The sequence below is a fragment of the Anomaloglossus baeobatrachus genome, chromosome 5, assembly GCF_048569485.1.
Source record: "Anomaloglossus baeobatrachus isolate aAnoBae1 chromosome 5, aAnoBae1.hap1, whole genome shotgun sequence".
NCBI classification, from domain to species: Eukaryota; Metazoa; Chordata; class Amphibia; order Anura; family Aromobatidae; genus Anomaloglossus; species Anomaloglossus baeobatrachus.
The window spans coordinates 477,817,301-477,889,389 of NC_134357.1; the positions used below are offsets into that span (position 1 = coordinate 477,817,301).

At 47.1% G+C, this 72,089-nt stretch overlaps 3 protein-coding genes and 1 long non-coding RNA gene across 5 annotated transcripts; 1 reads left to right on the forward strand and 3 right to left on the reverse strand.

The window, feature by feature from the left end:
• Window positions 1-2,918: 2,918 nt before the first annotated feature.
• LOC142310366 (uncharacterized) lies at window positions 2,919-14,645 on the reverse strand. Its single transcript, XM_075347888.1, has 8 exons — window positions 14,526-14,645; window positions 14,080-14,299; window positions 13,868-13,951; window positions 13,551-13,639; window positions 5,918-6,103; window positions 5,704-5,841; window positions 5,423-5,615; window positions 2,919-3,316 (listed from the first exon to the last, which is right to left on the reverse strand). The coding sequence occupies exons 1-8, from the start codon at window positions 14,568-14,570 to the stop codon at window positions 3,039-3,041; spliced, it is 1,233 nt and encodes a 410-aa protein (XP_075204003.1). The 5' UTR covers window positions 14,571-14,645; the 3' UTR covers window positions 2,919-3,038.
• Window positions 13,496-59,157, forward strand: LOC142310367 (uncharacterized). 2 transcript variants are annotated; one of them, XR_012754138.1, is made up of 3 exons: window positions 13,496-13,583; window positions 15,295-15,426; window positions 59,025-59,157. It is a non-coding gene; the product is annotated as an uncharacterized LOC142310367 (long non-coding RNA). The 2 variants fall into 2 exon arrangements; XR_012754139.1 differs by lacking the exon at window positions 13,496-13,583 and adding an exon at window positions 14,706-14,778.
• Window positions 31,475-35,253, reverse strand: SOCS3 (suppressor of cytokine signaling 3). The gene is made up of 2 exons (XM_075347887.1): window positions 35,117-35,253; window positions 31,475-32,971 (listed from the first exon to the last, which is right to left on the reverse strand). Exon 2 carries the CDS (start codon window positions 32,884-32,886, stop codon window positions 32,305-32,307), a length of 582 nt encoding a protein of 193 aa, XP_075204002.1. The 5' UTR covers window positions 32,887-32,971; window positions 35,117-35,253; the 3' UTR covers window positions 31,475-32,304.
• On the reverse strand, window positions 56,642-57,724 carry LOC142310528 (uncharacterized). The gene is made up of 4 exons (XM_075348051.1): window positions 57,483-57,724; window positions 57,246-57,402; window positions 56,685-57,117; window positions 56,642-56,650 (listed from the first exon to the last, which is right to left on the reverse strand). Exons 1-4 carry the CDS (start codon window positions 57,595-57,597, stop codon window positions 56,642-56,644), a joined length of 714 nt encoding a protein of 237 aa, XP_075204166.1. The 5' UTR covers window positions 57,598-57,724.
• Window positions 59,158-72,089: the final 12,932 nt, after the last annotated feature.

Sequence of the window (72,089 nt, forward strand, 5' to 3'; positions counted from 1 at the left end):
TGGTGCTTTTCTGCCAGAGAGGGTTGCTCCTCTGATACTGGTGGATTGAGGTCCAGTACGGAATTAATGGACGCAATCAAATCACTAACATCCGCATCACCCTCGGTCAGATCAATGGGGCACATGGAGGTAGCGTCCGAGCCCCCAGTAAAGACATCCTCCTCGTCCTGCGAGTCGGCTCGTGAATCGGAGCCGCGGGATGAGGAAGGAGAGGGGACCCTGCGTCTCCTTTTAGGAGGACGGGGTCTGGGAGCAGATGAAGAATCCTCTGTGAGCTCTGCAGAGCGAGCCGAAGCAGCAGAGGCGCCCTGAGAAGGGGGCTGATGCATGCTCAGCAGAGTCCGGGACAGCTGTCCCATGGAGTCGGCAAAGGACTGGGAGATAGCCTTAGAAAACGATTCTACCCAAGCCGGGGATTCAGCCACCGGGGCCGGAGCAACCGGAGGGACCACTGGGGAGACTCCAGGCTGAGGCACCACCATGTTAGAGCAGGCATCACAATGTGGATATGTGCTCGGTTCAGGCAGTACGAGCTTACATGCAGTGCATATTGAGTACAGCCTTGCAGCCTTGCTCCTAGTGTGAGACATGCTGCTGAGGCGGAGGATCTGCAGTAAAGAACACACTCCTTCAGAATGACCCCCAGAGAGTGTATAAGAAAGTCCACAACCAGAGGTTGTGGCTTACCAGACCGATTTGTGTGCCCTCCGGATCCCACAGCTCGGACCCCCAGACAGGTTGCAGAGATGCAGCAGCCAGCGCCGATCAGTGTGAGAACGCTGATAAAATGGCGCCGGAGTGAGGAGGGGGGGCGGGGCCTAGTCCAAGAGCGGGAACCGGAGGGCCAAGGAGATATACAGGGGAGGGAAACATCTCAGAGAGGAGTGTCCTCCCCTGTGCTGAACGGCCGGTGGGCGGCGCCGCACTGTCCCTCTGCATGACTGACATGCAGGGGCAGTGAAAACGAAAGTAGGCCGCAGCCGAAGCCGGGGCCTAAATTTTACAATGCGGCCGGCGAGCAGGCACCCTCGGCGCGGTTCTCAGGTGAAAACCAGAGAACCGGCCGGAAATGTCACCAAAGTAACCTGACACACTCTCCCCAACAATAAAGATGCAAAGGACCCCCTGCAATAACGTCTCAAATACTTAGCTTGTGAGACGCAGGGCCAGGTCCCTGAGGGATGAGTGCTCCGTCCGGCAGGGTCCTGAAAGGGCTGCGGATGGAGACCGGTCTCCTGCAAAGCAGTGAGAACCGTGCTGGCTCCCACTTCAAGCCAGAGCCCGAGGGATGGTGAAGGAGCGCGGCATGTAAGGCTCCAGCCTTGAAATCAACCTTAACAACACCGCCGACACAGTGGGGTGAGAAGGGACATGCCGGGGGTCCAGCTTGGACCCGCTTTTCTTCCAACTCTTTAAAATCAAAAATCAGATGAGAATGCATGTGTGGATGTGTGCCTCCTGAACACAAAGCATTGAACTGGCTAGATTTGGTTATCCAGGGGGTGTATATGCTCGGAGGGAGGAGCTACACTTTTTAGTGTAGTACTTTGTGTGTCCTCCGGAGGCAGAAGCTATACACCCATGGTCTGGGTCTCCCATAAGGAACGATGAAGAAAAATGATTTGAGGGCTCTAGTTTCCAAAAAAGGGGTCACTTGTGGGGGAGCTCCATTGTTTAGGCACCTCAGGGGGTCTACAAACCCGACATGGCGTCCGCTAATGAGTGCAGCTAATTTTGCACTCAAAAATTCAAATGGCGCTCCTTGCCTTCCGAGTCCTGCCGTGTGCCCAAACATTTGATTTCCCCACATATGAGGTATCTGCGTACTCATGAGAAAATGCACGATACATTTTATGATGCATTTTTCCTGATACCCTTGTGAAAATACTAATTTTTATGGCTAAAATAACATTTTTGTGTTAAAAAAGTAAAATTTTAATTTTTTTCTTCTACATTGCTTTGGTTGCTGTGAAGCTCCTAAAGGGTTAATAAACTTCTTGTATGTGGTTTTGAGCAGAGTGAGGGGTGCAGATTTTAGAATGGGGTCACTTTTGGGTATTTTCTGTCGCCTAGGTTTCTCAAATCACTCCAAATGTGATGTGGTACCTAAAAAAATTTTTTTTGTAAATTTTGTTGGAAAAATGAGAAATTGCTGATGAACTTTGAACCCTTCTAACGGAAATTTTTTTTTTTAAAAAAAATTGCGCTGGTGTAAAGCAGACAAGTGGGAAATGTTATTTAGTAACTATTTTGTGTGACATATCTCTCAGATTTATGGGCATAAAATTTCAAATTTTGAAAATTGCGAAATTTTCAAAATTTTCGCCAAATTTCCAAAATTTTCACAAATAAACGCAAAACATATCGGCCTAAATTTACCACTGACATGAAGTACAATATGTCACGAAAAAACAATGTCAGAATCGCCAGGATCCGTTGAAGCGTTCCAGAGTTATAACCTGTCAAAGTGACACTGGTCAGAATTGCAAAAAATGGCCGGGTCTTTAAGGTGAAAACAGGCTGGGGGCTGAAGGGGTTAATAAATTTGCAAAAATGTCTACATTGATGTTTTTTTTCTGTCAGGATGGGGTGCGGAGTGTACATTAATGAGAATAAAAACTATTTTGAATTTACCACATGGCTGCAATGAAACAGAGTGAAAAATGTGAAGGGGTGTGAATACTTTCCATACCCATTCTATAGGGATGCCCACAGCCTCCAATGTGATTTTTTTTTTTTTTTTTGCTCTGAAAAGGCAGAAATAAGGTAAGAGCCTGTGTGTGCTTTCGCATGGTGTTTCAGTATCTACTGCCCCTCATGTTGCTATCTTTCTGGGACTTCTAGTTCTCCAGATCATTTCTTACCATAGGCCTCCACTAGTGCAGTGTGACAGGAGCCAATCACGTACTCGGCTCTGCTGTGTGGGTTACATCCCTTTATTCTACATTTAATGACTGTTTAATACTCTGCATAAAAGCGGTGACCCGGCCTGGGCGTGAAGCTCCATACAGTCCTGAGATGACCACCTGTTCCTCTGGTTAGGGTGCCTCATTGTTGTATTGTTGAAGCACCCACTTGAGCTTCTCCAGTGCCTGCCAGGTGTTCTCCGTGGTCACGTCCCGATGCCAGACGAGCCGTACAGTGTCAGGAGAGATGGCCAGAGCTTTCACCACCACACCGGTCTGTTGGTCCTCAGTGCCCAGCCGAGCGCACAGATCCTCACCGGTAAGCGGTGCCAAGATTGTGAGCAGCACCATGTTACTGTCCACTACAGCGAGGTCCGTGCTGCAGACGGGTGAGGCCAGGTCCTGTACCGCTGGAAGAAAAGATGGTGACGTGAATTAGCCATTTAAAGGGCCTGCCCAGGACTATGTATCGAGCCCCTTCCCAGCTAGCTTCAGACAGGTGCTATCACAATGTGACTGCAGGATAGCGAGGGATAGGGAGCTCCTATGCTGTCCTTCACGCTAGGGATCCCTAGGCTATCCCTAACCTCAGGGTTACCCCTAATGGTGGAGATGCCTGAGTCCCATACCTGGCTATACTGACGAGATTTAATCTTTAACCCCCCAGGGAAGGAAGGGGCAGGAGTGTGATGGTAACAATGATTAAGACAGACAGAGGGAACCAAAACAGATATACTGCAAACTCACAGGAACAAACGGAGACTAAGGAGAAAAGCAAGAGCAGGAAGGTAGCAACAAAAAGACAAGGGTTAACACCACAACCGCTCACAGAAAATATACACAACAACCACCCACAAGTCTAGATCACAACACCTAAACAGACCAGTATAGGTAAATTATATCTGGCATTAGAGAAGTAGTCCCGCCAGCATATATAGGATGGGAGCAAATATGACTGGCTCCTCCATAGCATGTGATCAAAGAGACTAACAAGCAGCTCAGCAGAGATTAACTCTTGGTAGCCTGCTGAAACCTGTGGGTTGACGCCCGCATCTCCCTGCACTGATCACAGACATCAAAGAAGTTAGCAGAGTGCCAGAATATGGAGTTTCCACAGATCCTGACGCCGCCATGACAGCTGGTGATGCCTGCAAAAATCTTCTTGTGACGAGCATTTCACAGCCTGTATGGACCACAATGCCCTGAACTGACTTTGGGTGTTCCAAACTTACAGCCTTAGGCTGGTTTCAGACGTCCGTGTTTCAGGTACCTGTGACATCCGTTTTTAACACGGATGCCACATATACCCATGTTATTCTGTGGTGTTACTCACATATCCGTGTTTTCACACGGACCATGTGACCCCCTCATGGCCCCGTACGCACACACGGAGACATGTCCGTTTTTTCTCCGGCAGCACGGGTATCACACGGATCGCACACTGATGTGATCCGTGTGACATCAGTGTGACACGTACCGGAGAAAACACGGGTCTTTGAAATAAAAAGATTTCCTATATTCACCTGTATCTAGATTGTGAGCCCCAATGGGGACAGTGTTGCCAATGTATGTAAAGCGCTGTGGAATTAATAGCGCTATATAAATGAATAAAATTATTATTATTATTATCCAGCGCTGATTTCTTCTGCTCTGCTGCCTCCCGCTTTTGACCCCCGTTCATTATATTCATTGAGTATTCACTGCACTGAGGAGCTGGAAGCCGAAGCATTGCAGGGATAGCACCGCTGGTCAGGGGATGGCAGGGAACAGCAGCACCGGGCACAGCATCTCCAAGGACAGGTGAGTATTCAGCAAGCAAGAAGAGTGTGTGCAGTGACGTCCAGTAGATCATCAGAGTTCCCAATGAACTCTGATGAACCCGTGAAGCCACCATCCTGACACCCGCTGTAGCGCGGGTGTCATCAGGAGGTGATCAGAGTTCATTGGGAGATCCGATGAGCTCCTGAACTCACTGCACACACACTGCTTGCAGGATACTCACCTGTTACTAGCGATGCTGTCCCCGCGATGCTCCAGCTTCCAGCTCCTCAGTGCAGTGAATACTCAATGAAAATAATAAGCAGGGATCAGAAGCGGGAGGCAGCAGAGCAGAAGAAATCAGCGCTGGATACAGGTAAATATAGAAAATCTTTTCATTTCAAAGACCCGTGTTTTCTCCGTTATGTGCCACACGTATGCAAACAGATGTCACAAATGTGACACACGTATAACGCACGTATAACCATGCGTGTGGCTTGTACCTGATTAAACACGGACGTCTGAAACCGGCCTTATAAATACAACTTAGCCAGAACCTATGAGGATTGTACAATATACGATGAAATATGAAAAGGGGTTTTCCAGCCATACTATTATTGTGGACTTATGACTAACCCTAACCCAGCACCCCCTCTGATCCCGCGTTTTCATGGATTGCGAATATAAACAGCCTAGTGGCCATTCCTGGGTACTGCAGCTTGTAGCGCGGCCCGGTCCCCACTAGCGCAGGGTCTCACCTTTGGCAAACATCTTGGCGTTCTGATGATCTAACGTCACATTTTCTTTTGCACGTCTCAATGCCACCAGTCCAGCGGCCGCCAGTACGCCTGCCTGCCGCATTCCTCCCCCGAGCAGCTTCCTTGTCCGCCGCGCCTCCGCAATAAACTCCGCTTTGCCCCCAAGTAACGAGCCCACTGGTGCCCCAAGTCCCTGCAATCATAAAACACAAGATTCCCATATGGATACTATGCCAGGATTTTTTGCTTTCTTTGGAGGAGTGGGAAAGTGAATTCCTTACTTTTGACAAACACAGTGACGCGGAGTCACAAAAGTGGACAATTTCTGCTGGCTCCACCCCAAGCGCCTCTGCAGCATTAAGGAGTCGCGCTCCATCTAGGTGGATCTTCAGTCCATATCGATCTGCGAGGTCCCTCACCTGCGGAGGATGATGGGAGTCAGAGCATCCAGTAGGGGGTTGTTACACATAATACAGCGGGGTGCACTGCACCCACCTCCTGCATGTAGGACAGGGGTAAAACGCGGCCCCCCATGCGGCTGTGGCTGTTCTCTAGGCAGATGAGGCGCGTCTTAGCAAAATGCACATCTGGGTAGCTATACTGGATCTTGCTCTCCAAATCCTTCAAGTCCAGGCGTCCGTCTTTCAGGGTCCGTACGGCACGAGGGAAGACTCCTGCCACCTGTGCAAAATGTGACAACACAGAAGTGAGGAGGGGGCAGTTGTCTAGCTCATTCACTCTACTCATCCCTTCTGATTCAGATCTGGTGCTCCCTCTGTTTTTTGGGGTTTTTTGTACACGCATCCAACATGTGATTGGAGCATTCATTCAGTGACCTCAGCATGGCTACAGCATCCACTGATTGGCTGTGGCATCCACTTATCAGCTGCAGCATCTACTGATTAATTGGCTGCAGCAGCTACTGATTGATCGGCTGCGGCATCCACTGATTGATTGGTTGCAGCATCCACTGAGTGATTGCCTGCTGCATCCACTGATTGGCTCTGGCATCCACTGATTGATTGGCTGCAACATCCACTGATTGATCGGCTGTAGCATCTACTGATTAATTGGCTGCAGCATCTACTGATTGATCAGCTGCTGCATCTACTGATTGGCTGCGAAATCCACTTATTGACTGGTTGCGGCATCCACTGATTGATTCTATGCAGCATCCTCTGATTGATTGGCTGCGACATCCACTGATTGATCGGCTGTGGCATCCAGTGATTGACGGGCTGCAGCATCCTTTGATTCATTGATTGGCTGTAGCATCCACTGATTGATCGACTGTGGCATCCACTGATTCATTGATTGGTTACAGATCCACTGATTGGCTGTGGCATCCACTGATAGATCGGCTGTAGAATTTACATGTTGGATGCTTGTAGAAAAAAAGACAGAGGAGCAACAGATCGGCACGAGAGAGACTTTAAGAGGTGCACCCCCAACTTTTTGACCTTTTCGGTCAGAGGAGCTCATACCGCCACTCACTGCGCTTTTTTATTTCTACACTGTAATCAGCTCCTGCAATTTGATGTTTGAGAAGAGGTCAAAATCTGTCTTGTTTTTAGATTGCAGAACAATAAGTAGAATAATTATATTGGGAAAAAAGACTAAATTACTTACCGGTAATGGGATTTTCCTGAGTCCACGACAGCACCCACGAGAGAGGGATCCGCCCCCTTCAGGACAGGAAACCTACAGATAAAAAAGGGGCAGTCCCCCTCCCTCATCAGTTGGTTGCAGAGAACCGGGAGAGGAACCGCCAATGAATGAATATACAATATAGCCAGACCCCAGGACACCAAATGGTGAAAAACAAACAAGAAAGGGCAGGGGTGTAAAGGGTGCTGTCGTGGACTCAGGAAAATCCCATTACCGGTAAGTAATTTAGTCTTTTCCTTTCGTCACGACAGCACCCACGAGAGACTTAGAGAGAATACACTCAGAGGGTGGGAAAAAAACCGCGCGAAGGGCCAAGCCTCCAACGGAAGACAGCGGAAGAACAAAGGCTAACCGACAGAGCCCGGAAAGGCGGACGGAGAGGATCAGGACACAGCCGTACAATACCATCGAAGGAGACACTGGCCACATCCACCCAAGGAGGAGGCAACCGCCAAGGAGAAGGACCCGACACCGAGGAGGCCAGAGGAACTCGCTGCACCACAGACGATAGGGGAACAGCATCCCACAGCCATCGGGATAAGGGACGCCACGCCACGCGAGGACCACAGCCGGAATCCTGAAAGACAAAGAACAAAAAACAAAGACCAACCCCGCCGCCAAGGGGCCGACCTAGCGACACAGTCGAGGACAGAGCCCCCCCCCACGATCAGGCAGCGAAACGAAGAAATGGAGAAAGCACCCCGCGCGGGAAGAAAAACACTGAAGACACCCCGCGCGGCAGAAGAACAACCTGAACCGGAACACCCCAAGGAAGGAAGGACCAACGGACAGGGCCGGACAGGCGCGAACACGCCCGGCAGAAGCAAGGGCGACCAAGAGACAGCACCGTAACGGACGAGGAGGAGAAGAGACGCAGAGGCGAAGCAGGAAGCCCAAGGCGCCAGGCCAGGCGGAAGGCCAGGGAGGCGCAAGGCGGCAGCGGCGCAAGGCAGGAGCGCCGCAAGAAGCAAGCACAAAAGCGCAAGGCCCAGAGACGCAGGACGAGAACACAGGCCCACACGACCAGGAGGCCCCGAGGCACAGAGGCCAAGAGGCACAGAGACACAGAGGCCAAGAGGCACAGAGGGCAAGAGGCACAGAGGGCAAGAGGTACAGAGGGCAAGAGGCACAGAGGGCAAGAGGCACAGAGGCCAAGAGGCCCAGAGCCCAAGAGGCCCAGACCCCAAGAGGCCCAGAGCCCCAGAGGCACAGAAGCCAAGAGGCACAGAGCCCAAGAGGCACAGCGTCCAAGAGGCACAGAGCCCAAGAGGCACAGAGTCCAAGAGGTACAGAGTCCAAGAGGCCAAGCGGCAAAGAGGCCAAGCGGCACAGAGGGCAAGCGGCACAGAGGACAAGAGGCCCAGAGGCCCCGAAGCCAAGAGGCCCAGAGGCCAAGAGGCCCAGAGGCCAAGAGGCCCCGAGGCACAAAGGCACAGAGGCACGGAGGACAAGAGGTCCAGAGGCCAAGAGGCCCAGAGTCCAAGAGGGCCAGAGGCCCCGAGGCCAAGAGGCATAGAGGCGAAGAGGCACAGACGCCAAGAAGCACAGAGGCACGGAGGCACGGAGGCCAAGAGGTAAGAGGCAGCGCGGCACAAGGGCCAAGAGGCACAGAGGCCAAGAGGCACAGAGGCCAAGAGGCACAGAGGCCAAATGGCACAGAGGCCAAGAGGCACAGAGGCACAAGGGCCAAGACGACAAAGGCCAAGAGGCACAGAGGCCAAGAGGTACAGAGGCCAAATGGCACAGAGGCCAAGAGGCACAAGGGCCAAGACGACAAAGGCCAAGAGGCACAGAGGCCAAGAGGTACAGAGGCCAAATGGCACAGAGGCCAGGAGGCACAGGGGCCAAGAGACACAGAGGTACAAGGGCCAAAACGACAAAGGCCAAGAGGCACAGAGGCCAAGAGGCACAGAGGCATAGAGGCAGAGCCAGGAGGCACAGGGTCAGGAGGCCCAAGCCAGCAGGCACAGAGACCAGGAAGGCCCAGAGGCCAAGAAGGCATAGAGGCCAGGACGGCACAGAGGCCAAGAAGGCACAGAGGCCAGGACGGCACAGAGGTCAAGAGGCCCAGAGTCCAAGAGGCACAGAGGCCAAGAGGCACAAAGGCCAAGAGGCACAGAGGCCGAGAGGCACAGAGGCCAAGAAGCCAAGAGGCACAAAGGACAAGATGCACAGAGGCCAAGAGGCACAGAGGCACAAAGGCCGGAGCCAAGAGGCACAGAGGCCAAGAGACCAAGAGGCACAGAGGCCGGAGCCAGTAGGCACAGAGGCATGGGGCCAAGAGGCCCAGAAGCCAAGCAGGCACAGAGGCCAAGACGGCACAGAGACCAAGAAGCCAAGAGGCACAGAAGCCAAGAGGCACAGAGGCACAGAGGCCGGAGCCAAGAGACACAGAGAGCCGAGCCAGAAGGCACAGAGGCACGGGGCCCGGAGGCCCAGAGGCCCGGAAGCCACACAGAGGCCAGGAAGCCACACAGAGGCCAGAAAGCCACACAGAGGCCAGGAAGCCACACAGAGGACAAGAAGCCACACAGAGGCCAAGAAGCCACACAGAGGCCAAGAAGCCACACAGAGGCCAGGAAGCGACACAGAGGCCAGGAAGCGACACAGAGGCCAGGAAGCCACACAGAGGCCAGGGAGCCACACAGAGGCCAGGGAGCCACACAGAGGCCAGGAAGTCACACAGAGGCCCGGGAGCCACACACAGAGGCCAGGAAGCCACAGAGACCAGGAACCCGAGAGGCCAGAGGCACCGAGGCAGGAGGCACGAGGCCAGGAGGCAACCGAGGCGCGTGGCCAGGAAGACCAAGGCACAGAGACAGTACACACAGAGGCCCGAAGGCAGGAGGCACCGAGGCCAGGAGGTACAAAGACCCGAGGCTAAGAAGGCACAGAGGCCCGAGGCCAGAAGGCACAGAGGCCCGAGGCCAGAAGGCACAGAAGCCCGAGGCCAGAAGGCACAGCGGCCCAAGGCCAGTAGGCACAGCGGTCAAAGGCCAGGAGGTACAGTGGCCCCAGGCCAGGAGGCACCAAGGGCAGGCAGCACAGAGGGCCAAGGCCATGAGGTACAAAGGACCAAGGACAGGCAGCCCAGAGGAACAGAGGCACAAGCCAGGAAGCACGAGGCCCGGAGCACGAGGCCGAGAGACACAGAGGCCCGAGGCCAGGAGGTCCGGGGCCAGGAGGAACAGGGACCAGGAGGCCCCGAGACTCAACCCCAGAAGGCGCAAAGGCCAGGAGGCTCAGAGGCCGGGAGGGCCAGAGGTCAGAGGCCAGGAGGACCCGAGACCAGAGGTCAGGAGGGCCAGAGGTCACAGAGGCCACAGAGATCAGGAGGCCCCGAGGTCAACAGAGGCCAGGAGGCCACAGAGGCCAAGAGGCCCAGAGGCTAGGAGGCCCAGAGGCTAGGAGGCCCAGAGGCTAGGAGGTTCAGAGGCCACAGAGGCCAGGAGGCCCAGAGGCCAGAAAAAACACACAGGCCACATGGGCCAGGACATACAGATGGCACAGGGGCCCGGAGGCCACAGAGGCCACAGGGGCCCGGAGGCCACAGGGACCAGGAGGTCACAGAGGCCACAGGGGCCAGGAACCCACAGAGGCCACAGGGGCCAGGAACCCACAGAGGCCACAGGGGCCAGGAACCCACAGGGGGCCAGGAGCCTACAGGGGCCACGAGTCCATAGAGGCCACAGGAGCCAGGAGTCCACAGAGGCCCCAGGGGCCAGGAGTCCACAGAGGCCACAGAGGCCAGGAGTCCACAGAGGCCTTACAGGGGCCAGGAGACCACAGAGGATACAGGGGCCAGGTGAACACAAAGGCCCCAGGGACCCCGGCCATGCGGCAGAATCCAGCTCCAAAAGCCCGATCCCGGCCCGAAGCCACACATCGATCGCGGACCAGCGCAGGCAGAGACTCCGGAACGATCCCCCGTGCACAGCCGGGTCACCGCCGAGGAGACAGAGCGTGGACGCGGCCCCGGAACACATCGCACCCGCCGTGCAGTCGGAAGGCGCAGCCCGCGACACAGGGAGAGGCGAAGGCCTCCGTGCACAGACAGCAACTTACCGATCACGCCGCGTCCAGCTCAGGAAGGAGGGGTCCACGGGTTTCCTAGGAACCTGCCCGGTCTACTCCCCCGGAAGCGCTCCAGTGCACCTCCGGGTCACGGCAGCACAGAGCGCGCGCCGACGCGGCAGGGCCCCCCCTGCCGTCCACAGGGCCAGGCGCGCGCAAGTGCAGGCGTCATTACCTCGGAGGCAAAGCCGAACCAAGGGGAAGAGGAGGAGGTGCACCGGAGGACGGAGTCCACGAGGGGAGCTCCACCGACTGTGCTTCTGGACCTAGAGCTGTTCCCACGGAGACCGCACAGACTCAACCGGACCCAGGTACTGTAGGTTCCTCTCCATGCAGGACAGGAAACCAACTGATGAGGGAGGGGGACTGCCCCTTTTTTATCTGTAGGTTTCCTGTCCTGAAGGGGGCGGATCCCTCTCTCGTGGGTGCTGTCGTGACGAAAGGAAAAGTGGAGTTATTTTCACCCCTGGTATAAAGGGGTAGGACCCAACTTGAGCACTTTGCATTGGGACTAAAGGGCCATGTTCACTTTATTTTTCAGATCAAAATGCAGTTATCTGAAAAGTGAATTTGGACCCTCCCAGAAGCTGGTGACCAAGGTTTACACAAGAACAGTGTGAGCCATAAGTTTTTTTCTACTCACTGCACCAAAAAAAAAAGGTGTTGACCACTACTTGGGTATCCCTTTCTCACTAGCTGTATTCCCACTTAGGGCTCTTTCAGGAGTCTTTGATCATCGGTCCGATCTCGGATCGCAATCTACGGACTGACCACTCATCTCTCGAGCATGACAGCCTCATAGAAATACATGAAGCTGTCACGATCAGGTCAGGAGATGCTCACTCAATCTGGGCAACTCGATCCAAGATCGGATCGATGATCCCGGATGCCTGAAAGAGCCCTTATGGCGATGATGGCACTGGGACTCGTGTGCCGTTATGTCCTATGACCACTGCAGACAATCAGCGGCCGCTTCACTCTCACTTCCTTGTTACGAAACTGGCACTCGGAAGATCTGAGAGCGGTGGCTGCCCCCTGACTTCCTCCGAATGGCAGCTACATCTGAAGGAAGTGAGAATGAAGTGGCCGCTGATTGTCTGCAGGGGTCACAGGACATAACAGCACGCGAGTCCCGGCATTGAGAAGCTTTAAGCTTCGTTCAGACGAACACTGAACGCTAAAGACCGGTCACATGTACAAACTGTGGATGTGACTGGACCCTTGTGCTCATCTGCTCCATACACCCGCTTCCGAATTGCACCGTACATGTACGGTGGATGTCATGAAGGGGTTAATATATACCAGAAGGAGCACATATATTCTAGACACACATACACACACACTCTCTCTAGAGGACTTACCACTATTCCATCTGCTGTTCAGCCTTCAAAAGGTGATATCACGGTCACATGATCTTGATGTCACCAAAGGTCCTGAAGTCCCGCAGAGTACAAGGCCTGTGGTGACATTACGATGGCATGATCTTGATGTCACCAAAGGTCCTGAAGTCTCACAGAGTACAAGGCCTGTGGTGACATTATGATGGCATGTTCTTGATGTCACCAAAGGTCCTGAAGTCCCGCACAGTACAAGACCTGTGGTGACATTATGATGGCATCGTCTTGATGCCACCAAAGATCCTGAAGTCCCGCAGAATACAAGACCTGTGGTGACATTATGATGGCATGATCATGATGTCACCAAAGGTCCTGAAGTCCCGCAGAGTACAAGACATGTGATGACTTTACGATGGCATGATCTTGATGTCACCAAAGGTCCTGAAGTCTCACAGAGTACAAGACCTGTGGTGACATTATGATGGCATCGTCTTGATGTCACCAAAGGTCCTGAAGTCCCGCACAGTACAAGACCTGTGGTGACATTATGATGGCATCGTCTTGATGTCACCAAAGGTCCTGAAGTCCCGCACAGTACAAGGCCTGTGGTGACATTATGATGGCATGATCATGATGTCACCAAAGGTCCTGAAGTCCCGCAGAGTACAAGACCTGTGGTGACATTATGATGGCATGATCATATGTCACCAAAGGCCCCTAAGAATACTCCACATCGGAAGCTACACTCATAGTGTAACTCCTGATGCAGACATCGGAGGCTCCCAAGGAGAGTGGGGGTCATGGGCAACTGACCAATTTTCCGCATTCTGGCCCCATCAAAAACTGCTGGATAAAGCTTGTATATCATCTCTGCTGTTCCAAGCAGGGGACACCAGGTGGCAGCATGACATAAACTCATACACAGGGTAGAACATATTGAGATGGGTCATCTGAAACAAACACTTTATTCCAAAGGGGTATTTCAGACCCCGCTACAGGATTGGTGGGGATCCCAGCAACCAGGGTGATGATGTCCCCGGGTGTCTTACCTGTGCCACAGATCCCTGCTCATAGAAGAACAGGTGAGAATTATCCCCAACCAGGACCTCCGATCCCCTGAGCCGGCAGTGAACCATGACTGGTGAGAGACGAGACATTAATGATAACCCCAGCACTGCACTCCTCTGCTTGCTGTCAGTGAATGACAGAGGCACAAAGCCCCCAATACATTGTGAGGAGACTGGGACTAGATGGGTGTCCTAGGCCTCTGGGTGCAGCAAATGGTTCCATTCAGTTGCAGCAAGCAGAGATCTTAAAAATGGCAACAATACAGCATAAATCTGTTAATCTTTTGCTATAAACTCACCTGAGATCAGGTTTCCCATGGTCCCGGTGGTTACGAACAGCGCGTCTTCCGTCCCCAGGAGCGGCGCCGCCTGTCGTTGAATCTCTGTACGCCAAAAAATGTACATTGCTATTGGCTAAATTGCACTTAAAGGGATGCTCCACTTACAAAGATAATTTATGAGGGGTACAATGAGCCACCATTTCTTTAAATTGATCCCCCACTGTACTCACCATTCACGGTGGGATCTTCACCATAGACGTCATCTCCGACCTCCGCCTCGGCCATAGCCCTCCTCATCTCTGCGCAGGGCTTGGTGACGGTGTCGCTGCGCAGATCCACCACTACGGCGCTCATGTTTGCACCGCTATCTCTCCTTGTATACATGGGGCGTGCAGGGGGGCAAAATGGTGGCACGCTAAGCCCCCAACCTTTATAGCGATGAGGACTGACCTGAAAAATATATGGAAATGATTAACCATTTACATCTGATCATCCAGAATATCTAATAATCCGGCACCTGCCCATGCCAGAGGCGCAAAATATCACTGTATTATTCTGGGAGGATCATCTTCTGCTCCCCTTTCCCACATGGTATAAAAGTCTCCCATGTTGCAAAATGCTACAAAAATTCCTACATTTGCAAAGCACCAATATGCATGCAGCCATAATACAATACCCAGCAGCGGATTCCCAGGGACACAGCCGCCCTCACTGTTCTCATGGGGCCAGATGCAAGTAACTTTATGGAATTTGGACCCTAGGGGCCGCCGTTCTTCATGGAAATCTGCTGCTTTTTTTTTTTACTGTAAATGCCGGACTACATTTCCCGCGATGCACCGGGCTCACTCTAGGAGGCGGTGGGTGGAGAAAGGCAGATAGGCACGCTGGGAGCTGTAGTTTAACCCTCTGCCGACAGCTGTATCCACTAGGTAATGTGTGACTTGGAGAAAAGTTGTTAGCGATTCCTTACTATCTACTTGTGATTAGAACTTCTCTGAAAACCACGAATAATTGAATGTAGGGGTAAAATAGAGCAGTTTCCATTAACAGCCAATCAAATTCCGGCTCTTATCTTTCCAAGGCAGGTTAGATAATAAAAGAACGGAGCTGATTGGTTGCTATGGACAACAGCTTTGCAGGAAATGGAGGCATTCATAATTATATTAGGGAATTGCTGGATAAGCTATTATTTAAAGGGACAGACACATTTATAAAGAACACTGATGCATTTGACAAGAAATACTGTAACCTTTCAGACAGATCCTTTTAGACAGTAGCAGTTCCCTAATATGCTTTTATAAGAATTTGCAGCTCAAACCGTTCCCCATAGCAACCAACCAGATGTCATCTTCCCACTCTGTCCTGTAGAATGATAGTAGTGACCACCATGACTGAGGTTTTATCTTTGACCCCTCGAATCAATCATCTTATTTGTGATTTTACAGGAAAAATGAAGGCGAGTCACCGGACGGGCATCTTCTTAAGACGCCGGATCCCAATACAAGGCTTGAAAATGGCATCATCCAGCTTTCCCAGTGTCCTGCATGGCAAATAGAATGAACAGGGTGTAAAACTAGGTAAATTTCCATTTAGCTTTATTAATATGGCTACGTGTTAGGGCCAGGTGGACGGGCAGACCCAGGAGGTGGATCCACTGGGCCGAACTCCTTGATGAAGGTAAGGGGTCCGGTAGCCGGAGCACTACGGGTAGCAGGACAGTCCGTGCACAAGAGTAGAATGGAGAAGTCCCTGGGACCACGGAGTCACTGATGGTAGTCCGGGTGACGGAGCTCAGGTTCGGAAGCCGAGATGTTGTCAGGCGGAGTCCGGAACCGATGGAGCAAGAGGACGGGTCACCGCAGGGATCAGAGATGGAACGGACTGTCAGGATGGCAGATAGTCAGCGTTCGGGGTTCGGGATTCGGCAGGACCGGATGGCGAGGCAGGATCGGCTCTAGAAGAGAGAGAGGTGAGTATATCACAGGAACACAAGGAGACCTGACTCCTAGCTTGGGAAACACGAAGAACAGGCCCCGTCCACTTGGACACTTAACCCCTTTATACCCTGTACCTGTGTGCCCAATTTCCTGTTAGTGGACGCTGGCCCTTTAAGAAAGGGTCAATGACCGCGCGCGCGCCCTAATGCGCATGCGCGAGGCCCGGGTGCCAGAAGCCAGGGCAGGGAGCAGTGAGGAGGAAGCAGCAGAGCCGGGCTGGGGCTGAGAAGCCGACGGGCGCCGGGAGCGGGGACCAGGACGCCTGGGAACCGCAGGCAATGGAGGCTGGAGACCGGAGAGCGGCGGAGGCCGGACAGAAGAACCGGGGAGCGACGCAGGGAAGCCGGGGACCGTGGCAGGTGAGCCGGGGAGCAGAGCAGGGGACCCGGGGAGCGTGACAGTACCCCCCCCACGCCCCCCTCCCCGCAACCGGGACAGGAAGGCACGGATCAGAGGAGTACCCACATTCTCCCGGGGTTCCCAGGACCTATCCTCAGGACCATACCCTGCCCAGTCTACCAGGAAGAACTGTCGGCCCCGTACGGTTTTCATGGCCACGATATCCCTTACCGCATAGATGTCGTCATCGGCAATAGGAGGAGGAGCCGAACTGGCAGCAGCGGAGAAGGGACCAAGGACAACCGGCTTGAGCAGGGAGACGTGGAAGGAGTTGGGTATCCTCATCGTGGCCGGGAGCTGCAGCTTGTAGGAGACCTCATTGATCTTGCTGAGGACTTTAAACGGCCCGATGTAGCGAGGTCCCAGCTTGTAGGATGGTAGCTTCAATCGGACGTACTTGGAAGCAAGCCAGATGAGATCTCCTGGAGAGAAACACGGAGGGTCCAGACGCCTCTTGTCTGCGTGTCTCTTCATCCGCAGGGAAGCACGTCCAAGGGACGCCTTAACAGAGTCCCAAATGGTTGCAAAGTCACGGGCTACAGCATCAGCAGCAGGGACATCCGAGGAAGAGGATACAGGCAATGGGACGGAAGGCTGAAGTCCGTAAACGACATGGAAGGGAGAGCTGGAGGAGGACTCACTGACGTGATGGTTATGGGAGAATTCAGCCCAAGGAAGAAGCGTGGACCAGTCGTCATGATGGGCGTTGACGTAGTGACGTAAGAAGGAGGTCAAGATCTGATTGACCCGTTCCACTTGGCCGTTCGACTGAGGATGGTAGGCTGAAGAAAAGTTCAGAGTCACTCCCAGATGTTTGCAGAGAGCCCCCCAGAAGCGGGAGGTGAACTGAGTTCCTCTGTCGGACACAATGTGTGATGGAAAGCCATGCAAACGGAAGATGTGTTGTATATAGGCGTCAGCGAGTTCCTGGGCAGAGGGCAGTCCAGCCATAGGGACGAAATGAGCCATTTTAGAGAACCGATCCACCACGACCCATATGACTGTGTGTCCGGAGGACAATGGCAAGTCCGTAATAAAGTCCATCGCAATGTGTTGCCACGGAACTGAGGGTATAGGCAGAGGCAGAAGACGGCCATATGGCAGGTGTTTGGGCGTCTTGTTCCTGGCACAAGAGGAGCAGGCTGAGACAAAAGAAGCGACGTCCGTGCGAAGGGATGGCCACCAGTAATGACGTACAATCGTACTCCATGTTCTCTTCTGACCAGCATGACCGGCTATTTTCGAGGCATGGCCCCAGTGTAACACTTTTTGCCTGTCAGTCTCAGAGACATAGGTCTTCCCGGGCGGTATCTGGGCCAGGGTGACAGGAGTCACCGGAATGATTTTACTAGGGCAGATGATGGGCTGGGATGTCTCCTCCTCCTGCTCCATGGGCATGAAAGACCTGGACAAGGCATCTGCGCGTACATTCTTGTCCGCGGGTCGGAAATGGAGCTGGAAATCGAATCTGGCAAAGAACAAGGACCACCTGGCTTGCCGTGGGTTCAGTCGCTGAGCAGACCGCAGGTATTCCAGGTTCTTGTGGTCCGTGTAAATAATAACGGGGTACACTGCTCCTTCCAGAAGGTAGCGCCATTCCTCCAGAGCCAGTTTGACTGCCAATAGCTCTCGGTCACCGATGGTGTAGTTGCGTTCCGGCGCTGAGAAGCTCTTGGAGAAGAAACCGCAAGTCACCATCTTCCCGGAGGAGGACTTCTGCATGAGCACTGCTCCGGCTCCCGAGGAGGAGGCATCCACCTCCAAGGTGAACTGTCGGTTTAACTCCGGATGGTGGAGCACAGGAGAGGAGGCAAATGCCCGCTTCAGAGAGCCAAACGCGGCGTCGGCCGCAGGTGACCAGTCCTTTGGATTAGCCCCCTTCTTGGTCAAGGCGGAGAGAGGAGCAGTCAGAGCAGAGAAGTGAGGGATGAACTGGCGGTAATAGTTGGCGAATCCCAGAAAGTGTTGGATTGCCTTTAGTCCAGAAGGAGGAGGCCAGTTGAGAATGGAAGAGACCTTCTTCGGATCCATCTGCAGTCCGGTATCGGAGATGACGTAACCCAGGAAGGGAAGAGAAGACTGCTCGAAGACACACTTCTCGTACTTGGCGTACAGACGATTCTCCCTCAGTCGTCGTAGTACCAGCTGCACGTTCTCTCTGTGGGTCTGGAGGTCCGGAGAAAAGACCAGGATGTCATCAAGATACACCACCACACAGACGTAGAGAAGGTCTCGGAACACGTCGTTCACCAATTCCTGAAAGACTGCTGGGGGGTTACACAGGCCGAAGGGCATCACACAGTATTCATAGTGCCCATCGCGAGTATTGAACGTGGTCTTCCATTCGTCCCCAGAGCGGATGCGGACCAGGTTGTAGGCACCCCGAAGATCCAACTTGGTGAACACACGAGCTCCTCTAAGCCGATCAAACAATTCGGGGATGAGCGGCAGGGGGTACTTGTTTTTCACGGTGATTTGGTTCAATCCCCGGTAGTCTATGCATGGGCGTAGGTCACCTTCTTTCTTCTTAACGAAGAAGAAGCCTGCTCCAGCAGGAGAGGAGGATCTCCGAATGAATCCCCTTGCCAGGCTCTCTGTGATGTAAGTAGACATGGCCCTTGTTTCGGCTGGAGACAGCGGATATATCCGTCCTCGAGGTGGTGTAGTTCCCGGGAGCAGGTCGATGGCACAATCGTAAGGACGATGTGGCGGAAGTACCTCTGATTCCTTTTTGTCAAAGACGTCCGCGAAAGACCAATAGGCCGAGGGCAGTCCCGGTAGGGACTCTGGAACCGGAGGTCGTCGGATGGGTTGTATGGTCTTCAGACAGTTCTCATGGCAAGAAGAGCCCCATCGGGTGATTTCACCAGTGCCCCAGCTGACTGACGGTTCGTGTGTCCGTAACCAGGGAAGTCCCAGCAGGATTTGATGGGACATGTGTGGGAGGACGTAGAGAGCGATGTTCTCGGTGTGCAGGGCACCGATACGCAGTTCGACCGGCCTGGTGATCCAGGAGATGGTGTCAGAGAGGGGTCTCCCATCCACAGAGGCAATCACGAGGGGTTTGTCGAGTGGAGTAACAGGCACCTGGTACTTGTCCACCGTGGCCTGCTGGATGAAATTGCCTGCTGCCCCGGAATCGAGGTACGCCTCGGCCGTGAACCGCGTCTCTCCCGTTGTCACTTGAACAGTCCACGTAACCGGGTCTGAGAGAGTCCCAGCACCTAGGGTGGCCTCTCCTACCAACCCTAGGCTTTGGAGTTTCCCGGCCTCTCTGGACAGGAGCGTAGCAGGTGTGTGCCCTCTCCGCAGTAGAAGTAGAGGCCCTTGGCGAGCCGCTCTGCTCGGCGTTGTTCAGACTGCCGCACACGGTCGATCTGCATGGGCTCGTGGACGGAGACACCAGATGCCGTTGACTGAAGTACGGCGGGCTTCTGCGGAGGAGAGGAATGCCGTACCGGATGTCTCTCACGGGACACCTCTTTGGATCGCTCCTGAAAGCGAATGTCCACTCGAGTCGCTAGGGTAATCAGGGCATCCAGGGTGGACGGTACGTCACGACCAGCCAGCTCATCTTTAATTCGACCCGAGAGTCCTTCCCAGAAGGCGGCGGTTAGAGCCTCGTTGTTCCACCCGAGTTCCGAAGCCAAGGTGCGAAAACGGATGGCATATTGACCCACCGTCAGAGTCCCCTGACATAACCGGAGAAGAGATGAGGCAGACGCGGAGGCGCGTCCGGGCTCGTCAAAGGTGCCACGAAATGCCTGCAGGAACTCCTGGATGTTCGTGGTCACAGGGTCCTCCTTCTCCCACAAGGGGTTCATCCACGCCAATGCCTCACCCTCTAGATGGGACATCATGAAGGCGACCTTGGCTTGGTCAGAGGCAAACAAATGCGGCAGCTGCGTGAAATGGAGGGAGCATTGGTTTATGAATCCCCTGCAGGTCTTGGGATCTCCGGCGTACCGGGGTGGTGAGGCCAAACGAAGCCTGGAAGCATCTGAGGAGGCTGCCACGGGAGCTGGAGCCGTGGATTGTCTAGTGGAAGCCCGAGATGCTGAAGATGTAACCGACGCTTGTAGCGTGTTCAGGCGGGCGTCCACAGAAGACATGAATTCCAGCATGCGGGTCTGAGTCTAACGCTGGCGTGTGAGTTCCTCCTGCAAGGCCGCTAGTGCTTCGGCGGGATCCATGGCCTGTTCTTACTGTTAGGGCCAGGTGGACGGGCAGACCCAGGAGGTGGATCCACTGGGCCGAACTCCTTGATGAAGGTAAGGGGTCCGGTAGCCGGAGCACTACGGGTAGCAGGACAGTCCGTGCACAAGAGTAGAATGGAGAAGTCCCTGGGACCACGGAGTCACTGATAGTAGTCCGGGTGACGGAGCTCAGGTTCGGAAGCCGAGATGTTGTCAGGCGGAGTCCGGAACCGATGGAGCGAGAGGACGGGTCACCGCAGGGATCAGAGATGGAACGGACTGTCAGGATGGCAGATAGTCAGCGTTCGGGGTTCGGGATTCGGCAGGACCGGATGGCGAGGCAGGATCGGCTCTAGAAGAGAGAGAGGTGAGTATATCACAGGAACACAAGGAGACCTGACTCCTAGCTTGGGAAACACGAAGAACAGGCCCCGTCCACTTGGACACTTAACCCCTTTATACCCTGTACCTGTGTGCCCAATTTCCTGTTAGTGGACGCTGGCCCTTTAAGAAAGGGTCAATGACCGCGCGCGCGCCCTAATGCGCATGCGCGAGGCCCGGGTGCCAGAAGCCAGGGCAGGGAGCAGTGAGGAGGAAGCAGCAGAGCCGGGCTGGGGCTGAGAAGCCGACGGGCGCCGGGAGCGGGGACCAGGACGCCTGGGAACCGCAGGCAATGGAGGCTGGAGACCGGAGAGCGGCGGAGGCCGGACAGAAGAACCGGGGAGCGACGCAGGGAAGCCGGGGACCGTGGCAGGTGAGCCGGGGAGCAGAGCAGGGGACCCGGGGAGCGTGACACTACGTTAGGGCTCCACTATGGCAGCCAAATTGGGTGTCACCCAGCTGTACTGGTAAAGCTAGGCCATGAGCTCCGAGCCATAATGGCGACGATAATGTCAAAATTTTATTCACAATTGGATGTATTGGGGCTATTGTCATCTTCATAGATGGATATTGTCAGATACTTCTTTTTAAATCAAGCACTTTTGTCATTTACCACTTATTAAAATCTTCAACCGTTCTTAAGATATTAACACTTTTCTTTTGTTTACAGCCCGTTGCCTAGGAGACCGACCACCCCTGCTGTCTAGCTTGTATGCACTGAGTGGTAACATCCGGCTCCAGGTGCAAAACAGTGCTTACCAGTGTGGCGCCCTGGACAAGCCAGGTCGTCACAGGTACTGCAACAACACACCCCACACCCCGAGATAGGCACATCAGTCACACACACAAATCCTTGTTGCCTCCCTCCATGAGCTGATGTCCACACCAGGGGGTGGAGCCAGGCGGTTGGCCCCACCCACTGAGGAGTTCACAGTCCTGGAGGCGGGAAAGGAAGTCAGTGTAGTCCAGAGAGTGAAGTAGAAGGAGTGAAGTGGCAAGTGAGGAGCAGACTGACCGTGTCCGGGTACGTGGCCCGGGCACCGAGAGCAAGGTTGGCAGACGGTGGTGGCCGTCTGCAGGAGAGGCCGATCGACGCAGAACTGTAGGACCGGGGACGGGCGGTGGCCCGCCGGTACCGAACCAGGGAGCGAAGAGAAGCCAGCACAAACCGGCAGGGCCTACGGACCCCGACCAGGCTTGGAGTCGCCGTTAAACCGGTCAAATCCGTTAGCGACCGGAACCTCCGGGGTTTCCTAGCAACAAAGACCCGACTGAAGGCAACCGTCCAAGCCGAGAAAGGGAAACACAACTACCGCCACAGTTAGAATTCCCAGGGCCAGAGCCTGCGGGCAAAAGGGGCTCCTCCGGCCCATATCCAAGCTGGGGAGCGGGTTACCGGTGGGAAGCCATCGGGACCGAAGATACACAACAGGTGCAGGGAAAGGCAGCCACCACCAACCTACCGGGAGTAACCACAGCAGCCGGCTGCGGGACCCGTCCATCCAGCCATTTGTTTTACTGGAGACTCTGTATCCATCATTGGCTGAGGTAGTACCACCGTGCCGTCCGGCACCGCGCTGCCCCCGCGACCCTGCTCCTCACCAACCCTGCCTCCCCCATCCCACCTCACCGGGCCCCGGGACCACCAAATCCCCCTACCCACGGAGGGGAAAGAAACATCTCGGCTGCTCCCTGTCATCTCTCCCGGGATCCCCGTCCAGAGCAGCAGTGGTGCTCCCAACCTCACCCCAAACCGTGGGTGGCGTCACAAACCAACTCCCCAAACCCCAAACCATCCCTTTTCACTGCACGGGCGAGGAGCGCCGCTCGAGTCCCCGGATCCGGCCCACCGCTCGAGCCACCGAGCAGCAGCAGCGCCGGACCCGAGCGTGGTGAGCGCAGCGTCCCCCTCCCCGCCCGCGACACCAGCTTGATAGAAAAAAGCTTTTAAGTATCTGTTCTACTGTCAAGCTTTGGTGGTCGGTCTCCAAGGATACCAGCTGTATACAAAAGAGTGAAAGTTATAATGGCGGCTAGATATATCTAATGAACTGACGACTCAAGGACTCTTCTTGTCATATTAGAGTCCGAAATGGAGACAGGAATCTGAGTTACCCTATTAAAATCAATGAGCCTATTATAGCTGATGGGAGACACCTTAAAGGAGCTGTACAGGCAGCCATATTGGAAATTTAGGACGATGAATTGAATGTGTCCTAATTAAAGGGGTATTCCAGCCAGAAACATCAGATCAAGGGCAGTATTTGGTATTATTCAAGGGTCCCATGGATGAGTGGAGACCCTCTTTTCACTTTTAATTTTACCTTCTCGCTTTCCAGCAAATAACGTTTTTCTTCTTCGGTCTGTATAGTTATATCAGGGCTTGTTCTTCTGCCATTTGGGGGCCATACGACTTTCCAGTCTATTTTTATTCTCTTATTCGGAGGTGGAGTGACAAAAATATTTTCTTTTCTTGTTTCGGCATTCACCATATGAGATAAATATGATATTAGTTACGCACACGGCAATACCAAATGCATTATTTGTTTCTTATTATTTTATTTTCTATATTCTCAAGGATAAAGGAGGACGAGGTGTGATATGAGGGGCAATATATATATATATATATATATATATATGCTCAATTGAAGTCAGAAGGTTACATACACTCTCTAAAAAGACACATCTGCATGTTTTTCTCACTATCTGACATGAAATCAGAATAAACATTTCCTGTTTTAGGTCACTTCGGAACCAAAATGATTTATATTTGCCAAATGCCACAATAATGAGAGTGAAAGAGAACGTTTTAAGGCATTTTTATTACTTTTTAAGAGTACTATGCCTTTAAACAATATGGGACAGCCCATATGATGATGTCATGTCTTTAGAAGCTTCTGATAGGTTTATTGCAACATCTGAGTTAATGAGAAACACATTTGGATGTATTTTAATGCACACCTGCTTCTGTGTAACATCATGGGAAAGTCAAAAGAAATCAGCCAAGATATAAGGAAGAGAATTGTGGACTTGCACACGTCTGGTTCATGCTTGGGTGCAATTTCCAGATAACTCAAGGTGCCTCGTTCATCTGTACAAATAATTATACACAAGTACAAACAAAATAGGATTCTCCAGCCATCATACCGCTCAGGAAGGAGACGGGTTCTGTGTACCAGAGATGAACATGCTTTGGTCAGACATGTGCATATCAACCCAAGAACAAAAGCAAAAAACCTTGTGAAGATGCTGGTGGAAGCTGGTAAGATTGTGTCATTATCCACAGTGAAACTAGTAATGTATCCACATGGGCTGAAAGGCCACTCTGCCAGGAAGAAGCCATTACTCCAAAAGAAACATAAAAAAGCCAGGTTAATGTTTGCAAATGCACACAGGAACAAAGACCTTAATTTTTAAAGATGTCCTGTGGTCTGAAACTAAAATTGAACTGTTTGTCCACAATGACCATTGTTACAGTTGGAGGAAAAAGGGAGAAGCTTTGAAGCTTAAGAACATCATCCCAACTGTGAAACAGGGGGGCGGCAGCATCATGATGTGGGGTTGTTTTGCTGCTGGAGGGACTGGTGCACTTCACAAAATAGATGGCATCATGAGGAAAGAAGATTATGTGGCAATACTGAAGCAACATCTCAAGACATCAGCCAGGAATGCTGCCATGACAGTCATCGCCACCGCTCGATCTGTTGGGGGGGAATAGCGACGGGCATTAGGAGTCACATCTCCCCATTTCCAACCCCTTTAAATGCTGCTGTCACAATTGACAGAGGCATCTAAAGCGGTAAACTATACAATAGATGGATTTGGCTGGCAGCTGTATAACGCAGCAGGCACCTGCGCTGTCAGATGCAGTGCTCACATCTTCTGTACATACAGTGTGTCCACCCATATCCTGTCCACCGCCATTAACTTGAGAACGGTGGCAGCTATAGGCATAGAAGTGGTGTCTAGGTATAGTAAAGTAGCCATGCGCTACGCAGTGAAACCACCTTTAGCGCCACCTGGTGGAAAACAACGGAGTTAGCATTTTTATCTCGAAAATGGAACAAGATAGAGAAAAAAAGTGAATTAAAAAATTGTAGGGCATCATCAATTCAATATGAATCGACACCTTGCATACAGAAATGCTATGCTATGAAACCCATGACCCTCCCCAAAACATTGAATGCTGGTCACGCATATGGCGCTCATTTAACTTTGATGTTCAAAGTGGCCACCGTCAGCTGCAATGCACATCTGGCCTCTGGACAGCATACTGGATCTTGCTGCACGTTGTGCAATATGGTAGGTGACACGTTTGCACAAGCATCTGTAATACGTCATCGTAGGGCCTGCAATGTTGGTGGATGGGTCGCATACACCTGCTGTTTGATGTGACCTCACAGAAAGAAGTCCAATGGGGTCAGGTCAGGTGAGCGTGGAGGCCACTCCATGCAGCCACCATACCCAATGACTTGTAGGAAGGTCTCCATGAGGTATCGCTTCACGTCCACAGCCTTGTGAGTTTTATATGTTCTAATCATAGCATTTCTGTATGCAAGGTGTCGATTCGTATTGAATTGATGATGCCCTACAACTTTGTGATTCACTTTTTTTTCTCTATCTCGTTCCGTTTTCGAGATAAAAATGCTAACTCCGTTGTTTTCCACCAGGTGGCGCTATAGGTGGTTTTATTGCGTAGCACATGGCTACTTTACTATACCTAGACACCACTTCTATGCCTATAGCTGCCGCCGTTCTCAAGTTAATGGCGGTGGACAGGATATGGGTGGAGACACTGTATATACGGAGGATGTTGCCAATTGAAAACTGATCATAGAGGACCCCCAAGGTGCTGTGGGCCCCCAGGTGCTGCTTTCCACCCTGGCTATATCACTTGGACAAGATTCCCTGTGCAAACCCAGCTCCATGTGTAGTGTGTTCGCATCTGCTTTGCTTTGTTTCTAGGATAGGGATTCCCCTCGGTCATTTCCTGCGTTTATTCCTCAACCATAAAAAAACCTCTTTCGCCCCCTCCGAGTGTTCCCCGCAGCGCGCACGCCCTGCAGCTGTTCTGTGCCGTGAGCGCACGCTTCAGGAATCCAGTGTGGAAACATTTCTGTATGCGTTTTGGAAACTGGGCGAAAAAGAGCCCGTAACCATGGCGGTCACAAAACAAACGTGTCGTAATCCTTCCCCCCCCCTCCGTATGCCCTTCCCTGCCACTGGAGAGGGGTTCTGGGAACTCGGCATCTTCGGAGAGAAGACTTAAGAGACCTATTCCTGTAAAGTAGCCGTCATTTGTAGTCACACATGACTAACAGATCAAGCTGGCCTTGGAGGGGGGGGGTCATCCGAAGAAATCGCTTATACAGCAACTCACTCATAAAGGTCTGGGTTCAGAACGGTTCTGGGTTCTTCTGATTTTTGCCATTCAGTAGGTTGAGAAAGATGGATAACATGGAGTAGAGATAATGGGCAAAAGAAAGCTGGATGTCAGAGATTATGGAGGCTAGGGACAGCTGGATGACAGAGATTATGGAGGCTAGGGAAAGCTGGAAGACAGAGATTATGGAGGCTAGGGAAAGCTGGATGACAGAGACTATGGAGGCTAGGGAAACCTGGATGACAGAGATTATGGAGGCTAGGGAAAGCTGGATGACAGAGATTATGGAGGCTAGGGAAAGCTGGATGACAGAGATTATGGAGGCTAGGGACAGCTGGATGACAGAGATTATGGAGGCTAGGGACAGCTGGATGACAGAGATTATGGAGGCTAGGGAAAGCTGGATGACAGAGATTATGGAGGCTAGGGAAACCTGGATGACAGAGATTATGGAGGCTAGGGAAAGCTGGATGACAGAGATTATGGAGGCTAGGGACAGCTGGATGACAGATTATGATGGATAGGGAAAGCTGGATGACAGAGATTATGGAGGCTAGGGACAGCTGGATGACAGAGATTATGGAGGCTAGGGAAAGCTGGATGACAGAGATTATGATGGATAGGGAAAGCTGGATGACAGAGATTATGATGGATAGGGAAAATTGGATGACAAAGGTTATGGAGGCTAGGGAAAGCTGGATGACAGAGATTATGATGGATAGGGAAAGCTGGATGACAGATTATGATGGATAGGGAAATCTGGTTGACAGTTATTATGGAGGATAGGGAAAGGTAGATGTCAGAGATTATGGAGGCTATGGAAAGCTGGATGACAGAGATTATGATGGATAGAGAAAGCTCGATGACAAAGATTATGGAGGCTAGGGAAAGCTAGATGACAGATTATGATGGATAGGGAAAGCTAGATGACAGAGATTATGGAGGCTAAGGAAAGCTGGATGACAGAGATTATGCACGCTAGGGAAAGCTGGATGACAGAGATTATGAAGGCTAGGGAAAGCTGAATGATATAAAGAACAGATTATACGGCAAAAGAAAACTAGATGACAGAGATTATGCACGCTAGAGAAAGTTGGATGACATGAAGACATTATGGGGCAAAGGAACGCTCGATGACAGATTATGGAGGCTAGGGAAAGATGGATTACAAAAAAAAAGACATTATGGGGCAAATGAAAGCTCAGTGACAGAGATTATGGGGGCTAGGGAAAGCTGGATGACAGATATTATGGAGGCTAGGGAAAGTTGAATGACACAAAGAAGACATATGGGGAAAAGGAAAAATCAATGACAGATTATGGGGGCTAGGGAAAGCTGGATGACATAAAGTAGAGATTATGGGGCAAGGGAAAACTGGATGACAGAGATTACTGGGCAAGGGTAAACTGGATGGCATAAAGTACAGATTATGGGGTGAAGGAAAGATGGATGACAGAGATTATGGAGGCTAGGGAAAACTGGATGACAAAAAGTAGAGATTACGGGGGCAAAGAAAAGCTGAGTGGCAGAGGTTATGGAGGCTAGGGAAAGATGGATGATATAAAGTAGAGATTAAGGGGTTTAGAGAAAGCTGAATGACAGATTAAAGAGCAAGGGAAAGACGGATGACAAAATACAGATTATGGGGCAAAGGAAAGCTGGATGACAGAGATTATGAAGACTAGGGAAAGCGACATAAAGCAGAGACTATGGGGCAAAGGAAAACTGTATGACTAAAGTAGAGATTATGGGGTGTTTTTTTATAGTCTCATCATGGCTGATAACAGAGAACAATATAGCTGACAATGACAATGGTCCTATTGTGAGCACGAGGGTGTGATGGCAGCGCCTGGGGTAAACGTGCGCCCAGACAGAGAGCTCAAAGAAGCGTCTGGCACGGCACCTCTGGCTTTACAGGACTTGTTCATACAGGTGTTTGGGATCCAAACCACAAAGCCGCCCCCCCTTCTAAATTTCCTGGCACACAGATAGGAATCCGTATGTTTCCTCAATGGTCTTGTTGTCGTGGAAACAAGGAAGTGCGTCCGAGGCGGCGCTAACAGGAATAAAATTACGGATTATGACGCACGGGCGGCATTCCTAGCTGTGACAGAGGAAGGGATGACTTCCCTGAAGGAGACGGCCTCGCCTGTTAACCCTGCTGTATACAATACACTGAGCCGCTCCTGAGCCCGCTGGCGGCCATGTCAGAGATGTCTCACCTGGATTAACCATTTGACATCCTCACCTGGCGGGGGAGTGGGCTGTGACAGATGTCATGGCGGTCACCCAGCTTTCCCAGAGACAGATATAACTAAGAAAGCGCATCAACATAGAATTTAAGAGGGTCCTCCATGTACAGGGCACCTGGGGGCTCATGGACACCACTGGATGGATTATTTTAGCTGGTTATGTGACATCATCAATCTAGACGTAGTGATGTCACCAGTGGAAAACACACACACACACAGACACACACACACACACACACACACACACACACACACAGAAACTCACTCAAATAATATACATAGATATAATAAATCACACACTAGCATATGTAGATACTGCATGCATACACACTATGACATCTATACACACAGCAACTGAGCTGTATGCCAAGAAATCCATACACACCGACATTCACACACACACACAAACACGTGTATATATAGACACACCAACTCAGACACAAAAAACATACACATTATAAGCATCCATACATACACATACAGCAACTCAGATACACACTGAAAGCATACATCCATATATACACATACACACTGAAAGCATATACCCATATATACACATACACACACAGCAACTCAGATACACACTGAAAGCATACATCCATATATACACATACACACTGAAAGCATATATCCATATATACACATACACACACAGCAACTCAGATACACACTGAAAGCATACATCCATATATACACATACACACTGAAAGCATATACCCATATATACACATACACACACAGCAACTCAGATACACACTGAAAGCATACATCCATATATACACATACACACTGAAAGCATATATCCATATATACACATACACACACAGCAACTCAGATACACACTGAAAGCATACATCCATGTATACACATACACACTGAAAGCATATATCCATATATACACATACACACACAGCAACTCAGATACACACTGAAAGCATACATCTATATATACACATACACACACAGCAGCTCAGATACACACTGAAAGCATACATCCATATATACACATACACACTGAAAGCATATATCCATATATACACATACACACACAGCAACTCAGATACACACTGAAAGCATACATCCATGTATACACATACACACTGAAAGCATATATCCATATATACACATACACACACAGCAACTCAGATACACACTGAAAGCATACATCTATATATACACATACACACACAGCAGCTCAGATACACACTGAAAGCATACATCCATATATACACATACACACACAGCAACTCAGATACACACTGAAAGCATATATCCATATATACACATACACACACAGCAACTCAGATACACACTGAAAGCATACATCTATATATACACATACACACACAGCAACTCAGATACACACTGAAAGCATATATCCATATATACACATACACACACAGCAACTCAGATACACACTGAAAGCATACATCTATATATACACATACACACACAGCAACTCAGATACACACTGAAAGCATATATCCATATATACACATACACACACAGCAACTCAGATACACACTGAAAGCATACATCCATATATACACATACACACTGAAAGCATATATCCATATATACACATACACACATAGCAACTCAGATACACACTGAAAGCATACATCCATATATACACATACACACATAGCAACTCAGATACACACTGAAAGCATACATCCATATATACACATACACACTGAAAGCATATATCCATATATACACATACACACACAGCAACGCAGATACACACTGAAAGCATACATCCATATATACACATACACACACAGCAACTCAGATACACACTGAAAGCATACATCTATATATACACATACACACACAGCAACTCAGATACACACTGAAAGCATATATCCATATATACACATACACACACAGCAACTCAGATACACACTGAAAGCATATATCCATATATACACATACACATACAGCAACTCAGATACACACTGAAAGCATATATCCATATATACACATACACACACAGCAACTCAGATACACACTGAAAGCATATATCCATATATACACATACACACACAGCAACTCAGATACACACTGACAGCATACATCCATATATACACATACACACACAGCAACTCAGATACACACTGAAAGCATATATCCATATATACACATACACACACAGCAACTCAGATATACACTGAAAGCATATATCCATACATACACATACAAACAAAAAATCTCATACACACTAAAATACATACACATACACACACAACACACAAGATGCACACTTAGACATCTATACATATAGATACACACTAAGACATTTATACATATACACTTAGACATCTATACATATACATACACACTAAGACATCTATACATATACATACACACTAAGACATCTATACATATACATACACACTAAGATATATACATACACACACAGCATCTCAGACACAATATACACACTAAGACATTAATCATATACCTACACACTAAGGCATCTATACATATACATACACACTAAAACATCTATACGTATACATACACACCAAGACATCTATACATATTCATACACACTAAGGCATCTATACATATTCATACACATTAAGACATCCATATACACACACACACACACATAAATATACACACACTAATATACATCCATGTACATAGACTAATGTTCATATAGCTATATATACATTACACAGACATAATTGTATATTTCCATGTTCGTATAGCCACGCACACATATAAATGTACACATACACGCATATGACATATATACATTACACACACACTCATACACACACATATAAGTGTATACATACTGTACACACAAACTTTCATATAGCCACATATACACATTACAAACATAAATAAATGTATGTATACATAAATATATACACATGCATGTTTATGTAGCCACATATATACATTACACACACATATAGATGTACACACACTTTCATATAGCCACATGTATACATTACACACACATATAAATGTGTACGTATATACACAATACATCAGACATGTTTCCAAAAAAAATACTTCTGTTTATTATAAATTATAAAGCCTGGTGTAAAATATAAATTAGTGCAAATGTCCCAGATAAGTGGTGCCTTTAGGGGGCGCCATGTAAACATAAATGAGGTCACAATGGCAAATTCTGCCCTAGGACATGGGGTTATTCTGGTCCAGTCTCTTCTTGTGCAATATTGTCCTGATCCAGATTCTTCACATTCACACGGCCGTGACAGGACTCTGCGTCCTCCATCTTGCCCCTACGACTTTCTCCCCTCCCCCAACCCCCATCATCTTTATTCTATTAACCATAGTCAAGTTTCTTCATAAAGCCGCCTCCATGCGAGGGGCCAAGTTGCTTGTCGGAAATTTGTGCAAAACGTCCAGATGTGTCCATCACACCGGTTATAATGCCCCGAGGTGTGTGTGCGGTTAACCCTTTCTCTTCCAGCAGATTAAGGCTACGTCGGTGACAATAAATATTTCTTCCATATAACCAATGTGGACATTCAGTGCAAGTCGGGTGCTTGGCTCTGGTCTTGTGCTAAGGGAAGTATACTAGAGCCAAACCTGCAGTCTCCATAGTCCTGCACCTGTGTAAACGTGTAGGGTTGGGTATAGTCAGCGATGCTGGGGGTCTTGACCATCTCTCATTTGGCGTTAGGTCACGTCTAAGCCCCATGTCTGTCTCCGTCTTAGTAGGCACTTGATGATTCTTCCATAGTGATCAGATGGCATCAACGCCAACACTTGGCTCCTTCATTCAACCCGTGGCTCAAAAAGACGCTTTGAGGTTCCAGTCAGCCATAGTGCTCTTTCCACCATCTTTGTGGCTCCTTCATTATACGGGAGAGTCGTATTCCTGTAGGAAGTCCTGTATGGGCAGGGGAAGTTGTTCCTTGGCACCATACTGTTCCGTCTGCCCGTTGACAGCCTTTCGGCAGAGATGTTGCAAGGAAGAGACACTTGAGAACAGAGGCCTAGATAGTAATAACGGGACGCGCTCCCCTGCGGCGTATATGTAATACCGCTTGCCATCGGAAGCCATATAATGCCAGAGAAGTTTTAGCACACAATCGAACCTCGGCACCGGCTGCAAACTGCGTGGGTCAGTCTGCAAAGAGAAGCCTTGAGGGTCGCACTGGATGCGCAAGTTCCTGGTGCCGGACTCTGTTTTGACGCTAAGGGTGAAGAAGTGTCTGCGATCCGAACTGTCCCGGATAAGGAAAGTGCCCGCCGGTTCGGCGCCAAGGAGTATGTTGGCCTGGGATCCGGATACAGTGCTCCAATAAAACCCGCTCTCCTGCAGTTTATGTACCGAACTCAGCACCAGGTTGTACTCGACTCGAGAGCTGAAGGTCCTGAGCCGAAGGTTGGAGTCCAATACCCGGGTCATGCTCGGGAATTTGCTCTGAGTGACCATGACGGTGGGAGCCAGCTTTGCTGCGATGCAGGATGGAGCCGGTGTGCCTCGTGGGAAGCGAAGAGCTGAATTCTGTTACAATTTTCTGTAATAAAAAAGGGGAAGAATTTAGGATTTTCTACTTAGAAGAAACGCACTTTGCCTAACCGGGAAGCTGAGATATGGGGAGCAGTATGGCAGATATGGGGAGCTGTATGGCAGATATGGGGAGCTGTATGGCAGATATGGGGAGCTGTATGGCAGACTGATCATATCGAAGGGCTGGTGGTCACCACTTAGCTTTTTTTCTAACTTAACCTAAAAGTATAGTCACCGAGGAAGTAAACCATCCCCCCAAACCACTAGTATGAGGACCCCCCAACAGATAGAAACCCATATCTCAGCTTCAGAAGAGGAGTCACACCTGAAATTCCAGGTTTTATACAGTCAGGCTTGACTTAAATGCAGCTGTGCTCAGCCCGCGTATCATTTGCATAGCTTCCAGGTATTTACCACTACATTCTCAGAATAGACTATGAGTAAATACGAGATCAGCCTTTGCTTAACCCTTTAAACCATACAAATCCAGCTCCGCATTTCTGAATAGATAACCCTGACGTAGCAGATCTGCGGTGACATATGACACACTCAGCTCTGCTACATCTCCTATCACAGCAGAAACGAGGAGCCCTACACCGTCCTTAACCCAGAATTGAGAAAATGTACATTGACATACAATATAAAAAAATATTTTTTATATATATATATATATATATATATATATATATATATATATATATATATATATATATATAAAACTTCGAATTTAAATAAAAGGAAATGAAATACAATAAAAAAAGTCTAATTTAAATAACAATAAATGGAACATTTTTTTTTATTTAGAAGTTGGTAAAAAAAAAAAGAGAAAAAGTGAAATGCTAAAAAAAGATTTTTTTTTACTGAATTTAAGAAAAAAAATAAAATATTAAAAATTGCTTTTTATTTTATTTAAATTATTGGGGTTTTGTTACTGATATTAAGGGGAAAAATAACAAAATTTGAAAAATGTTATAAATATTATTATTATTTTTTTTACTGAATTTAAGCAAAAAATGCAAAAATTGAATTTTTTTAAAATATTATTTTTTTTAATTTAAATTATTTTTTACTGAATTTAAGCAAAAAAAATAAAAAATTAAACATTTTAGAAATATTACTTTTAATTTTTAGTTTAATTATATATTTTTTTACTATATCAAAAAAAATGCAAAAATTGAAATGTGAGAAATAAGAAATATTACTTTTTATTTATATTATTTTTACTGAATTTAAGAAAAAAAAGCAAATAACTGAATATGTTGGAAATATTAAATATTACTTTTTATTTATATTATTACTTTTTTACTGAATTTAACAAAAAAATGCAAAAAATTGAATATGTTGGAAATATTAAATGTTATTTTTTGTTTTAATTGAAATTATTTTTTTTACTGAATTTAAGAAAACAAATGCATAAACTGAATATGTTGTAAATATTAAACATTATTTTTATTTATTTTTTTACTGAATTTAAGAAAAAAAAATCAAAAACTGAATATGTTGGAAATATTAAATATTATTTTTTTATTTTTATTTAACATTATTTTCTTTACTGAATTTAAGGAAAAAAATGCAAAAATTGAATATTTTGGAAATATTAAATGTTATTTTTTGTTTTTATTTAAATTATTTTTTTGCTGAATTTAAGAAAAAAATGCACAAACTGAATATGTTGGAAATATTAAATGTTGTTTTTTGGGTTTTTTTAAATTATTTTTTTATTGAATCTAGGGAAAAAAATGCAAAAACTGAATATGTTGGAAATATTTAATATTATTTTTTTATTTACATTTTTTTCACTGAATTTAAGAAAAAAATATAAAAATTGAATATGTTGGAAATATTAAATATTATTTTTAATTTTTTTTATTTTTATTTACCATTATTTATTCTCTTTACTGAATTTAGGAAAAAATGCAAAAATTGAATATGTTGGAAATATTTAATATTATTTTTTTATTTACATTTTTTCACTGAATTTAAGAAAAAAATATAAAAATTGAATATGTTGGAAATATTAAATATTATTTTATTTTATTTTTTTATTTATTTATTTTTTTACTGAATTTAGGAAAAAAAATGCAAAAGTTTACAATTGTGGAAATATACTTTTTTATAAAAATAAAATTGAATACAACTGTAGATTTCTTACCGGTATGTTTGCAGAAGTCAAGCTGAGTCCTGTATGATCCTATGTCGCGAGTGGAATATTCCGCTTCGAGGGACTCTCCAATAATCCACCGTTGTGCTTGCTCCAAGTTACAAATGAGCATAGAACTCCATGAGATCACAGGCACACTCTTTATAGTGATCGAGGCTCGTACCTCCCCCCATTTCTTGCACACTCCCCTTCCCCATACGCAGCATTAGCATTACAGGAAGAGCCTCTTCCAGGAACAGGCCTGTATCATACACACAGCTCAATGTGATGGCAGGGGGCCAGATCCTGCCTCCCTATTCCTGGCAGGGCTCAGAGGTTTCTCCCATTCTCTAGTAGTCTTTCCTTCCAAGAATCACAAAGGACACACACACCGAGACCCTGACTACAGCCTGTCAATACTTTTCTGGAACTGTTATCATGAAAAAAAAATGTCGCTTTCTGGAAGATTTCTGCACAACAGAAGAAAAAAAGAAATCACAGGAAATTATTGCTACAAGTACAGATTATCAGTCGTTGCGGTGAAGGTTCTTTTTTCTTTGTAATTTTGCATGAACTACCCAATTCCTTTTTTTGGATCCCCTATGCGCAGCATTATTTTTCACATTTTTTTATTATAATTATTTCTACTTTTACATTTTTTTATTTTGTTCTCATGAATTATGGCAATTCATATTTTTGCCGTTTTCTTAAAAAAAAAAAATTGACTTCAGTTGAAAAATGTGTCAAAAAGCAGCAAAAATGTATCAAAAGTACAACAAAAACACACAAGCCTCTGAGTACTTGGTGCAGAAATTTTCTGCATCAAATCTGCACCTTCTGGCAGAAAAACGCACCAAAAAACCCATGCATTTTTGGTGCTTTTTTTTGGTGCTTTTTTCTGCCAGATGGTGCAGAAGTTTCTGCAACCAAATACTCGTGTGTGCATAGCCTTTTGCTGTGTGCGCACGTCGTGTAATTTCATGCGTTTACGCTGCATATTGCACTGCAACGTAAACGCATGCGTCCTGCGTCCCCAGCACAATCTATGAAGATTGTGCATAATCCATCGGCACATTGCGTTTGAGAGCGCAGCGATTTGCATGCTGAAATTTTGATCCAAATCGCTGCGCTCAAGAAAGCAACATGTCACTTATTTGGTGCGATTTGGATGCAGCTCCCACTCTGTCTATGGGAGAGGCTGCATTCAGAGCGCATGAAATCGGCATCTATTCTGCAGACACACTGCATCCATTACGCAGTGTTTCTGCAGCGATTTGAAGCGCATATGCACTCCGAAATCGCTGCAGATTTTTCAGCATGGACACTACGCAACATGTGCACATAGCCTAAAGGCTACTTTACACACTGCGATATCGGTCCCGATATCGCTAGTGTGGGTACCCGCCCCCATCTGTTGCGCGACACAGGCATATCGCTGCCCGTGCCGCACAACATCGCCCACAGCCGTCACACATACTTACCTGTCCGGCGACGTTGCTGTGACCGGCGAACCGCCTCCTTTCTAAGGGGGCGGTCCGTGCGGCGTCACAGCGACGTCACTGAAACGTCACTGAACCGCCGCCCAATAGCAGCGGAGGGGCGGAGATGAGCGGGACGTAACATCCCGCCCACCTCCTTCCTTCCTCATAGCGGCCGGGAGGCAGGTAAGGGGAGCTTCCTCGCTCCTGCGGCGTCACACGCAGCGATGTGTGCTGCCGCAGGAACGAGGAACAACCTCGTTACTGCTGTAGTAACGAGATTTGAGAATGGACCCCCGTGTCGCCGATTAGCGATTTTGCACGTTTTTGCAACGATGCAAAATCGCTTATCCATGTCACACGCAACGGCATCGCTAATGCGGCCGGATGTGCGTCACGAATTCCGTGACCCCAACGACTCCGCATTAGCGATGTCGTAGCGTGTAAAGCCCGCTTTTGGCTATGCACACACGAGTATTTGGTTGCAGAAATTTCTGCACCATCTGGCAGAAAAAACACCAAAAATATATGGGTTTTTTGGTGCATTTTCTGCCAGAAAGTGCAAATTTGATGCAGAAAATTTCTGCACCAAATATTCAGCGTGTGAACATACCTTAAGGCTATGCACACATGTTGAGTATTTGCAGGAATTTCTACACCTTCTGGCTAAAAAACGCACCAAAAATACATGGATTTTTTTGGTGCGTTTTTCTGCCAGAAGGTGCAGATTTGCTGCAGAAAATTTCTGCAGCAAATAATCAATGTGGGAACATACCCTAAAGGGCACTTTACACAGCGATATCACTATCGATATCGCTAGCGAGCGTACCCGCCTCTTTTGGTTGTGCGTCTCGGGCAAATCGCTGCCCGTGGAGCACAACATCGCTTACATCTGTCACACATACTTACCTGCCTAGCGACGTCGCTATGGCCGGTGAAAAGCCTCCTTTTTAAGGGGGAGGTTCGTGCGGCATCACAGCGACGTCCCTAAGCGGCCGCCCAATAGAAGCGGAGGAGCAGAGATGAGCGGTACAAACATCCCACCCACCTCCTTCCTTCCGCATTGCGGGCGGCCGCAGGTAAGGTGATGTACCTCGTTCCTGGGGTGTCACACGTAGTGATGTGTGCTGCCGCAAGAACGACAAACAACCTGCGTCCTGCAACAGCAACGATAATCGGGAAAGGAACGACGCGTCAACAATCAACGATTAGGTAAGTAATTTTGATCGTTAACGGTCGTTCGTGCGTTTCACACGCAACAACGTCGTTAACGAGGCTGGATGTGCGTCACGAATTTGTAAGCGCATGAAATTACTCAACGTGCGCACATAGCCTTAGAGTATGTTTGCACGCTGATTATTTGCTGCAGAAATTTTCTGCGTCAAATGTGCACCTTTTGGCAGAAAGACGCACCAAAAAAACCCATGCATTTTTGGTGCTTTTTTGTGTTTCTTTCTGCCAGATGGTGCAGAAATTTCTGCATCCAAATACTCAATGTGTGCGCATGCTGAGAATTTGGTGCAGAAATTTTCTGCATCAAGTCTGCACCATCTGGCAGAAAAACGCAACAAAAAACGAGATGCGATTTTTGCCGCATTTTGGTGCCTTTTGATGCGTTTTTTTGCCATCCTTTTTTCATAATGAAGTCAATGGGTGGAAGGGCTAAAAAATGCAGGGAAAAATGCACCAAGATTTGACATGCTGCAGTTTATTTCCAAACCAAATCTGCAAGGAGAAAAAAAAGCAACGTGCGCACAGCACTTCAGATTTCACTTTGCTGGTTTCAGGATTTGCAGATTTGTGACAAAACTGCACCAAAAATGCATCAAAAACGCAGCGTACGTACACAGCCTTAGGCTATGTGCGCATGCTGAATATTTGGAGCAGAAATTTTCTGCATCTTCTAGTAGAAAAACACACCAAAAAACAAGACTTTTTTGCCGCATTTAAGAGCGTTTTTTGTGCCATGTGCTTTTTATAATGAAGTCAATGGATGGAAGGGCAGAAAAACGCAGGGGAAATTGCACCAAGAATTGACATTCTGCAGTTTATTTTCTGCACCAAATCTGCAATGAAAAAAAAGCAACGTGTGCACAGCACTTCAGACTTCTCATTAACTTTGCTGGCATAAGGATAGACATGCAGATTTGGGGCAAAATTGCATAAAAAACGCATCATCTGGCAAAAAAAAACCCACATGGGTTTCTTGGTGCGTTTTTCTGCCAGAAGGTGCTGAAATGGTGTAGAAATGTCTGCAACCAAATACTCGATGTGTGCGTATAGCCTTACGGAGTGTGCACACACTGAGTATTTGGTGCAAACATTTTCTGCATCAAATCTGCATCTTCTGGCAGAAAAACGCACCAAAAAACCTGTGTGTTTTTTGGTGCATTTTTTTTGCCATGTATTTTTCATATGAAGTCAATGGGTGAGAGTGCTGAAAAACGAATGAGAAAAACGCACCAAGAACTGACATGCTGCAGTTTTTTTCCTGAACCAAATCTGCAAGGAAAAAATAAGCAACGTGCGCACAACACTTCAGAATTCTCATTGACTTTGCTGGCATCAGGATAGGCATGTAGATATGTGACAAAACTACACCAAAAAACGCATAAAAAACGCAGTGGGCACAAAGCCTTAGGCCTTGTGTGCACGTTGCGTTTTTTTCATGCGTTTCCGCAGCGTTTTGAGCTGCAGCGTTTTAATGCAAAATTGCATGCGTTTTGATTTCCAGCAAAGTCTATGGGAAATAGGGATTTATTGTGCGTACAATTCTTTTAAAAACGCAGCGTTTTAGTTGCCTAAAATTTGTCAAGATCTCAGCGTTCAAAGAAGCAACATGTCAATTGTTTTTGCCTTTTTGGCAGCGTTTTGCTAACATTGAAGTCAATGAGAATTTTCAAAACGCATCCTAAGACCTCTTTTACACGTCCGTGAAAAACCACGCACGTTTTTCACGGACGTGTCAAAGGTGCGTTTTGCCCTCCGTGAGCTGTGTTTATGGCACACGTGTGTTCTCCGTGTGTTATCTGTGATAACACACGGAAAACGGGAACTTTCTGCTCACCTGTCCCTGGCGTCGCTGTCCGTGGTGCTGATCTTCAGTCTCCGGTCCTGCCGACTCCCCGCTGCTGCCGCTTCCGCCGCAGTGAAGTGAATATGAAATGAGCATAATGAGCGGCGGTCGGAAGCAAGTGACAGCAGCGGCAGAGACAGCAGGGCTGGAGAAGATGAGTAAAGTTTTTTTATTATTTTCTCAGACATGTGTTTTCTCCGGCGCATGACACACGGAACACCTCCGTGTGGTCCGTTTGCGTTCCGTGTGACACCCGTGATGCCTGAGAAAAATGGACATGTCTACGTGTGGAGCACACGGACACACGTATGCTCCACACGTACACACGGTCCATGGCAGAACACACACGTGAGCGCAGACTCATTGATTTTAATGGGTCTACGTGTGCCCGTGTCTCCGGTACGTGAGGAAACGGACCAAACACGTACCGGAGACACGGACGTGTGAAAGAGGCCTAAAAGAAATTTCTAGCGTTTTACATGCTTTTTTGATGCTAAACACAGGCTTTTTGTCAAAATCAAAGCATGCGTTTTTGGCATTATAGTGAGGTCAAGAGGTTTCCATTTGCCATCACATCCATTCTGACTTTAAGAAATGAGTCAAGCAATACTTTTACTTTATTTTGAATATAATTATTAAATCACATTAATCATTTTTGGAAAATTAACATTATAGTGTTTGATTTATCTGTTACTATTTTTTATTTTTATTTTTTTTCATTTTTTTCCTACTGTTTGAATGTTCAAACTTTATTTAGTTGTATATTTGTATTGAAAACGCATCTCAATTTAAGCACTGAAAATGCATGTAAAACGCGGTCAAAACGCGGCAAAAACGCTATAAAAACGCATGCATATTTCCAGCATTTATGTGGTCAAAACCAAATTTGACAATGACAAATTCTGCCAAAGGATGCGTTCATTTCTGCAACTTACTGAATGCAACATGCGCACATGGTGGCCTTATAGTCTCATTATTAGCATTTTTAACATTCTTGGTTGTTCGTAGGCATTTATTACAGTGATATGAAAAAGTTTGGGCACCCCTATTAATGTTAACATTTTTTCTTTACAACAATTTGGGTTTTTGCAACAGCTATTTCTGTTTCATATATCTAATAACTGATGGACTGTGTAATATTTCTGGATTAAAATGAGGTTTATTGTACTAACAGAAAATGTGCAATCCGCATTTAAACGAAATTTGTCCGGTGCAAAAGTATGGGCACCCTTATCAATTTCTTGATTTGAACACTCCTCTAACTACTTGTTACTGACTTACTAAAGCACTAAATTGGTTTTGTAACCTCATTGAGCTTTGACCTTCATAGGCAGGTGTATCCAATCATGAGAAAAGGTATTTAAGGTGGCCACTTGCAAGTTGTTCTCCTATTTGAATCTCCTATGAAGAGTGGCATCATGGGCTCCTCAAAACAACTCTCAAAATGATCTGAAAACAAATATTATTCAACATAGTTGTTCAGGGGAAGGATACAAAAAGTAGTCTCAGAGATTTAAACTGTCAGTTTCCACTGTGAGGAACATAGTAAGGAAATGGAAGAACACAGGTACAGTTCTTGTTAAGCCCAGAAGTGTCAGGCCAAGAAAAATATCAGAAAGGCAGAGAAGAAGAATGGTGAGAACAGTCAAGAACAATCCACAGACCACCTCCAAAGACCTGCAGCATCATCCTGCTGCAGATGGTGTCAATGTGCATTGGTCAAAAATACAGTGCACGTTGCACAAGGAGAAGCTGTATGGGAGAGTTATGCGAAAGAAGCCGTTTGTGCAAGCACGCCACAAACAGAGTCGCCTGAGGTATGCAAAAGCACATTTGGACAAGCCAGTTACATTTTGGAAGAAGGTCCTGTGGACTGATGAAACAAAGATTGAGTTGTTTGGTCATACAAAAAGGCGTTATGCATGGAGGCAAAAAAAACATGGCATTCCAAGAAAAGCACTTGCTACCCACAGTAAAATTTGGTGGAGGTTCCATCATGCTTTGGGGCTGTGTGGCCAATGCCGGCACGGGGAATCTTGTTAAAGTTGAGGGTCGCATGGATTCAACTCAGTATCAGCAGATTCCTGACAATAATGTGCAAGAATCAGTGACGAAGTTGAAGTTACGCAGGGGATGGATATTTCAGCAAGACAATGATCCAAAACACCGTTCCAAATCTACTCAGGCATTCATGCAGAGGAACAATTACAATGTTCTGGAATGGCCATCCCAGTCCCCAGACCTGAATATCATTGAAAATCTGTGGGATGATTTGAAGCGTGCTGTCCATGCTCGGCGACCGTCAAACTTAACTGAACTGGAATTGTTTTGTAAACAGGAATGGTCAAATATACCTTCATCCAGGATCCAGGAACTCATTAAAAGCTACAGGAAGCGTCTAGAGGCTGTTATTTTTGCAAAAGGAGGATCTGCAAAATATTAATGTCATTTTTATGTTGAGGTGCCCATACCTTTGCACCGGTCAAATTTTGTTTAAATGCGGATTGCACATTTTCTGTTAGTACAATAAACCTCATTTCAATCCAGAAATATTACTCAGTCCATCAGTTATTAGATATATGAAACTGAAATAGCTGTTGCAAAAACCCAAATTGTTATAAAGAAAAAAGGTTAACATTAATAAGGGTGCCCAAACTTTTTCATATGACTGTATGATAGCAGCACATGACGTTCCTGTGTGGTCACAGATGGCGGTATTCGGTATGATGTTGGCAGTGAGCAGGTTAATGGCAGCACGTCGCCGGCTGGCATTGCTGTTTTTGTAGCTTGTGTGCAGGATGTACGTCCCCGTCTCTCACGTGTCTGCGCGTGTGTCTGTACTGTAACTATACAAACACACGCCGCACTTCTGGGAACCGGGGCTCTGAAAAACACAGCTGCTGCCTCTTCAGGTGAAATGCAAACCATGTGTTATGGGCTGCAGGCGCGGCGGTGGACGGCAGCGGACGGCCCATCCTAAGCTCAGATTTGGCATCGTGTTGTAAAACCGTAGAGAAAACACTTTCATTAAAAAAAATAAAATATGAGTGAATAGGCCTCAGTGTGTTGGCACGGGGTGGAGGAGGGGACAGCCCCAGCGCTCACGGCCTCGGATAAACTTTATGTACGCGCAATCGGAAAAAATGTTAATGAGAAGTAGGAAAACATTGACGTGACGTGAGGGAGCTCCACATTCCTAAAACACTCCCCGAATGTTTGGCGCCGCCATCACTCTTGGTTTTGCTGCGTATTACAATTTTTGGAAACATAATGACACTGGATTGGCGCTGAGGTATAAAGTGCTCGTGTCATAGGGCAACTGGCGCCAGAGTATTTAGCCCATTAGGACCCATGGTGCACATTGGCAGGAGCCCTCACCACTATGGGGGCCCAGTATCTGATGTCGAACCATCGCTTCCCTCATTCATTTTTCCTCAAATTTACTCTTGAAGAAAGGGTTCTCCCTAACTAGGCCACATTACCTCATGTATGAGGGTATCTAAGGGTTACTAGTGTCCTAAACCTCCTACTTATGTCATTTTACATTCACCACGCCAGGGCTGATGAAAAACTCTGTGTTTGTCAAAGCCGTCACCCAGCTTTCCCAGTTTCCCACACATCCAGTTCTGTTAGTTTCCAACTACTCTTTCAGTTCAGAAAAAGGGTAAAGATGCAGTTGTGACGGCCATATTGGTTTGTCACCCAGCTTTCCAGTCACCTAAATGTCTAGTTATGTCCTTTTATATCCAACTCTCTCCTATTTAGCATTTTTATTAATAGTTCAGGAAAAGCTGACCTTGTAAAGGCAGTAGCATCAGCCTTATTCACTTGTCACCCAGCTTTTCCTGGTTTCCTACACATCCAGTTCTGTTAGTTTCCATCACTACTCTTTCACTTTCAGAAAAAGGGTATAGATTCAGTTGTGACGGCCATATTGGCTTGTCACCCAGCTTTCCAGTCACCTACATGACTAGTTATGTCCTTTTGTATCCATCTATCTCATATTTAGCTTTTGTTTTATTATTCACAGTTATCAGCCCTTGGAGAGGCAGTAATATCAGCCTTATTGGCTTGTCACCCAGCTTTCCAGTCACCTACATGACTAGTTATGTCCTTTTGTATCCATCTATCTCATATTTAGCTTTTTTTTTTTTTTTTTTAATGGTTCAAGAAAAGCTGGGAATCAGCCCTTGTAGAGGCAGTAGTGTGAGCCTTATTGCCTTGTCATCCAGCTTACCCATTTTCCCACAGATGTAGTTCTGTTAGTTTCCATCACTACTCTTTCACTTCAGAAAAAGTATATAGATAAAGTTGTGACGGCCATATTGGTTTGTAATCCAGCTTTCCAGTCACCTACATCACTAGTTATGTCCTTTTATATCCACCTCTCTCTTATTAAGCATTTTTTTTATTAATGGTTCAGGAAAAGCTGGGTTTCACCCCTTGTAGAGGCAGTAGTATTAGCCATCTTGGCTTGTCACCCAGCTTTCCAAGTTTCCTATACATCTAGTTCTGTTAGTTTCCATCAGTACTCTTTCACTTCCAGAAAAAGCGGGTAGATGAAGTTGTGACGGCCATATTGATATGTCACTCAGCTTTCCAGTCACCTACATGACTAGTTATGTCCTTTTATATCCCCTCTCATATTTAGCATTTTTTTGTATTAATGGTTCAGGAAAAGCTGCGTATCAGCCCTTGTAAAGGCAGTAGTCTTAGCTGTCTTGGCTTGTCACCCAGCTTTCCCAGTTTCCTACACATCTAGTTCTGTTAGTTTCCATCACTACTCTCACTAAAGAAGTGTACAGATGCAGATGTGACAGCCATATTGGTTTGTCACCCAGCTTTCCAGTCACCTCAATGTCTAGTTATGTCCTTTTATATCCATCTCTCTCCTATTTAGTATTTTTATTCATAGTTCAGGAAAAGCTGTTTTTCAGACCTTGTAAAAGCAATAGTATCAGCCTTATTGACTTGTCACCCAGCTTTCCCAGTTTCCTACACATCTAGTGCTGTTAGTTTCCAACACTACTCTTTCACTGCAGTAAAAGGGTAAAGATGCAGTTGTGACGCCATATTGGTTTGTCACCCAGCTTTCCAGTCACCCACATGACTAGTTATGTCCTTTTATATCCACCTCTCTCATATTTAATATTTTTTTTTATTAATGATGCAGGAAAAGCTGGGTATCAGCCCTTGTAAAGGCAGTAGTCTCAGCTTTATTGGCTTGTCACCCAACTTTCCCAGTTTCCTATACATCTAGTTCTGATAGTTTCCATCACTACTCTTTCACTAAGTGTACAGATGAAATTGTTGACGGCCATATGGGTTTGTCACCCAGCTTTCCAGTCATTTACATGACTAGTTATGTCCTTTTATATCCACCTCTCTCATATTAAGCATTCTTTTTTTTAATGGTTCAGGAAAAGCTGGGTATCAGACTTTGTAAAGGCAGTAGTATCAGCCTTATTGGCTTTTCTCCCAGCTTTCCCAGTTTCCTACACATCCAGTTCTGTTAATTTCCATCACTACTCTTTCAGAAAAAGTGGGTAGATGCAGATGTGACGGCCATACTGGTTTGTCATCCAGCTTTCCAGTCATCTACATGACTAGTTATGTCCACCTCATTTTATATCACCACTCTTATGTAAGACATTTGTCATCTGCTCTTATAGATGTAGTAATGGCAGAGTTGTTTGTCACCCAGCTTTTCCAGTCATCTAGATGACTAGTTTTTTCGTTATACATATACCTCTCTTATAGCTAACTTTTTTTTATTAATTATTCAGGAAAATCAAAAGAGTGGTGATGCAAAAATGACAAAAACTGTGTAGGAAAGCTGGGTGAGAAACCAATATGACTGTTTCTGCAAAAGGTGATAACCTTTTGTAGACACAGTCATATTGTTTTCTCACCCAGCTTTCCCAGTTTCCTACACAGTTTTTGTCATTTTTGTATCACCACTCTTTTATTTTTTTTGGAAAAGATTAGAATTAACCCCTGTAGATACAGTAGTGGCAGCCATAAATATATGCCACCCAGCTTTACCACGTCTACTATAATTCCATCACATTATCTCTCTTAAACCAAGCATTTGCCATCTACCATAGTAGATGCAGTAGTGATGGCCATATTGGTTTGTCACCCAACTTTCCCAGTATTTTACACATCTAGTTCTGTAATTTTACATTCCACATATAACAATTGCTATTTAAGGCTGAGTTAAATGGGAATTAACCCTTGTGATTTACAGTAGTTGTACCCATTTTGGTTTTCCACCCAGCTTTCCCAGTCACCTACATGACTAATTCATTTACACCCACCCTTCATATCTGCCATTTTTTAAATTCAGTTTTGATTTCTGCAAAAGTGGAGTATCAACCGTTGTAGAGGCAGTAGTTGTGGCCATGTTGGTTTGTCACCCAACTTTCCCATTCTCCTATACATGTAGTTCACTAAATTTTCATCACTCTTGCTTAGCATTTGCCATTCAGATATCAGAAATACCTGGGAACTAACTTTAGATGCTATAGTGATGGGCTTGTTGGTATTCACCCAGCTTTCCCAGTCTCCTGCATGACTAATTCGGTCATTTTACATCCACCTCTCCTTTATCTAGTTTTTTTTTGGTCAGGTTTTTGGAAAAGCTGTATATTATCAACCTTTGTAGAGGCAGTAGTGGCAGCCATATTGGTTTGCCACTCAACTTTCCCAGTCTACTACCCTTGTAGTTCACTAATTTTACATCCCTACTCTTATACCTAGCATTCACCATTCAAGTTTCAGAAATAGCTGGGAATCAACCTTTATAGATGCTATAGTGATGGGCTTGTTGGTATTCACCCAGCTTTCCCAGTCGTCTGCATGACTAATTCTGTCATTTTACTTCCACCTCTCCTATATCTAGCCTTTTTTTTATTTTGTTTTAGTCTGGTTTTAGGAAAAGCTGTGTATCAACCCTTGTGGGGGCAGGAGTGGCAGCCATATTGGTTTGCCACCCAGCTTTCCCAGTCTACTAAACTTGAATTTCACTAATTTTACATCACTACTCTTATACCTAGCATTTGCCATTCAAATTTCAGAAATAGCTGGGAATGAACCTTAGATGCTATAGTGATGGGCTTGTTGGTATTCACCCAGCTTTCCCAGTGACCTGCATGACAAATTCTGTCATTTTACATCTACCTCTCCTATATCTAGCATTTTATTAGCCAGGCTTTAGGAAAAGCTGTATATTAACCCTTGTAGAGGCAGTAGTGGCAGCCATATTGGTTTGTCACCCAGCTTTCCCAGTCTACTACACATAGTTCCCTAATTTGACATCACGACTCTCATACCTAGCATTTGCCATTCAAATTTCAGAAATAGCTGGGAATGAACCTTAGATGCTATAGTGATGGGCTTGTTGGTATTCACCCAGCTGTCCCAGTGACCTGCATGACAAATTCTGTCATTTTACATCTACCTCTCCTATATCTAGCATTTTATTAGCCAGGCTTTAGGAAAAGCTGTATATTAACCCTTGTAGAGGCAGTAGTGGCAGCCATATTGGTTTGTCACCCAGCTTTCCCAGTCTACTACACATAGTTCCCTAATTTGACATCACGACTCTCATACCTAGCATTTGCCATTCAAATTTCAGAAATAGCTGGGAATGAACCTTAGATGCTATAGTGATGGGCTTGTTGGTATTCACCCAGCTTTCCCAGTGACCTGCATGACAAATTCTGTCATTTTACATCTACCTCTCCTATATCTAGCATTTTATTAGCCAGGCTTTAGGAAAAGCTGTATATTAACCCTTGTAGAGGCAGTAGTGGCAGCCATATTGGTTTGTCACCCAGCTTTCCCAGTCTACTACACATAGTTCCCTAATTTGACATCACGACTCTCATACCTAGCATTTGCCATTCAAATTTCAGAAATAGCTGGGAATGAGCCTTAGATGCTATAGTGATGGGTTTGTTGGTATTCACCCAGCTTTCCCAGTGACCTGCATGACAAATTCTGTCATTTTACATCTACCTCTCCTATATCTAGCATTTGTTTTAGTCAGGCTTTAGAAAAAGCTGTGTATTAACCCTTGTAAAGACAGTAGTGGCAGCCATATTGGTTTGTCAGCCAGCTTTTCTCAGAAACAGCTAGAGAGAAGTTTCTGTATGATTTTTTTTTTACTTTCGGGGGAAAAAAAAGTTCTTGAGACTTTTGGGGAAGAGGAACACCTGAGATTTCATCTTTTATTTTTTTTAGGTGGAAGCAGACATGGGTAATTTCAGTATCTCTTCCGAGTTCCTCTTTCTTGTAAGCCAGAAGGAGACGGTCGTTTTTCTCAATAAGTGTGACACACCTCGGAAGGAGGACGTTCTGAGACATATTTTAGTCACATCTAGTCAGAAAGTCCTCAGCGATTCCCCTAAACGGCTGCTTTTACTTTGGCAGTCCCAGGAGAATTTCCCAACTTCTGTCCCATATTGGAGCATCATAGTCACCGGGGTGTGTGACTATTTCTATGGGCCCCGGGGGCCCTTACATCACACTGACAAATTATGTCGTTATTTAATCATTATATAGTCATCTCATCATCAGATACCAGAACATGTGGCATTGAGGGCTGTTATGTGGACTACCCACGTTTCTCTTTCACTCTAAAGCTAGCCATACACATTCAATGGCTGTGGCCGATTCTTCGGGCGAGCGTTCGTGTGTTCTTTATGAGAAAGCCGTCACTCACGATGGCATATCTCAGAGAGAACAAAGCGATCGTCAGTCGGACAAATCAGACAAACCCAATAGACAATCAGATGTTCAAGGCTTCCATACAGATGAGACTTTCAGTCATCACTTTCGGCCATATTGACCGCTATAGTGTGATGTGTATGAGCGGGCTTAAAGGGGTATTCCCATCTCCAAGATCCTATCCCACTATGTAATAAGCATAATTAGGAAATGCCATCAATTAGAAATGTAGTATTGTTCTTCTGATTCAACATGTTGCTTACCTCATGTGCAGGGCATTGCAGGACCTTAGGTATCCATGGTTACATCCACTCGTATAGTGATAGTTGGTTGCTCATGGTCGTAACTATGCATACCTAAGCTGCAATGCCCTGCACATCTAGCTGAAATACATTGCGATGCAGAGACCCATCAGGGTCCTACACTTTAATACACGCTGCCAGCCAAACAGAAGCCGGAAGCTTTCAACTGCGTCCCCATGACAATGACGTCATGCGTTGCCATAGCTGCCATAGTGGACGCCAATGAAAGCTGCCGTCCACTGCGGGCCGGCTATAGAGGAGAATGCCGTGCGACGTGGGAACCGCGGCGGGTAAGTACAATATACACCAGGAGGGGGACAGTATATACCAGGAGGGGCCCATGAGAGGAACATATATACTAGGAGGGGGAACAGTATATACCAGGAGGGGCCCATGAGGAGGGCAGTATATACCAGGAATTTGACAGTATATACCAGGATGGGGGATATATTTACCAGAATGGGGGGCATATATACTAGGATGGGGCACATATTTACCAGAATAGGGGGTATATATACCAGAATGGGGGACATATTTACCAGACTAGGGGGTATATATACCAGGATGGGGGGTCATATTTACAAGAATAGGGGGTAAAGATACCAGGATGGGAGACATTTTACCAAGATGGGAGACATTTTACCAAGATGGGAGACATATTTACCAGGATGGGGGACATAGTACCAGAATAGGGGTTAAAGATACCAGGATGGGAGACATATTTACCAGGATGGGGTACATATTTACCAGGATGGGGGACATATTTACCAGGATGGGGGACATATTTACCAGAATGGGGGACATATATACTAGGATGTGGAACATATATACCAGGATGGGGAAAATATTTACCAGGAAGGAGCCCAGGAAGGGGGACATTATAACAGGATGGGGGACATTACTACATAATGGGGGAGGGAAACTCGTATGTCTTTATAAGATTTAGAAGGCTAAATGTATACCTGCATATATGTATACATCTGACCAACATGCACGGATGGATGGGGGCCCAGGTCCAAATTTTGAGCCAGGGCCCATCAAACTCTGGTTATGCCACTGATTACACCTACTAAATATTCGGGTAGGATTGGCGATGAGAATACCCCCTTTAAGGTTAGTGAAAAGTACAGAGTTCACGCCATACAGATACATCTATTTAACGGGGTTACCTACTAATCCAACTTAAAGGGGTTTTCCCAAGTTCACAAGTGATCCCCTAGCCACCATCATTTGTCTGATCCCCTAGAACTTCCAGTGAGTCCAAGAATGGGGCTTCTGAAGCAGAATGGGTACCCCCTTTTATTTTTATCAAAGTGGAGATGCACAGCCTCGACCTCTGCTCCATTCATTGTTTAACGGACTGATGGAAATAAGTAGCACTTTTTATATACATATATATATATATATATATTATATATATATATATATGTGTGTATATATATATGTGTGTGTGTATATATGTGTGTATATATATATATATATATACATATACATATATATACAATAAAAAAAGAAGGAAGCAATCAAAAGATGCAAAAAAGGGGACCTACCGGTGTGGCAACATTTCGGTTCTATTTAACTTTTCTCAAGCAATACAGTGATACAAACAGGAAGTACGGTATATATACCGTGTATATATAGCGTGAGCAATTAAACAGTTAATCAAGATTTCATTAAAAATATATAGAATTTTACTAAACATAAGTTCATAACCATGTTATTTTTATAAAATACATAATACATTTCATTTATTTTTTTAATTATATGAAGTCATATTGTGTGTGGATATCATAGAAAGTGCATATATTAGTGAAGTAAACAGGTGTATCATAAGGTAGGAAACTCACCATAGACCTAATTAATAAAAAAAAAAATAAAGCTTCTAATAAGCACTGATTACTTCATCAATTTTCTAAGTGGATATATTTCTAAGGATTCTATTGACATGAATTTCTCACCGGATGTTGGAAACAACCCATCTAATCCACACAGGCAAAGACATCAAACCATAATTGTCCATAAATTTAGTGATGTGTAATTATGAGAAATGACACAGGGAAAAAGTAATGAACACATGAAGGAAGAGAGGTGTGGAAATCCATGGAAAGCAATGACACTAGCTGAAATTTATTATTAACTAGCTGTAGTACCTGGCGTTGCCCGGGATAGTAACTGTCTCTCTGTCTCTCTCCTAGTCTCTCTTTGTCTGCGTTTGTCTGTCTCTGTCTGCTTCTGTCAGTCTGTCTGTCTCTTTCTGTCTGTCTCTTCTGTGTGTCTGTCTCTTTCCATGTCTGTCTATGTCTGTCTGTGTGTCTGTCTCTATCCATGTCTGTCTGTGTGTGTGTGTGTCTATCTCTTTGTCTGTCTGTGTTCTTAGTGTCTGTCTGTCTCTATCCCTGTGTCTGTCTGTGTCTTTCCTTTTCTATCTCTTTAGCCGTCTGTCTCTTTTCCCATCTGTCTTGTTCTGGGTCTGTCTCTTTCCCCGTATGTCTCTTTCCCCATCTGTATCTTTTCTCGTCTGTCTCTTTCCCCGTCTGTCTCGTTCCAGGTCTGTCTCATTCCAGATCTGTTTCTTTCCCCGTCTGTCTCTTTCTCCGTCTGTCTCTTTCCCCGTTTGTTTCTGTCTCTTTCCTTGTCTCTGTCTCTTTCCCTGTCTCTGTCTCTTTCCCAGTCTGTCTCTTTCCCCGTCTGTCTCTTTCCTTGTTACTTAGTGAAAAATAATATCACCTGGTTAATCTGATGATTTACTGTATAAAAAGGTGTCCCATTACCAAGGTGTCACACAAGAAACATCTCATGATGGGTAAAACCAGTGAGATGTCTCAAAACCTTTGCAACTTGATTGTTGCAAAACATACTGATGGCAGGGGTTACAGATGAATTTCTAAAATTACTAAAGTTTCCAATAAACACTTTTGGGGTCATAATCTGGAAGTGGAAAGAATATCATTTGACAATAAAACATCCATGACTAGGTGCTCCTCGCAAGATTTCAGATAGAAGAGTGAAAAGAAATATCAGAAGAGTTGTCCAAGAGCCAATGAACACCTGTGGAGATCTACAAAAATACCTGGAATCAGCAGGTACGTTGTTTCAAAGAAAACAATAAGTAATGCACTTAGCCTCCATTGCCTGTATGTACGCTCACCACACAAAACTTCATTGTTGAACAAAAAGCATGTGCAAGCCAATGTGAGAATATAGTTTAGTCAGATGAGACAAAAATTGAACTCTTTGGATGCCATAATACCATGTTTGCAGGCCAAAAAGCAGCACAGCATATCACCCCAAAAACACCATACTAACAGTGAAGTTTGGAGGTGGAAACATCATGGTGTGGGGCTCTTCTTCAGCATACGGCTCTGACAAACTTCATGTAATTGAAGAAAGGATAAATGGACAAATGTATTAATACATGCTTGATAAAAATCTGCTGCTATCTACCAGGATGGTGAAGATGAAACGAGAGTGGACATTTCAGCAAGACAATGATCCCAAACACCCAGCCAAGAAAACTCAATTGGATTCAGAGAAAGAACATAAAGGTGCTTCAATGGCCGAGCCAATCACCAGACCTGAATCCAAAATTTGTGGAAGTAACTAAAGCTCAGAGTTCATAAAAAAATCCCATGGGACCTTCATGCTTGGAAGAGTGTGTGGAAAAATGGGCCAAAATCACACCTGAGCAATGCATGCAACTAGTTTCTCCATACAGAAGCATCTTGAAGGGCTTTTGTATGAAGTATTAATTAGATTTCAGTTATTACACATAATTTATGGACATCTATGGTTTGATTTATTTGCCTGTGTGGATTGGATGGGTTGATACAGACATCTGATGAGAACTTCATGTCAATAGCACCTTTAGAAATATATTTACTTAAAAAATTGGTAATGTGTTCAATTCTTTTTTCACTCTCTGTATATATAAAAATACAGGTAAAAGTTTAAATCACCCTTTTTTTCTATAAAGCACAAAGCCAAATCATTAAAAAAAATAGTAATAATAATAACATACTTGTCCCAGCTAATTAAATAATTATCTCATACGGCAAATGCCAAAATGGAAAAAAAAATAAATAAAAATACCAGAATCACTGTTTTTAGGTCATGTCACCTTTCCAAAAACTGGAATAAATAGAGATCAAGAAAGATGTATAGACCCCAATGTGATACTAGTAAAAAGGTACAGCATGCTCCACAAAAAGCAAGACCTCATACAATGCTATCGACGGAAACATTAAAGTTATGGTTCTCAGAATATAGTGACTGAAGCCATTTTTTTTTTTTATTTTGCCAGTTTTTAATTTTTTAGGTATTAAAAATAATCTGTATAAGTTTTGTATTATTATTATTATTATTATCATTATTATTATTATTGATTATTATAGCGCCATCTATTCCATGGCGCTTTACATGTGAAAGAGATATACATAGCACAGACAAGTACAATAATCATAAACAATACAAGGCACAGACTGGTACAGGAGGATAGAGGTCCCTCACAGTCTACAAAGGATAGGTGAGGATACAGTAGGTTAGGGTAGAGCTTGTTGTGCGGCGTTATATCAGACTGAGGGTTACGGCAGGTTGTAGGCTTGTCGGAAGAGGTGGGTCTTCAGGTTCCTTTTGAAGCTTGTCAAGGTAGGTGACAGTCTGATATGTTGTGGCAGAGCATTCCAGAGTATGGGGGAGGCACGGGAGAAATCTTGGATGCGATGGTGGGAAGAGGAGATGAGAGGGGAGTAGAGTAGGAGATCTTGTGAGGATCGAAGGTTACGTGCAGGTAAGTAATGGGAGACTAGGTCATAGATGTAGGGAGGAGACAGGCTGTTGATGGCTTTGTAGGTCATGGTTAGGGTTTTGAACTGGAGTCGTTGGTCAATGGGAAGCCAGTGAAGGGATTGGCAGAGAGGAGAGGTCGGGGAGTAGCGGGGGACAGGTGGATTAGCCGGGCAGCATAGTTTAGAATAGATTGTAGGGATGCGAGACTGATATAATGGAGGCCACAGAGCAGAAGGTTGCAATAGTCCAGGCGGGATTATTGCAACCTTATTAGTGGTATCAAAATAATGTCATTGATTCTCAGAAAAAAAAAACCAGCAAAAAAACATAAATAATGGAATTACATTTTTTTCTCTTCATTTCAACCCACATAGATTTTTTTCAGTACTTTATATGTTAAAGTAAGGGGTGTCTCACAGTAATACAAGCCCTCATACGGGTATGTAAAAAAGTGATGTCTCTTAAAAGGAGAGGAAAAAATGAAAATGCAAAAAAAAACAATAAAACAAAAATAAAATCACCAGTTATGAAGTGGTTAAAGCCATGTTGTTGACTTCGGTCCCGTATTTCAGGCATTAATCACCCAAGGCGCTGTGTTCTGCGAGATGCCCCAGGTAATGGGAATGAAGTTACTGGAACCAGCATCAGTATTCTTATAAAATGCAAAAAACATGCAGGTAAGGCTACTTTCACACATCAGTTTTCTGTATTCAGGTACAGTCCTTTTTTTTTCCGTATCCAACGTTTCCGGTTTTGTTGTGCAAACCGGAGCAGACCGGACCCACCGGATCCGGTTTTAAGCGGATCCGTTGGTGACGGATCCGGAATAAAACGGATCCGGTGGGTCCGGTTTGCATCCGTTTTGCATCCGTTATGTCCGTTTTTTTACGGATCCGTTTTTTAAACACTAAACAAACAATTAACGCGTTCCGTATTCTGATTGGCTATTGGGAAAATATAGTATATATACAGTATTTTGAAGCATATATTACAGAATGAAGACAGAGACAATCAGAAACCATGGATGTTATTCTTGCAAATATCACAAAGATCACTGCAGATTTTATATTTGAGGCAAATCGCTTGGCTATCATCGTCAGAGAAAAGGAGCGACAGCGACTGAGGCGTCAGCGACATCGACGCTTTTGGATCCATCCCCTGACTGCCCAGAGACTGACACGTGGGGTGTTTTCAACCCTATACCTGGAGCTCCGTGGAAACGATGAAAAATTCACAAGCTATGTCCGGATGGCAGTGAATAATTTTGACGTCCTCCTTGGCCTTGTTGCGGACAACATACGTAAAACGGACACCTACAGCCGGTTCTCTATAACACCCGAGGAGCGTTTGCTGGTTACGCTTAGGTAAGTTTTTTTTTTTAATTGTATCCTCCTGTAACTGTAATGTGTTTGCTATTATTTTTTTATAATTATTGTCTTTCCTTTACAGATTCCTTGCAACTGGAGAGTCGCTTTTGTCCCTTCACTACAGGTTTCGACTAGGAATTTCCACCATCTCGGGAATCATTAGAGACACTTGCCAAGCCTTGTGGGATTGCCTCCATGAGGATTTCATCCCCCAGCCCACCAGGGACAGATGGCTTGCAATTGCTGAACAATACTACAACATTTGTCAGTTTCCAAATTGCCTTGGCGCAGTGGACGGCAAACATATAAGAATTGTGAAACCTGCTGCTTCGGGGTCAGAATACTACAATTATAAAAAGTATTTCTCAATTGTCCTAATGGCAATAACGGATGCGGACTACAAATTTATCTCAGTGGACATTGGCGCATATGGGAGATCCAATGACTCTCAGGTCTTTAAAATGTCCCCAATGGGGCGGCGAATCTATGGGAATACTTTTGATTTCCCTCCTGCAAGACCTCTTCCTGGCACATGTGAGCCCCCAATGCCCTTTGTTTTTGTGGCCGACGAAGCCTTTCAACTCTCCCAACATCTATTAAAGCCATATGCAAGCCGTGGATTGACGCAAACACAAAAAATATATAATTACCGATTATCCAGAGCCAGAAGAATGGTGGAATGCTCCTTTGGGATACTAACCAGCAAATGGCGAGTGTTGTTAACAGCCATTAATTTAAACATTGAAACTGTTGATGAAATAGTGAAAGCATGTGTGGTACTGCACAATTTTGTTTTAACAAAGGAACCTTTGTCCTTGGATGACCAGAGTTTGGAATCCACCTCTTTGACTGACTACACCAGTCCTGGATTTAGGAGTAGTGTTGCCTGTTCAACAATACGTGACAAATATGCTGACTATTTTGTGTCCCCAGAAGGTAGAGTAGATTGGCAAGATCAAATGGTATAAGATTTTTGTTTAGTTTTATAACAAATAAAAATAGTTAAAAATAAATTAAAAAATATCTTGTTAACCTTGTTAATTTTAATCTTTGAATCTCTTTAAAAATTTGTAATTTTTACACCGTCAAATTACAACATGTTATGTTTTTGTATTACCTTATTATTAACTTAACTTGCAAAATAATATTCCCCCCCAAAAAAAACAAGAACAAATAAATACTTTTCAACAAAAAACTTTTATTTTTTATTACATACATAAATTATAAATTTGTATATCTTGGGCTTGGGGTGGAGATAGTACTGGAGGGGCTGACAGATGGGAACACACGCACAGTGGGAGTATTGAGGGTGGAAAGTGGTGTTGGTGGTGGTGGTGGGGAAGTAACAGAAGGTGAAGGTGTGGTTGAGAAACCAAGAGGGAAACCAGGAGATGGGATGGGATTTGGTAAGGATTGAGGGGTGGAGTGGAGGGATTGGGAGACAGAAGAGGTGGCGGGTGAATTGGCTTGAGTTGGGGTCATGATGGGTGTGGAAGGCGAGATGTGATAGTGGGTAGGAAGTGTAGGGGCAGATGTGGTTGGGAGCTGGTACTGGGCCGCAGGCTGGTACTGGGCTGCAGGCTGGTACTGGTCAGCAGGCTGGTACTGGGCAGCAGGCTGGTACTGGGCAGCAGGCTGGTACTGGGCAGCAGGGGGAGTAGGGACAATGGCTGGAGGGGGGGCAGGTGCTGGAGGAGGGGTGGGTGGAGGTGGTTGGGAGGAAACCTGCGCAAGAGCCTGCCGTGTGGCTTGCATTACATGCATCTGCTGGTCAGGAGATAGCTTTTCCATGCACTCTAGTACGGCTTGAAAAAAGCAATGATTGGGTAATTTACTTGCATCTAAATGCAGCCTGTCCAGACGCGTGCACAATTCGTGTGTATTTTTATCCATATTGGCCTTTATGAAGCTAAAACCAGAACTATTTTGTTCGGCTAATAATTTAATGGCGTTCTGGAAGGCTGCATTTAGATGCAAGAACTCGGGCGCATAGTTTTTTTCCTGACCCCTATGACGCTGACGCCCAGAACCCAAAGGTGTTCTACTGAGGGCAGCAGTGTCAGAGGGGTGGGGTAGGGGAAAAGCTATCTCGTCACCAGCAGCTTCAGGTAATGAAGTCTCACGGGAAGCTCCAGCGCAGGTGGATGGGACAGATGTAGATGGAAGGGAAGGTTCAGATGGGTCGGGTCTGTGCCTGTGTTCCCCAGTGGCGGACTGTTCAGGGATCGCTCCTGTCGGGTTCGATGCAGGCTCCTGAGTGCTGCAGACGGTGCTGTTAAAAAGAGGAAAAACAAAACAATAATTAATTTAATTGCTATACATTGGCACTGACTAAAAAAAAAGGCAAAAAAAATCAGACATAAAATATTATACTTTGTACATATTGTGGGGAATATTTACCTTCTGCACACCATAGTTGTCCGGAGGAACGACAACGCTCTAAAGTAACGGTACTTCGATCTGCGTCCTCCGGATCCACTCGGGGCCTGCATCTCTTGATTCAACTCCTTTTTGAAGCGATCCCTGATAGACCGCCACCGCTTCAGAAGTTTGTCACCTGAAAGTGGAAAGCACAAAGTGGTTAGTATACAACACATTACATCCTGCAGCATAACCTACTGAACTGTGAATACTTACGCGCTTTCTTCTGGCCACGAGAATTGAGCTCCCCCCAACCTTCTATCGCTGCGTGGCATACCTCGTCCCAGAGTCGACGGGTTACGATTGAATCAGCGTGGCGGCGGTCAGACATGTTCCACAGCGGCTCCCTCTCTCTAACTTCATCGATGAGGAGGTCGATGTTGATAAATCCGGCCTCCTCACCGTCAGAATCGGGAGCACGCTGTGATGCCTGTTCAAAGAAAGAAAAAAGAAATTAAAAAAAAAAAAAAAATAGACAGAAATTCACACAGACATGAGAAAACAAAAAAAAAATAAAAATAAAATCTTACACTATGACCACCGCCACCTCGACGACGACCCTGGGACGGTCTTGGGGGAGCTCTATCGTGAGCCCTAGAAGTTGAAGCCTTTAGTGAAGAAAAAAAAAAACCATTATTTACTTATGTGTTTGGTGTGCTGTGGTAAACAATTCCTGTATGAAACTTACACTATGACCGCCCGCTCCGTGTATTTCTCCACCCCTTCCGTCATCTTCTGGCAGCATCTCCTGTGATGTTTCGGCCACCTGGGTAAATGTCGTTTATTTAAAAATTTTTTTTTTTTTTTAAAAAAAAAAAAACAAAAAAAAAAAATATATACCTCAGTTTGTAAACCGGAGGGCGGGCTACCAGAAGACGACATATCTTATTTTATTACAGGCCTCGCACAGCAACTGGCTGGACCAAACTCTGACCGCAACACTGCACCTGTAAAGAAAAAACAATGTCTAAGTACATGTACGCAGCTCACAACAGTGATCTGTGGACAGTACTGTGGACATTACCTCAGGAACACTCTCCTCCACAAGATTTGCACACTTGCACAGAACCGTAGGAACACAGCAACTGGCTGGACCAAACTCTGACCGCAACACTGCACCTGTAAAAAACGAAAAAACAATGTCTAAGTACATGTACGCAGCTCACAACAGTTATCTGTGGACAGTACTGTGGACATTACCTCTTCCCTGGAGCACTGGACTGGAGGACAGCAGAACTTGAAGTCAGGAACGAACGGCAGGAGGTGTGTAGAATGTGCTGGATCCTTTTATAAGTTTGGTGATGATGAAAAAAAAAAATTTGCGCATGCTCTGTTTACCAAACCGGATGCGGTCACCGCATCCGGTTTAAACCGCATTGCGCCGGATCCGGCATGCATAGACACCCATTGTATACAATGCCGTATTGTGCCGGATCCGGCAGAATGCGGTTTTTTTAAGGGGCAAAAAAACGTTACATGATACGTTCTATCCGGCCGCCGCATTTAATTATTTTGCCACATCCGGAAAAAACCGGATGCACCGCAAAGCAATCAGGTACAATCCGGTTACAATGCAAGTCTATGGGGATAAACCGGATGCGATACCGGATCCGTTTTATCCTTTTTTTTCCGGATTGTACCTGATGGCAAAAAACTGATGTGTGAAAGTAGCCTTACACATAGAAGACTCGCCAGGTGGGGGACATTTTTAGAAATCCTTAGTAAATATGTGTATTCTTTTTTTGTTTTGTTACTCAGGCAAAGAAGAGAAAGATTTCCAGCACCAGCTCTTCCTTGTGTCCATGTAGTGCATTCAGAGGAGACACAAAGTACAGATTACTGACGCGTTTCGAGTCTCTATCAGTGACTTATGGATTTGCCACAAATTCATCAAACCATCTTTTTAAGTTGTTTTTAGTTTTCTGATTCTTACGTCAATCTGGCGTTTTCCAGATGTTTTCGACTAATTCATGAAATGTAACCATTAAAAAAAAAAAAAAGTCGCAACATTTGATTAAACTCTACCCCAGTCTCCACCAGGAGTGTTTTAATATACGCCACTCATTTTGGCCCATTTTTTACGACATTTTATGAGATGTGCAACCTTTTCCATTATAGAGTCAGAAAAAAAGAGTTAAAGGACAGAAAAAAACCCCACAAGACCCAATTCATCATTTGCGGGGTTTTTTTAAGTCACTTTTCTTTTTCGATTTATGGTTTCCGCTGATGTTTTTTGCATAAAATTCATCAAAATGGCCCATGCGATTCATAAATTTTGCTCATAGCTCAAAATTGTGAACCAGGCCCTGATTCGTGAAAGGTTTTACCCCTGAATTCTGGAGTAAGATATGTGGTGAAAGGGACGGATGCGCACATGCCACTTTTCAGACCCGCCCAAATCATTAAATGGCTGGCGTCTCCTAATGCATGCAGTGCCTTCGACTCCAGCACGCACTTCTTATCACGACCGGCATGAATAATGCTGGTCTTCATGAATCGGAGCCTAAACTAAAAAAAATAAACCTGGAAAAGCCACAAAATCATTTTGAGAGGTAGTACTCATGGCCAAAAAATACTGAAAATGTAATCATGAATCTGGCCCACAATTTTGGATTTTGAACAAAATTCATAAATTGCATTTCCGTTTTAATGAATTTTGCACAAAAACTGCTAGCGAGAACCTAAGGTAAAAAAAACCAAAACAACAAAAAAGTGGAATAATAAAATTCCACCGGTGATGAGTACAGCCATTTGGGTTCACAGTCTTGCCGCTGGGTGTACTGTTCTAAATAAGCTACGTGACAAATTTTCTCCTGATAGTAATAGCTTTTTTTAACAACAGATCTGTGTCTACAGCTCTACATAAGCTTAACTAAAATGTCATTATTTTACAGAACTGATATTTATAAATGATATTACACATTCACAATTTGTAAATTGTAATGGTGCGGAGCACATGGGACCTTCAGGATTTGAAGAGTGTTTGTGTGGAAGATTGGCCTAAAATCACACCTGAGCAATGCATGCCGCTAATTTCTCCATACAAGTATTAGCTCTGCCCATGAAAACAGGGATAGCACTAGTAAGTGAAAAACGAACATCTGAATGAGCCCTTGAGGTGTTGAAAATACAATTGGTGTAGCCTACTTATCATGAATCATTACTGATTATTACAAAGTTATTAATAGTAATTGGCCTCTATCCTTATTTAGAGTTACATTACGTGCTCTGTTGAGTGATAGCCATGATTATAGGTGGCGGTCATTGCCGGCATTTATCCAGGACAGAATTCTACAGTTTGTACAGAATTAAACCATGTTCATTTTTTGGGATTGATCTTTAATGCTCCAACAGCACATCTTGTAATTATCGTCAATATTAAATCCAGGGTATAAAGAAGGTTAATCCCCCATTATGAGGTGAGGAGGTGCTTATGAACGCAAACGTTTTAATCATGAAGCATTTAGGATATTCTCCATAAATACAAGTGTACTGTATGGTTACAACAAGGGATGAGCGAGCACTACCATGCTCGGGCGCTCGGTACTCATAACAAATAGTGATGAGCGAGCAATACCATGCTCAGGTGCTCAAAACTTGTAGCAAGTATTGATGAGTGAGCACTACCATGCTCGGGTGCTCAGTAATCGTAATGAGTAGGGATGATGGAGCACTACCATGCTCAGGTGCTCGGTACTCATAACGTGTAATGATGAACTAGTACTACTATGCTGGGGTGCTCGATACTCTTAACAAGTAGTGATGAGCAAGCACTACCATGCTCAGGTGCTTGGTACTCATAACGCATAGTGATGAGCGAGCACTACCATGCTCAGGTGCTCAGTACTCGTAACAAATAGTGATGAGTGAGCACTACCATGCTCGGGTGCTCAGCACTCGTGACAAATAGTGATGAGCGAGCATTACCATGCTCAGGTGCTCAGTACTGATAACGAATAGTGATGAGTGAGCACTACTGTGAGGCAAATCCCGGGATATGAAGATGAATTATGACTCCAGTCATAATCCCTCATCACTCCCTGGCAGTGCCCCCTCCCTTCTTGTTCTCAGTGTTCCACTTACACCTCCATGGCCATGTCCTGTGATATGGAGATGAGGTGGTGTGGGAACAATGGACACAGGATGACTCCCTGCCGTCACCCTGTAGTAGGAGCTGCTAGCTAGTTAGCAAGGCTATGGAAATAGCCAGACAGAACGACTCCAGTAAAAAATGGTTCATATCTCGCAAGCCATATTTCCGATAAATATGGCAACCATAAAAATGGTGTCTCCGCATGCGGACGATGCCGGCACACCCTTTTTATGGGAGCAGGACATTGGGAAATGCCCCAGGCGTGATATCAGCCAATGGGGAACTGGCAGACAGGTCATGAGTCCCCTCGTTCTGTAGCTAAATTCATAACTGTCACAATGAGAGCATTGGCGTCCGCCTACGACGCTCCCAGGCAAAGTTATGGCCCATATTCCATGTTGTGGATTGTCCATAACTCAAGCCAGGGGTGGAGCAGTGCTTCCCTGTGAGGTCACTAAGGTAGGAGGGGACCTGGACTTGTCCAGGTTGATAACCCTACTTCGGCCATTTTCCAGTGTTCTTTTCGCTGGGGGCACGTGTAGGAAACATCTGTGGGAAGGATCCTAGAAACCTGGGTACAGCGCCCCCCTGTGGCCAGACGCAACAAGGTAACTGCTGGAACTGTGTATGCCTGTTTGTAACCCATGCTTTGATTGTAACTGTACTCTGACATATGTATATTCTGTAGATTCCCTATTGTATATATTGTAGTTTCTAGTGTGCTTTAGGCTGATTAAATTATATAATTAATCTTGGGCTGTTCTGTTATCTCGATCTTGAATCCCACGTCTGTGTGTTCGGCTAATAGTTACCGTAAATCGGTTGGTGGCAGCGAATTGTGCCAAGGATTATTGTGGGGAGGCCAGTGAGATTCGGGGAGATTTTATATATTCCGCCCGCGGAGGTCGGGGGAATATATACCTTACTCTCACCGGGGACCCTTCAATAATCGGCATAAGTAGTATAGCGGCCTCCTTGCTTATTGTCGGGCAATTCCATAATTGGCCTGACTATAAGAGGGGCGCTAGAGAGCGCGTCACGTGCTCTGTCTGTCGGTCGGGAGGTATAAAGGAGGGGTGACCCCCACTTGTTACCCCCCGATTGTGACGTACTGGTAGCCAGCGCGGGGGATTTCTGAGTGACCCCCCCGGTGGTTTGTGACATATTGGTGGCAGCGGTGGGATCGAGATAATAGTGTGTGTGAGTGTGAGACCCATACTCCCAGACACTAAAGACTGCCTGCAGCAGCTGTGGCTGCTGGGGTCTTCAGACTAGCTCAACACTAGAGTGTCAGAGTGCAGATACTGTAAGGTGTGTGGAGGCATCAGGTGTCAGTTCTGTGTCAGTGACCAAAAGTCTGCAAGAATGGCTGATGGCACCAGGAGCAGAGCTATGCAACTGGCCAATGCTAAGGCAGGAGCCGAAGAGAGGGAGGACGGTGCTGTGGACAGCAATGAGGAGGTTGCCCACGAGTCCTCCAGGAGCTCGACGCCAGAAAACCGTTCTGCCGAGGACATTGCGCAACCTGGCACTGCTGGACAAGATGAGGAGGAGCTCACCCAAGGTTCCTCAACGAGCCAGATGCCAGCCCTCCGCTCTGAAAGGGACAGTGAATCGCCTAGCTCTGCAGCGTGCCGCAGATCACCACGTGCCATTCCACCGAGCCTGGGAGGCTCGGATAGCCTTCTTCAAATGGCTATGGCCCTTCTCCAGGCTGGAGACCAGAAGGGCTACAAGGAACTCCTGGCAGAGCGCAGGGCCGAGCGGCAGGCAGCGCGTGACGCTGAGGCTGCGGAGCGGCACGCAGAGCGTGAGGCTGCGGAGCGAGAGCGGCAGGCAGCGCGTGAAGAGCGAGAGCGAGAGCGACAGGCAGACCGTGACTACCAGCTGCAGCTAGCTCAGCTCCGGCCCTCATCAGCCACACGTGACCTTCGAGACACCAAACTTCCAAAGGTCCGTGTTGAGGACTTCCCAGTGCTGGAGAAGGATGGAGACTTGGACTCTTTCTTGACTGCTTTTGAACGGACTTGCCTGCAGCACCATCTGGACAAGGACCAGTGGGCCAAATACCTGACCCCCCGTTTAAGGGGTAAGGCCCTGGATATCCTTGGGGACTTGCCTGCTGAGGCAGATCAGGGCTACGACACCATCAAGCGGGCCCTGATCCAACAGTACAACCTCACTCCGGAGTCCTACCGCAAGAAGTTCCGGACCCTGCAGAAGGGACCAAAGGACTCCTGGGCTGACCACCGGCGGGCCCTTGCCCGAGCTGCCGACCACTGGACCCAAGGCCTGCAGCTTTCCACCGGACCAGAGATCCTGGACTTGGTCATCACGGAGCAACTCTTGTGGAACTGCCCTGAGGATCTCCGCCAGTTCATCCGAGACCAGAAGCCAAAGGGGTCCACGGCTACAGCTGCCCTGGCCGATGACTACACCAACAATCGGGCTCCTGAAGCCAGGAGAGCAGCCACCAGCAGCACCTGGAGAGGGGGTAAGATGAATTCTGCGACTGCCCCACCTGCCCCTAGACTGCAGGGGGTGTCCCCCTCAACTCCCCTCTCCAGGCCCGTGGCGGAACCAAGACGGTGCCACCAGTGCAACCTACCTGGACACTTCAAGGCCATGTGCCCTCAGCGTCCCAAGGCCCCGGCTCCGTCCCCGTCCCAAGGGCCGCCCAAGGTGTATTGTGTGGGTGGGGGTGGTGGTAGGTCCCTGGACAGCTTCCAACCTGTCACCGTCGGCCGGTCTGTGACCATAGGACTGCGAGACAGCGCCTCGGAGGTGACTCTGGTGCGGCCTGAGATGGTGTCCCCCCAAGACTTGATCCCTGGAAAAACCCTCGCTGTCTCCGGGATTGGAGGCACTGACCCGGCGCTGCCTGTTGCTGACATTTATGTGGACTGGGGCGCAGGGCGGGGGGTGAGGGAGGTGGGGGTAACTGATCGGATCCCTGCAAACGTGCTACTTGGGACAGATTTGGGGCAGATAACCTCCCAGTTTGGGCCCCCCCCAAGGGCTGAACCTTCAGCCCGTACTGACATGACTCCTAACAATGTTCATCTGTTATCTATGAATGATGTAAGGGAGGAGGGAGTGAACTCTGATATTTCTGCTTGCATAGACACCATAGACACACACTCAGCTGCAGCTGTGACAGGAGGGGAGGGGGTCAGAGAAAGGTGTGACAATGCCTCTACAAGTAACCAGCCTGTGAGCTGGGATCTGTTGCCCTCTGCAGGGATAAGCAGAGAGCAGGGTGCTGCAGGGGGAGGACCAGTGTGTGGGGTGGGGGCTACCACAGCAAATGTGGGGTCCCCAGAGATTTCACAGCGGGGTTCTGTTGCTGCAGGGGGGGAACAGGCAGGTGAGATTGGGGCCGGTCCAGGAGCGGAAGTGCTCCCAGGTAAGATCTCGGTGCATGGTTCCCCCACAACCGGGGTGTCAGGAAGCCAGGTAGGCCTGCCTGAACCGGCGACTTGGTCAGGAACGGAGGAGGAGCAGGCACGACCCACGGTCGCAGCGGCTGTGGCCGCTGTCACCCGCAGTGGGAGTGCTGGAAGCCAAGGGGCCTCCCGGAGGTCCGATAGCTCTTCCCCTTCTGACCAAGTGGCAGCCGAGTCAGGTGGAGGCCAGGACACAGGTCCCGGGGTACTGACTGAAGATGTGACAGTCTCGTCGATTCTGGCCACATCTAGTCAGGGGTTTCAGGCAGCGTTAGAAGCTGACGACAGCCTGAAAGCTCTTAAGGAGCAGGCGGCACAGCCTCCCTCGGACTCGGACCCGGAGCGAGTGGTCTGGGACCAAGGACGGCTGTACCGGGCCACGGTCCAGCAGGGTTCACCGGAGGCGTGGCCCAGGGACCGACAGTTGGTGGTACCCTATCCGTTCCGGACGGAGTTGTTGCGGATCGCACATGAGATTCCGATGGCCGGACACCTAGGGATCGCTAAGACCAAGGCCAGGTTAAACCAGCATTTCTACTGGCCAAAAATGGGGGCCGATGTGGCTGCCTACTGCCGTTCGTGTGAAACCTGTCAGAGAGTGGGGAAGGCGGGGCCACGCCCCAAAGCCCCACTGGTATCTCTGCCAATCATCGATGAGCCTTTCAGGAGGGTGGCTGTGGATCTGGTCGGCCCGCTGGCCATCCCCAGCAGCTCCGGGAAACGCTTCATACTGACGGTAGTGGACTATGCCACCCGGTACCCAGAAGCAGTGGCCTTGTCGTCCATTCGGGCTGACAAGGTGGCCACCGCATTGCTGGAGATTTTCTCCCGAGTGGGTTTTCCCCAGGAAATGCTCACTGACCGGGGGACCCAATTCATGTCCCAGCTGATGGAGGCCCTCTGTAAGCAAGTCCAGGTGCGACATCTGGTGGCCAGCCCGTACCATCCACAGACTAATGGCCTGTGCGAGCGGTTCAATGGCACCTTAAAGCAGATGCTTAAGATGTTGGTCGACTCCCATGGGCGTGACTGGGAGCGGTATCTCCCACACCTGTTATTTGCTTACCGGGAGGTTCCACAGGCCTCAACAGGATTCTCACCGTTTGAGCTCCTGTACGGGCGACGTGTGCGGGGCCCCCTGGCTCTGGTGAAAGAGGCTTGGGAAGGGGATTTGGCCACCCCTGGAGTGTCGGTTATCGAGTATGTCATGCGCTTCCGGGACAAAATGCAGGCCTTGACGCAACTGGTACACGACAATATGGCTCAAGCCCAGGCCGATCAGAAGCGTTGGTACGACCAGAACGCTTGTGAGAGGACCTACCAAGTGGGTCAAAAGGTGTGGGTACTGGTCCCCGTACCACAGGACAAGCTTCAGGCAGCCTGGGAAGGCCCATACCTCGTGTACCAGCAGCTCAACCCTGTAACGTACCTGGTCACCCTGGACCCTGCCCGTGGAAGGCGGAAGCCCTTCCATGTGAACATGATGAAGGCACATCATGAGCGGGAGGCATGTGCGCTCCCCGTGTGCAACCTGCCCGAGGAGGGAGAAGCAGAAACCCTCTTGGATATGCTAGCCCAGGTTAGGGCAGGCGGATCCATTGAGGATGTGGAGGTTGGCCACCAGCTCTTGGAAGACCAACGGTCCCAGCTGTGGGCCACCCTCCTCCCCTTCCGGGGGTTGTTTACCAACCAGCCCGGAAGGACTGACTTGGCTGTCCATCACGTGGACACTGGGGATCATCCCCCGATCCGGCGTTCAGCATATCGGGTCTCCCTGGAGGTGCAGCAACACATGCGCCAGGAGATTGACGAGATGCTGAAGCTGGGGGTGATCCAGGCATCCAACAGCGCTTGGGCCTCGCCTGTAGTCCTCGTCCCTAAGAAGGACCGAACCACTCGGTTCTGCGTGGACTACAGGGGGCTCAATGCGGTCACGGTCGCCGATGCGTACCCAATGCCACGCATCGATGACCTGCTCGATCAGTTGGCCGGGGCTCAGTACCTGACCATCATGGATCTGAGCCGGGGATATTGGCAGATCCCCCTGACTCGCAAGGCCAGGGAACGCTCTGCCTTTATTACCCCATTTGGACTGTACGAGTCCACGGTGATGCCATTCGGGATGAGGAATGCCCCTGCCACTTTCCAGCGGATGGTCAACACCCTGCTGAAGGGACTTGAAGGGTACGCGGCCGCGTACCTGGATGACATTGCCGTCTTCAGTCCCACCTGGGAGGACCACCTAGAGCATCTAGCACAGGTGCTCAGGCGGATCCACCGGGCAGGTTTGACCATCAAGCCGGGAAAGTGTCAGCTGGCCATGAGCGAGGTCCAGTACCTCGGTCACCGGGTAGGTGGGAGAACACTGAAGCCCGAGCCTGAGAAAGTGGAAGCCATCGCATCCTGGCCCACCCCCAGGACCAAGAAGCAGGTGATGTCCTTCTTGGGGACCGCTGGGTACTATAGGAGGTTTGTTCCATGCTATAGTAGCCTGGCAAAGCCCTTGACGGACCTCACCAAGAAGAAGCTGCCCTCTGCAGTCGATTGGACAATGGACTGCGAGACAGCCTTCCGGGCCCTAAAGGACGCCCTGTCCAGCCCGCCCGTGCTACAGGCAGCCGACTTCACGCGGCCGTTTGTAGTACAGACCGACGCCAGTGACTTCGGCCTCGGTGCGGTGCTCAGCCAGGTGGACTCTGCGAGCCAAGAGCACCCAGTCTTGTACCTGAGCAGGAAGCTGTTACCAAGGGAAGTTGCCTATTCCACGATGGAGAAGGAGTGCCTGGCCATAGTGTGGGCCCTGCAGCGTCTGCAACCCTATCTATACGGGCGCCACTTCATCGTGGAGACGGACCACAATCCCCTCAGCTGGTTGCACACCGTCTCTGGGACGAATGGGCGATTGTTGCGATGGAGCCTTGCGCTCCAGCAATACAACTTCACCATTCGCCACAAAAGGGGCCGTGACCACGGTAACGCAGACGGGCTGTCCCGACAAGGAGAGGTCGCGGACGGGCGCACGGGGGAACACCGGAGTGTGCTGCCCCCTAGCGCCCTCAAAAGGGGGGAGGTGTGAGGCAAATCCCGGGATATGAAGATGAATTATGACTCCAGTCATAATCCCTCATCACTCCCTGGCAGTGCCCCCTCCCTTCTTGTTCTCAGTGTTCCACTTACACCTCCATGGCCATGTCCTGTGATATGGAGATGAGGTGGTGTGGGAACAATGGACACAGGATGACTCCCTGCCGTCACCCTGTAGTAGGAGCTGCTAGCTAGTTAGCAAGGCTATGGAAATAGCCAGACAGAACGACTCCAGTAAAAAATGGTTCATATCTCGCAAGCCATATTTCCGATAAATATGGCAACCATAAAAATGGTGTCTCCGCATGCGGACGATGCCGGCACACCCTTTTTATGGGAGCAGGACATTGGGAAATGCCCCAGGCGTGATATCAGCCAATGGGGAACTGGCAGACAGGTCATGAGTCGCCTCGTTCTGTAGCTAAATTCATAACTGTCACAATGAGAGCATTGGCGTCCGCCTACGACGCTCCCAGGCAAAGTTATGGCCCATATTCCATGTTGTGGATTGTCCATAACTCAAGCCAGGGGTGGAGCAGTGCTTCCCTGTGAGGTCACTAAGGTAGGAGGGGACCTGGACTTGTCCAGGTTGATAACCCTACTTCGGCCATTTTCCAGTGTTCTTTCGCTGGGGGCACGTGTAGGAAACATCTGTGGGAAGGATCCTAGAAACCTGGGTACAGCGCCCCCCTGTGGCCAGACGCAACAAGGTAACTGCTGGAACTGTGTATGCCTGTTTGTAACCCATGCTTTGATTGTAACTGTACTCTGACATATGTATATTCTGTAGATTCCCTATTGTATATATTGTAGTTTCTAGTGTGCTTTAGGCTGATTAAATTATATAATTAATCTTGGGCTGTTCTGTTATCTCGATCTTGAATCCCACGTCTGTGTGTTCGGCTAATAGTTACCGTAAATCGGTTGGTGGCAGCGAATTGTGCCAAGGATTATTGTGGGGAGGCCAGTGAGATTCGGGGAGATTTTATATATTCCGCCCGCGGAGGTCGGGGGAATATATACCTTACTCTCACCGGGGACCCTTCAATAATCGGCATAAGTAGTATAGCGGCCTCCTTGCTTATTGTCGGGCAATTCCATAATTGGCCTGACTATAAGAGGGGCGCTAGAGAGCGCGTCACGTGCTCTGTCTGTCGGTCGGGAGGTATAAAGGAGGGGTGACCCCCACTTGTTACCCCCCGATTGTGACGTACTGGTAGCCAGCGCGGGGGATTTCTGAGTGACCCCCCCGGTGGTTTGTGACAACTACCATGCTCGGGTGCTCAGTACTTGTAACGAATAGTGATGAGAGAGCACTACCATGCTCGGGTACTCGGTACTTGCCCATCTGAGCATCTAACTGCTTGTTACAAGTACCGAGCACCCGAGCATGGCAGTGCTCACTCATCACTAATTACAAGTACCGAGCACTCGAGCATGGTAGTGCTCGCTTATGACTAATTACGAGTACCGAGCACCCGAGCATGGCAGTGGTCAATCCTCACTAGTTACAAGTACCGAGCACCTGAGCATGGTAGTGCTCACTCATCACTAGTTACGAGTACCGAGCACTCGAGCATGGTAGTGCTCACTTATCACTAGTTACGAGTACCGAGAACCCGAGCATGGTAGTGCTCGCTTATCACTAGTTAAAAGTACCGAGCACCCGAGCATGGCAGTGCTCACTCATCACTAATTACAAGTACCGAGCACTCGAGCATGGTAGTGCTCGCTTATGACTAATTACGAGTACCGAGCACCCGAGCATGGCGGTGGTCAATCCTCACTAGTTACAAGTACCGAGCACCTGAGCATGGTAGTGCTCACTCATCACTAGTTACGAGTACCGAGCACTCGAGCATGGTAGTGCTCACTTATCACTAGTTACGAGTACCGAGAACCCGAGCATGGTAGTGCTCGCTTATCACTAGTTACGAGTACTGAGCACCCGAGCATGGTAGTGCTCGCTTATCACTAGTTACGAGTACCGAGCACCCGAGCATTGCCGTGGTCACTCATCACTAGTTACAAGTACCAAGCACCCTAGCATGGTAGTGCTCACTCATCACTAGTTACGAGTACCGAGCACCCGAACATGGTAGTGCTCACTCATCACTAGTTACGAGTACCGAGCACTGGAGCATGGTAGTGCCCGCTTATCACTAGTTACGAGTACCGAACACCCGAGCATAGTAATGCTCGCTTATCACTAGTTACAACCCAAATCCGGAGCTCTGATATCCTAATGGTTGTATGTTAGTATTTGAAATTATTCTACATAGATTGTTGTACTATTTTTATATTTTATGTCGTCAGTATCTTTTTACATTTAGTATTCACATGAGTCCATGTGATTTTGTGTTGTCAGCGCATGAATATCAGGAGGTGGTCAGATACGGTATGTACAACTCGTGACTAAACTGAATGGACAGTAACGTGATAGTAATCTGTACTTTGTGTCCACTAAACGTGATCATTAGTGCTGGAAATCCTCCTGATTGCAATACCTCGTGATCTGTTAACCTGTCAGGTTACGGAGTGAGCTGAACTTTGTGTCCAATTGATCCCTATGAATGTATTTTTTTCCTGGAAATGCTGCGTGACAAACCCAGACGGCATTTATCACCTAATGGATAGGTAATTCTGCTTATTTCATCTTTTAGGAGCTGGTGACAGCCAAAATCCACAGATATAAATGGGAAATTAAAGGGGTTTCCGGCACCGCTTCCACATAGAGAGGCGCTCATGATACGGCTGGAGGCTACTGGTCAGTCTACAGTCATCAACACCCCTAATGCAGAAGTGCTGGGTGCCATAAAACCCCATCAAGTGTGAACTGAGGCTTAAAGGGGTTGTCCAGTTAAAACTAATTATTAGCTATGAGGATAGCTTGCTGGTCGGTGGGTGTCCCACCTGTAGGATGTGCAAAGATCAGCAGAACGGGAACTTCTAACACTGTTACAAAATAGGTCAAATGTCCGATCCAGTCATTCTATATGAGGTTGGAAAAAGCCAAACGCAGGCTCATAGGCAATGATTGGAGCAGCACGAGGCTTTAGCGATGTCGCTGCGTGTAAAGCGGCCTTAATGCAATAAAACTTCTCCCATTTTGCTGACAACCTTTGTATATTACTCAGTTTCCATATAAAATATCCAGGGCTAATGGCAGCTTAAACCAATATTTTACTTCCCACATGAAGCTGAAATATTGGAGAGTTGTTTGATAAGGCCCATACACTATTTTGGAGTGGGTTCTGTTGTAAAACAAAGCCCATTGGGTGATACCGATAGGGGGGTCCAACAGTTGCATTTCAGTAGTTGTCCTAAAGCCTGGGAGCTAAGTCTTAGGGGTCGAGCGTATAATTCGGACTACTGGAATGTGATGTTTTTCGGATCGCACTCACTCCAATGTTATACTGTGGGGCGGTGACAACCAGCATTTTTCTTCTCATGCTGATTGGGCATGAGAAAAAAAATCAGATTGGCAGCGTATATCAGATGGCGCACACCCATTCAAGTCTATGGGTGCATGCAAAACATAGGCTGCACTGTCATCTGAGTGCAGTCCCATATACGCTGAGACAGGCAATGGAGAAGATGGAGGAATTAAGTTCTCCCTCTTTTCTTCACGTCCTCCAATTTTCGCATGCGAGAGAATTGGGTCACGGCAGATAACACTTGGCTCAAACTCTGATCAGATTTTGAGCCAAGTGTCACTAGCATAATCGGGCTGATTCTCTTGCATGAGACCCCAGCTCTAGACTTATGCTAGTACAATAATTGATAGTCAGGCACTACTTTTTTAACATTGGAGCCCTTAAAGGTTCATAATACACACCTAAGGGCCCATTTTTTAAAGAGTATAATGCTAGGTGATGCTAGGATACTCTGGATTTTGGAATCCCCAAAGATTCTGACAGTGGACAAGTCACCAGTGCATGCGTAACCTGCAGAGCTGTGCAATGACCTACTGTGCTGTAGTTTAGCGGCTAGGAATACATTGTAGAGGATTAGTGACAAGCGAGCACTACCATGCTCCATGCTCGGGTGCTCGGTACTCATAACGAATAGTGATGAGCGAGCACTACCATGTTCGATACTGTAACGAATAGTAATGAGCTAGCACTACCATGCCTGATACTGTAGCAAGTAGTAATGAGCGAGCACTACCATGCCTGATACTGTAACGAGTAGTAATGA

Bases quoted from the DNA above. Each gene is read 5' to 3' on its own strand.
- LOC142310528 (XM_075348051.1), bottom strand. From the start codon at position 57,597: ATGTCTGACCGCCGCCACGCTGATTCAATCGTAACCCGTCGACTCTGG. The intron at 57,403-57,482 runs GTAAGTATTCAC...TTCCACTTTCAG, and splicing joins TCGTGGCCAGAAGAAAGCGC to GTGACAAACTTCTGAAGCGG. The intron at 57,118-57,245 runs GTAAATATTCCC...TCTTTTTAACAG, and splicing joins ACAACTATGGTGTGCAGAAG to CACCGTCTGCAGCACTCAGG.
- SOCS3 (XM_075347887.1), bottom strand. From the start codon at position 32,886: ATGGTCACTCAGAGCAAATTCCCGAGCATGACCCGGGTATTGGACTCC.
- LOC142310366 (XM_075347888.1), bottom strand. From the start codon at position 14,570: ATGAGAACAGTGAGGGCGGCTGTGTCCCTGGGAATCCGCTGCTGG. The intron at 6,104-13,550 runs GTAAGACACCCG...CATTTTGCACAG, and splicing joins AGCAGGGATCTGTGGCACAG to GTGGCAGGAGTCTTCCCTCG. The intron at 5,616-5,703 runs GTAAGGAATTCA...TTATGATTGCAG, and splicing joins CGTCACTGTGTTTGTCAAAA to GGACTTGGGGCACCAGTGGG.